Source organism: Staurois parvus, unplaced genomic scaffold, assembly GCF_062004578.1.
Source record: "Staurois parvus isolate SC_StPar_1 unplaced genomic scaffold, SC_StPar_1.0 ptg000246l, whole genome shotgun sequence".
NCBI lineage: Eukaryota > Metazoa > Chordata > Amphibia > Anura > Ranidae > Staurois > Staurois parvus.
This window is the reverse complement of record NW_028318042.1, coordinates 2,731,319-2,803,407: the sequence shown is the minus strand read 5'-3', so window position 1 is coordinate 2,803,407 and position 72,089 is coordinate 2,731,319. Positions and strand designations below refer to the sequence as shown.

Below are 72,089 nucleotides of genomic sequence, written 5' to 3'. Positions count from 1 at the left end.
TTATATTGGTGGTTGGTGTAGAAGTGACCTCTTACATTAGAGGTCAGTGTGGCCAGGGGAATGATCTGACACTGGTCACTTCTGAAGGAACCCCTAGCATCCTCTGGAGGAACCACAGGGTTCCATGGAAACCTGGTTGATTAGGGCTGCTTTAAAATGACCAGAGCTGGGAGTTCTTTTTGTATGAGAAAACAGGGCACTAATAAAATCCATAAACATGTATGGAAAATGTGCTATCCCTGAAAACAGATATTAGGCATTGTGATATCATTGCTTTATTGTTCCTTGTAAGCTACTATTTCAGGCGTTTTTTTTGTAGAAAGAGTCGTCTAAAATGACAAAAACAGTAGTTGCTCTACTCTGAAAGACATCGGGCCCCCCCTCCTCTAGGTATAAATCAACAGAGACATAGATACTTTAAGTCTACTGACACAGGTCACATTTTACGTCCCCCCCTTTTCCATCCAGCTGACTCCTGTCAAAAAGATGGACCTGAAGAACATAACAGGCTGTGCTGTAAGATAAACATTTTGGAGTTTCATTAAACTGTAAAGTCCAGCTGTCTGCAGAATTTGCTGGAAGAGTGAATGCTAGACTCTTTTAACCAACTCAGTGCTGGCGGACACCAGGCCATTGGTGAAGGCCATCGGCACAGTAGGGGGTGGAAGTGTCACCCTTTACTCCTACGTGTTGCTATTCTAGCACTGACCTATAAATACCGACACATGCTGGACTGAGACACTGGTATTCTTTGCCACTCCAGAAATGCCCGGGTGGTGTGTTGTCATGTGACATCGGGGAAGTCGGTACAGAAACGTGCATTGACTCACATAAAAGCCCAATTTGTAATGCCCAGCATCACACCAAATATATTTACAGCTAAATGAATCAGCATCATTGCTTACTTGTACCAAAAATGACCGGGTAGGGCTAAAACCAGCAGCAGGTGGTCGGGGTCATGTAATCTCTGAGGCACTACATGACAGTGGCTAAGTAGTTAGGCCTTCCATCTGGCAGCACTTGGGTCGTTGGTTTGAATCCCAACCACGGCACTACCTGCCTGTGCCTTCTGGTTTCCTCCCACAATCCAAAGACGTGTTGTTAGGTTGATTTACTTTTGTCTAAAAATTGGCCCTAGTATCTGTATGTAAATAAGTTAGGGACCTTACATTGTGAGCTCCTTGAGGGGAAGAACTGATTTGAATGTGCGATATATATGCAAAGCGCTGCATAAAATTGGCAGAGCCATAGAAGCACCTGAAATAAATTAAATAAAAAATCTTCATCCAAAGCTGCAGGATTGGTCAACGACTGTTATTTTTATGGACATAAGGGCACTGATTCATCATTAGGCAGATATAATAGATGTAATAATGTAGCTTTGTATTTATATTATATTATAATATTGTATTTAAAAAAATGTGCATTTATTATTTTTGTCCAAAGCAGTCTGTAAAGCATTGCACCAGTGATCACCTTAGGTCACCTGAACTACCACGGCTCTCCATAGCTCATTGAAAACTACAAGCTGACAGCCGCTAAGGCTGCTGGGACTTGTAGGCACTCATTTACAGAACACTGTGAAGGAGTGACGTGGCCGTGTGGGCGGAGCCCCGCATGGGCACGCTGTTTTCAAATCTGACAGATAGTACAGGGAAACTTCTCCCTGTACTATCTGTCAGAAGGAGGGGGGCCGGCAGGCGCGGCTATGGGAACATGTTAAATGCTCCACACTAAAAACAGGTGGAACATGTAACATGTTCCAAAGGTGAACTTATTCTTTTATATCCCCCGGACGAAGCCACGTGACCCTGTGGCGCAACGCGTTGGGGAGGGGCACCGACGTCACCACGTACCCGGACTCCGATGCACGGCGAATATAGGCAGTGTGAGCCCACACGCCACTCAGGCTGGATACAGATCTTATATCAAAAGCGCTTTGTTGGTTTTTATCTAGTAAGTGCGCAATTGGCACTAATAAATTTCTATGCTTATCAAGGATAAGGCACTATTTCTTTCTTGTCTTTTTTTGGCAAATACGCTGAGTAACAGGGAGAAAATAAACAGCAACCCTTGGAGGAAAGATCTAATCCAGGATCTATTCACGGCAGATCAGTAGGAGCAAAAGAGGAGAAACATTCAGTCTACTACTAATAGAAGAACACCAAGTAACTCATTTCATCTTGAGAGGTGTCATTTTGGAAATAATGTGAACAGTCCATTTGCAGTATATAGCCCCACTTAGATGGGATTTGACACATGAAGGGATCTTCAATTTTTATTGGACATTTATGAATTATTTTTTTTAATTTTATTTATTTAATCATTCGTTTATATTTATTGAATATGTATGAATTGTTCTTTCTAAATTTATTTATTTATTTTATTAATTAATATCAACTATTTTTTAGATTATTTATTTATAATTTTTTTTTTCTTTTCAGGAGTAAATAAGGGGAAAGTATTTACAGATCTTTGAATATTATTTTTTAGAAATTGCTTTTATTTATTTATTCACGGTGTTTATATATATATATATATATATATATACTTTTTATATATTTTTTTAACTTATCCTTTTAGTCCTCATGCACACGTTTTGATAACACTGGTAACGTTAGCTGTGTAAAGTCACGTTAAAAACGTACGGTTTTCAGCTTTTTTTAGCGTTTTTGAATTAGCGTTTAGCAGAGTTTTGCCGCGTTTAGCTGTGTTTTCCCACATTTACGTTTTTTTGCTTTTTTTGGTCAAAAAACTTCCAAAAACGGCGGTTTGCAGAATTTTACCAAACTGTGCAGCATTGGAGCATTTTTACAGCTAAAAAACTCCTCTAGAAACCAACTAGTCCTGGTTTTTTTTCCAGCCAAAAAATGTCCCAGCCAAAAACCGTTGATTCCAGTCTATGTGTGTATGGATAGCTAGGATAACATGCTGGGGGGTTTACTGGCTGTAGAAAAAAACACCAAAAGGCAAAAACAGCCGCTGTAAAAACGTTCAGTGTGCAGGAGGACTAAAGCATGCTAAAATGGTCTCTGAACCAATATATTGTATGATATTTGAGAATGGCTTAAACATTGTTAGCACTTCTTAAGTGATATTATAGTTTGAAAATTCAGTATGTATCTGAGTAATAAAACTTCATTTTTAAAAATATTTTTTTTGTAAAAGAGGGCAACATAAAACTAGTGCAATATGTGACACTGCTTTTTGATCTCTTAGATTGTAAGCTCCAAGGAACAGGACCCTCCTAACCCTCTTGTATTGAACTGTATTGTTGTTAAATTGTCTCCCGTTATATTGTAAAGCTCTGAGCAAACTGTTGGCGCCATATAAATCCTGTACAGGGGCGGACTGACAACTCATGGGGCCCCCCGGGCAATCTCATGGGGCCCCCTACTGACCCCGGGCCCTCGGGCAGTGCCCGAGTTTCGAAATGGTCAGTCCGCCCCTGATCCTGTATAATAATAATAATAATAATAATAATAATAAAAAACAAACACATCATCTGGTTGAATGGATGTAGTAGCAATTCTCAATGAATCCTCAAGGTGCTCATCAGATATTTTGGTTCTAAATTTGCCCTTTCTTGTGCTTCATCCTGGAAAATAGTTGCTCACAAATATAGGTGCTGCTGAAAACTGATGACATGAATAAGATGTGATGGTGAAGAGTGGGAGATTTTTCTCTGAGAAGGTAAAGTTTATAAAAGTCCAGTAAAGAGATAATGTCATATTTTTCTTCAGGCGCATGTGTTCGCTAAGTGTAAATGCATTTTTTCCCCCCAAAATTCCCCAAAAATCTTCAAAGTGAGTTTATGATTTTGTGTTGGGCCACATTCCGAGCTGTCTAGGGCCACAGGTTGGACAAGCCCGCACTACAGCAGTGAAAATGAATGTTGTGACTTTTTCCAACAGAGGCCACCGGCAGATTACACTGTTTTTGGTGTAATTGCATTGTAATTCTTTTTTTGGAGTGCTAGGATTAAAGCGGAGCTCCAACCAAAAGGGGATGTTCCGCTTTAAGCCTTTGTTCTCCTCTCCCCATTAAAGATTGGCACCTTTTGGGAGTGGGGGGCGGGGGGGTGCGGGTACCCGGATTTGACAGGTACCCGCTCCCACTTCCGCTGCGATCACCTAGGTCAGTGGTGGGCAACCTTTTTTTCAACTGAGCCAAATCTCACCAAAACCACGATTGAAATTTATTTTGAGAGCCACATTTTTAAAACTGAAAATACATAGGATGGTACACTGTTTTTAGTTTCAATAAGTTTTTATAGTAATTCATCCCCCATATAGTAATTCATCCCCCATAGTAATTCATCCCCCATATAGTAATTCATCCCCCATATAGTAATTCATCCCCCCTATAATAATTCATCCCCCATAGTAATTAATCCCCCATATAGTAATTCATCCCCGCCATATAGTAATTCATCCCCCATAGTAATTCATCCCCCATATAGTAATTCATCCCCCATAGTAATTCATCCCCCATATAGTAATTCATCCCCCATAGTAATTCATCCCCCATAGTAATTCATCCCCCATATAGTAATTCATCCCCCATAGTAATTCATCCCCCATAGTAATTCATCCCCCACATAGTAATTCATCCCCCATAGTAATTCATCCCCCATAGTAATTCATCCCCCATATTAATTCATCCCTCATATAGTAGTAGTAAGTAAGTAGCAAGTAGTAAGCCAAGTCCCCCCTGTGTCAATTCACTTACCTTTGCTCCGCGCGTTCCTCTCGCCATGTTCCCGCGCCGTTCCGGTCTTCAGGGCGGACTGTGAGAGGAGCCTAGCTCCTCTCACGTTCGTCACGCTGCCCTGCCTACACACATCCTGACAGCCAATCACTGGCTATCAGGATGTGAGTGGCAGCGAGACTGGCCAGTCATTGCATTTGAGCGCGCTGCCCTGGCTGTTTTTTTTTTGGATCACGCTGCAGAGTCCCTGCCGCCAGAGAGGAGGGAGGGGAGCGGGCGCCCGGCACACAAGAGCCGCATTAAAGCGTGTAAAGAGCCGCATGTGGCTCGCGAGCCGCGGCTTGCCGACCACTGACCTAGGTGATCGGAAGCAGAGGCTGTCCTCCCTCCCTCTCTGTAGTCTTCTGGGACATGTGACAGGTCTCAGAAGACCACGGGGCTTTTCACAAAGCGCAGCACTTCTTGCGCATGCGCAGTGGGCACCCTGCTGTGAAGCCACAAACTGTTACAGCTGAGTGCCCACACTGAAGATGGCAGGTGAAACCAGCAGTATTGAGGACACAGCTGGACCGAGGGACAGGTAAGTGTCTGTATTTTAAAAGTCAGCAGCTACAGTTTTTGTAGCTGCTGACTTTTTTTTTTTTTTTTCAGGTGGAGCTCCACTTTAAAGCTATCTAAAATAATGGGTTGAAAAGAAAGTAGACTTAAAAGGATTGTCTTAAAAAATTAAAACCATTGAAATAAATCTTAAAATGTTCTACAATAACTTGTTTCTGTTTCTATACCACGGTTATTTGTTGTGACATTTGTGGTGAACATGCTCTTACTCTTCATACATAAGGACTGTGAGAATTTCTGAGTGATTGACTCCTAAGATCTGGCCATCTACTCGTTGACCGTTTTAAACCTACAGCCAGCAACCACTACAAATTGCAACTGTACATAGGAGGAAGTAATAAATATCTTGTTTCAATGGACTCCGGTAACAAGTTTTATAGGCCAGTAAAATCAAACATTAGTGCTGAAACGCAAATAGTAACCTAAAAAAGAGGAGCTCAGCCTTTTTTATAGGCAGCTGCAATTCTCTCAAGTATCATGGGACCAATGTTTGGGGATGGCAAATGTTTGCCATTGTTAAAAAATACAAAAAAGAGGATTCCATTTCCAATGAAAATGCAAATTGATCGATTCTAAGGCTGGCCATACATTATACAATTATCAGGAGATTTTTGGTTTAGATTTACCAAAAAAACATATAATAGGAGGACAAACCTAAACAACACTTTCAGTTGTATCCAATTAGGCAGGCCCTTGCACTACACAGTTGAAGGTAAATCTAAAGGAAATTGGGCAGAAAATTGGAAGATAATTGTATAATGTATGGCCAGCCTATGTCCCCATCATATGTTTGACTAGGGTAAGGTTGAATACCAAAAGAAAGATGGGTACCAAAATGATCAATTCTGACCAAATCCAACAACCCTACATTATTTTATAAACACAAACCCTGTTTACAAGAAACAATGCAAATAATATGGGCTTCTGCGCTGCTACACCCTAAGAATAATGAAGGAAGGATTAGGTTAACATGTCCCAAGAATAACATCATAACATCAACACCACATAATAAACCAACAACCTCAAGGCAAAAACATTGTCCAACGAAGTAGGTCATTGACAGTGTCCCCAAAATTATGATCCGTTGGTCACCTGTAATAGTCATCATCAGGGGCGGACTGACAACTCATGGGGCCCCCGGGCAATAGGGGATCATGGGGCCCCTGTGTCATTGCCCAAACTCAAAAAAGCCTATGAAAAAGGTACCAGGGGCATCTCATGGTGCCCCCTACTGACCCCGGGCCCTCGGGCAGTGCCCGAGTTTCCAAATGGTCAGTCCGCCCCTGGTCATCATCTACTGTCCAACAGCTCAGTGGGTATACACCACACTAAAAAAATTCCAACCTTATCATACTATGGATATCCATGGATGTCCTCCTTTCTTTGAATCCCACGAAACTCAAAGTACCAAAGTGAACTGCCCCTCAAAGCCCACAATATGGCCATCTTGGTGGTTTCAGGTCCGAGCCGATGGAGCTTGTCAATGGTGCCCATGTGAAATTACCAAACAAGCATGGGCGGACTGACAACTCAACCTAGGATGCTGTGCAGGCAGCTGACATCCTCCTTATCAACTGATGATGCCATTGGCAGGGGCGGACTGACAACTCATGGGGCCCCCAGGCAATAGGGGATCATGGGACCCCTGTGTCCTTGCCCAAACTCAAAAAAGCCTATGAAAACAAGTCAGACATACTCCAATGACATCTGCCTTCACAAAGCTTTGTTCTTCCGGACTAGATCACAGAAGAGTATACCGATACCAAGCCTCACTCTGACATGTTTCACCCATTAAGGCCTTAATATTTAGAGATCCCTTGAAACTCAAGCACAGGTTTTGTGCCAGTTGCATACAACAAGCCGCCATCCAAATGTAATCTTACAAATCAGTTCTATTCCTTTTTTAGTACCATTAAGGATCCTTTGACTTCATGCCTGATGAAGGTGTCCTGCGAGACTCCAAAACATTGCCTTGCTGTAACTATGTGATAGTTTATTAAAACTTTTGGACCCATATTGGTGATCCTCGGTGTGCTGGTGACATTCTCCCTTACTGATTCTGTCCGTTTCCAGCCGATGGTCGCTGTAGCACCCACTTATACACACAGCTATTTTTAACGCAGGAACGTGTGCATTGGGATTGTACACTTGCACAGGAATGTGGGGCGGATCCTGTACGAATCACATACGATATACCGCACCGCATATGTGTGAACCCAGGCTGATGCGGTGTGGAATTCGCAGTGTTTTCGGTGCGAATTCCACACTGCAGAATCGAACCCCATTCATGCGAACCACTGCGGGTGTGTATGGTAAGTTAACAACACCCCAAAAGTGGTCCGCAAAACGCGGTGCGATGTGAAGAATCGGATCACATAGGTGTGAATACCCATGCAGTCCCATTCTAGTGCGAACCAAAAAAAAGGGCTCTGCACGTTTTGGTGCGGGTGCTGTTTGATTAGAGTCATACAAAATGTATAGCTCCAATCGCACAGCACACAAATCGCATGTAATTTGCACAGGAATGGGGTGCGTTTCCTGTACGAATCACATGCAATATACTGCACTGCATATCTGTGAACCCAGGCTGATGCGGTGCAGAATTCGCAGCGTTTTCTGTGTTACTGCTTCAGAATCGCACCCCGCTCATGCGAACCGCTGCGGGTGTGTATGTTAAGTTAACAACACCCCGAAAACGCTCCGCAAAATGTGGTGCGATGTGCAGAATCGGATCGCATAGGTGTGAATACCCATGCGATCCGATTCTAGTGCGGACCAAATAAAGCATCCTGCAACTTTTTGGTGCGGGTGCAGTGCCATACAAAATTTATGGCTCCAACCGCACCGCACACAAATCGCATGTGAGTTGCATAAGAATGCGGTGCAGTTCCTGTGCGAATCAAATGCGATATACTGCACCGCATATGAACCCACGTGTGTGAACCTCGGCTGTAACACTTTATGAAACAAGACTGTAAGAAGTGAAGACAAGAAGAATATTTCTGCTACCAATCGTTGGTGTTAGTTTGGATCAGGGGCGGACTGACAACTCGTGGGGGCCCCCGGGCAATAGGGGATCATGGGGCCCCTGTGTCCTTACCCAAACTCAAAAAAGCCTATGAAAAAGGTACCAGGGGCATCTCATGGGGCCCCCTACTGACCCCGGGCCCTCGGGCAGTGCCCGAGTTTCCAAATGGTCAGTCCGCCCCTGGTTTGGATATTCTAAAAATTCATAGCTGGAACTTCAGTTTTCCTTTTGTTGGTGAGAAACAACTGTTAGGGTTGATTTGCTGAAAGAATAAAGACTGTTCTCATAGTGAATGGCAGTAAATAAGGTGGACCTGTGCTCCTTTTATGGTGGCTGTATTGGCTTCTTTTCCATTTTTTTCACCTGGAGATTCTGCCAGAAACACACTTCCTGTCCTAGGATGACAACGCTCACTCTTTGTACTGGAGCCGGACAACAGAAAAGTCATCCTCTTTTTGTAGATGGTTGGGGCTCTGTGGTCCTCAGAGATAGCTGGGAACACTGTAACCAGTCCGACACTGCCTCGTTAGAGATTTGGGTCCCCCTATAGTCCTGAACCAGCCAGGCAACCTGCATCTTCACATACACTTGCATCTAGAGTCAGAAATCAGTCCTTGAGCTTTGGTTTTGTTGTTTTTTTATTTAGGGGATTTGAACTGGGATAGGGTTAGGGGTGTACAGGATACCCAAGGGAGCTGATGAACCAAGGACAACATTCTGGAACTATTTATTCGCCTTCACTTCAACACAGTCTCTGTTGGAGAGCTAGCCAGCATCTCCTAATGTAGCACCCCAGACCCTAGATCAGCAATGGGCAAACTACGGCCCGCGGGCCGTGTACGGCCCGGCGGACCTTTTAATCCGGCCCGCGGAGCGTGATACTGTCAGGATGGCTGTCAGGATGTGTGTAGGCGGGGCAGCGTGACGAACGCGAGTGGAGCTAGGCTCCTCTCACAGTCCGCCCTGAAGACCGGTGTAGCATGAAAATCTGTCTCCTATGAGGATCTGTCCCCCTCGACGTATCTGCGCATGTGCCGGAGATCGCCGATCGGCTGCTAATGCCTGAAACTGGCACATGCGCAGATACGTCGAGGGGGACAGATCCTCATAGGAGACAGATTTTCATGCTACACCGGAACGGCGCGGGAACACGGCGAGAGGAACGCGCAGAGCAAAGGTAAGTGAATGGACACAGGGGGGACTTGGGGACTTAATATGGGGGATGAATTAATATGGGGAATGAATTACTATAGGGGGGATGAATTACTATATGGGGGATGATTTACTATGGGGGATGAATTACTATATGGGGGATGAATTACTATGGGGGATGAATTACTATGGGGGATGAATTACTATATGGGGGATGAATTAATATGGGGAATGAATTACTATAGGGGGGATGAATTACTATATGGGGGATGAATTACTATGGGGGATAAATTACTATATGGGGGATTAATTACTATATGGGGGATGAATTACTATGGGGGATGAATTACTATATGGGGGATGAATTACTATGGGGGATGAATTACTATATGGGGGATGAATTAATATGGGGAATGAATTACTATGGGGGATGAATTACTATGGGGGATGAATTACTATATGGGGGATGAATTACTATGGGGGATGAATTACTATATGGGGGATGAATTACTATGGGGGATGAATTACTATATGGGGGATTAATTACTATATGGGGGATGAATTACTATGGGGGATGAATTACTATATGGGGGATGAATTAATATGGGGAATGAATTACTATGGGGGATGAATTACTATGGGGGATGAATTACTATATGGGGGATGAATTACTATGGGGGATGAATTACTATATGGGGGATGAATTACTATGGGGGATGAATTACTATATGGGGGATTAATTACTATATGGGGGATGAATTACTATGGGGGATGAATTACTATATGGGGGATGAATTACTATGGGGGATGAATTACTATGGGGGATGAATTACTATGGTGGATGAATTACTATGGGGGATTAATTACTATGCTTACTATGGGGGAATATTACTATACTTACTATGGATGACACATACACATCATTCATCTACTCTTGGTCCGGCCCCCGAGTCCAATATATGAACCCGTTGCGGCCCTCAAGTCAAAAAGTTTGCCCACCCCTGCCCTAGATGAACTCCTTCACTCAGCAATCTGGAGGTATCCCTGAACAGGGTATCTGGATCCTATCACTTTAAGAAATGGAGAGCCCCCAGGTAGGTGTCGAATCTGGTTTCCCACCAGAGTGCTTCTTCCCATATTCGCCCAGGGGGTGCAGGGGTACTCACTCAGATCTTCTCCTGTACTGCTGATCGGTTGGTGGCTGCTTCCAGGCCTATCAGCTGGGCCTCTCCTTCCCTGCTGTACAGGTGGTCCTTGCTCTGGTGGCCAGTGAAGCTCTGAGCTTTCTTCCTTTCCAGCTCTACTGCCTGTAGGTGAGCCCCTTTCTCCATCTGGGCTCCCTCCCAGGCTCCTGCCTTCAGCTTCACATCTTCCCCTCTATCTCCCACCTGAACTCTCCTGCTGCTGAGCATGCTCACTTACATTTAAGGGTAGTCCTAGCCCCTTGTCCTAGTCTCCTGGTGAGGATTGACTAAGGTCCCTGAAGAGTAGAAGCCAGCCACTCCTCAGATCCACCCACTGCCTCTAGGCCTCCCTCCAAAGCTCTAGAGCAGGGAGAATTATTGGAGGGGCTAGCCTGCAAAGCCTCTCAGCTCCTAATCACAATTTGATCTTCTGACTATTACACCCAGGCTGCTACTCAGTGCTCCTCTCTAACAATCAGGACTCTAGCTCCCCCTAGCCAACTAGGAGGGCACTACACCAGTAACAGTGCAGCACAGATAGAGAGCACAGAAATTATCAGCTGAGAAGATTTCTGGATTGACAGATATTTTGTGCACTTATCAGGCAGATATAGCAAAACACTTTCAGTGGTATATTTACCAGACCAAAGGAACCTAATGAAAGAAGTTCATTGTTAAGGTTTACGATACATTTAAGGTTTAGCCACTTGTTGCCCTGCACTGTCACAGTAGATTTACTATGACGGGACAGCAGCTGCAGGCTTAGCAATGTAAATAAATGTTGTAAACCTGCTTCTGGGTCTGGAAAATGCATGTGTGCGCCCGCTGCTGGCCCGCGCTGTGGTGGGAGTGGGATTTTGTCAGCAGGTCCCGGCCAATGATTTATGGCCTAGACCTGATGATCAGCTGTTTCCAATCACAGCATAGAGCCCTGTGTTTGCAAACAACACAGGACTCTGTACACAGAGCAGTGATCTGGCTGTTTCTTCTCCCTGAAAAGCAGGGAGAAAAAACTGCCAAATCTCTTAGCAAAAGTAGCACATATTATACACATTGCGCATTGTTAGGCATGCAATTTATTTATTTATTTCAGGTACTTATATAGTGCCGCCAATTTACGCAGTGCTTTACATATATATTGTACATTCACATCAGTCCCTAACCCTCAAGGGGTGTACAGTCTAAGGTCCCTAATTCACATTCATACATACACATACTAGGGACAATTTAGACAGGATCCAATTAACCTACCAGCATGTCTTTGGAGTGTGGGAGGAAACCAGAGTACCTGGAGGAAACCCACACAGGCACAGGGAGAACATGCAAACTCCAGGCAGGTGGTGCTGTGGCTGGGACTCGAACCAACAACCCCAGTACTGCCAGGCGGAAGTGCTAACCATTTAGCCACTGTGCTGCCCTTAGTGTCCCAACCCTTCTGTCTGGGGCTGGGGGGTGGTGCCTTTCCCCGAAAAATGCTGCCCAAGGCAAATGCCTTGTTTTCCTCACAGTAGATATGCCCCTTACCAATATAGCATCTACATACAGTGCCTTGAAAAAGTATTCATACCCCTTGAAATTTTCCACATTTTGTCATGTTACAAGCAAAAATGTAAATGTATTTTATTGGGATTGGATGTGATAGAGCAACACAAAGTGGCACATAATTGTGAAGTGGAAGGAAAATGATAAATGGTCTTAAACATTTTATACAAATAAATACCTGAAAAGTGTGGCGGCATTTGTATTCAGCCCCCCGGAGTCAATACTTTGTAGGACCCCCTTTCGCTGCAATTCCAGCTGCAAGTCTTTTTGGGGACGTCTCTCCCAGCTTTGCACATCTAGAGAGGGACATTTCTGCCCATTCTTCTTTGCAGAATCGCTCAAGCTCTGTCAGATTGGATGGAGAGCGTCTGTGAACAGCAATTTTAAAGTCTTGCCACAGATTCTCAATTGGATTTAGGTCTGGCCTGTGACTGGGCCATTCTAACACATGAATATGCTTTGATCTAAACCATTCCATTGTAGCTCTGGCTGGATGTTTCGGGTCGTTGTCCTGCTGGAAGGGAAACCTCCACCCCAGTCTCAAGTCTTTTGCAGACTCTAACAGGTTTTTTTTCTAAGATTGCCCTGTATTTGGCTCCATCCATCTTCCCATCAACTCTGACCAGCTTCCCTGTCCCTGCTGAAGAAAAGCATCTCCACAACATGATGCTGCCACCACCATGTTTCACAGTGGTGTGTTCAGGGTGATGTGCAGTGTTAGTTTTCCACCACACATAGCGTTTTGCTTTTAGGCCAAAAAGTTCAATTTTGGTCTCCTCTGACCAGAGCCCCTTCTTCCACATGTTTGCTGTGTCCCCCACATGGCTTCTCGCAAACTGCAAACGGGACTTCTTATGGCTTTCTTTCAACAATGGCTTTCTTCTTGCCACTCTTCCATAAAGGCCAGATTTCTGGAGTGCACAACTAATAGTTGCCCTGTGGAAAGATTCTCCCATCTGAGCTGTGGATCTCTGCAGCTCCTCTATAGTTCCCATGGGCCTCTTAGCTGCTTCTCTGATTAATGCTCTCCTTGCCCGGCCTGTCAGTTTAAGTGGACGGCCATGTTTTGGTAGGTTTGCAGTTGTGCCATACTCTTTCCATTTTCGGATGATGGATTGAACAGTGCTCCGTGAGATGTTCAAAGCTTGGGATATTTTTTTATAACCTAACCCTGCTTTAAACTTCTCTACAACTTTATCTCTGACCTGTCTGGTGTGTTCCTTGGCCTTCATGATGCTGTTTGTTCACTAATGTTCTCTAACAAACCTCTGAGGGCTTCACAGAACAGCTGTATTTATACTGAGATTAAATTACACACAAGTGGACTCTATTTACTAATTAGTTGACTTCTGAAAGCAATTCCACTAGATTTTAGTAAGGTGTATAAGAGTAAAGGGGACTGAATAAAAATGCATGCCACACTTTTCAGATATTTGTAAAAAATGTTGAAAACCATTTATCATTTTCCTTCCACTTAACAATTATGTGCCACTTTGTGTTGGTCTATCACAGTGGTACTCACCCTTCCTAATGCCGTGACCCTTTAATACAGTTCCTCATGTTGTGGTGACCCCCAACCATAAAATTATTTATCCAGTAATTATAATTCATGAGTGTCGTTTTACCTCCAATATTGCTGCTTTCAACACAGTAGCTGCTTTTAACAGAGTAGCTGCTTTCAACACAGCAGCTGCTTTCTACACAGTAACTGCTCTTTACACATCTGAAATATGTGTTTTCCGATGGTCTTGGGCGACCCCTGTGAAAGGGTTGTTCGACCCCCAAAGGGGTCGCGACCCACAGGTTGAGAACCACTGGTCTATCATATAAGATCCCAATAAAATACATTTACGTGTTTGGTTGTAACATGACAAAATGTGGAAAATTTCAAGGGTTATGAATACATTTTCTCGGCACTGTAGCTGCATAAATTCCAGTGTATATACTCATAGTTTGTAGATGCTAAAACTTTCACACAAACTAATTATTATACACTTATTGGGATTTTTTTTTACCAAAGACATATAACAGAATAAATTTTTACTGAAATTTATGAAGAAATTAGATTTTTTAATTGTTTTTCATTGGCTTTGTTTTATAACATTGTGTTGATGGGGGAATCAAGCAAAGAAAGTCACATCGTCTATGGCCTGCGTTAGCCTGAGGGACATCGATTAGAAGCTTACGTTTGGGTGTTTGGTTAAAGGTTATGATTAGCAAAAGAGATAGGTTTAAATATTTATTTATTATCTATTTATTTCAGGTACTTATATAGCGCCGTCAATTTACGCAGTGCTTTACATACATATTGTACATTCACATCACTCCCTAACCCTCAAGGGGTGTACAATCTAAGGTCCCTAACTCACATTCATACATACACATACTAGGGACAATTTTAGACAGGAGCCAATTAACCTACCAGCATGTCTTTGGAGTATCTCTATTAGGTTGATTGGGTTAGGGTTCATTCTTAGTGTGAGATTAGGTGTCGGAGTATACTTATGGTGAGAAAAACACATTGCTGTTGTTGACCTCCCTTTAAAAATTCTAATTGCCGGGCTGTCTTTGGCTTTAGACCTTGCTGAGCCACTGACTTGTCACAATGATGCTGCAACTAAAGTGAAGTCAAAATTGACTACCTACTGGTTCCAGGTCAGTGACTAAGAATTGACTGAAACCAGAGGATCAGCATTGCAGCCAGGCAACTAGTATTTTTGGAAGAATTCAGCAATGACAGCCTACAAATATTTGTGTCCTAAATATACATTAACCTCCTTAGCGGTATTCCCGAGTGTAGCTCGGGGTAAAATTTGAGTACCAAGAGCGGTAACCCCGAGCTACACTCGGGCTTACTATGCGGCGTTGCTCAGGGGGTCCCTGCAGCACTTACCTTGTCCTTCGCATCCGTCTTCCGTGTTCCGGTCCCTGTGACGTCGGGACGTACGGGCGCCGGAACCGGCGGGAAATTTGAAATTTTAAAAAAATGTCATTTTTGCTGTCATTGCTGTTTCAATGCATTTCACATATATTTTGTCCCTACTGCTTTGTCCGGCGCCCTGCCTGCATTTTGACTGTTCTTATTGCCTGGAAACTGAGAAAAGTCCATGGCGTCCAAAAAGCGTCCCTTTACGTCAAAAGCGGTTTTAGACCGGCTAGAGAACAGCGATAGTAAATCAGAACCACTTGCAGAATTGAGTGATAATGATTCGTGGGGGAAATTCCTCATCAGACACTGAAAACGATTTTGCGACTTTGCTCAGCGATGTGTGAATTTACCTCTGTATTTCAAATTTCAGTGTTTTTGGTTTGATTATATTATTGAATTAAATTTATTATTATTATTATATTATTATTTTTTATGATTATTTATTAAATTATAATTTATGATTTCATGTTTCAAGTTTTATCATATCCGGGATGTTTACTAGACTCTTGTTCGTACAGATTTCAGTGAGTTATTCCTAAAAATTACAGCCTACAATAAAAAACTACATATTTCCATGCAAAAAAATGGTACCGCTTTCAGCACCAAAAATCTGAAATAATCATACCGCCAGGGAGGTTAATGGAATACTAACCAGCAGATCAATTTTTTATTCTCTTAGGACATAACAAGGATCCTTCTTGTTACAGGACATTTGCTCAAGTATCCAAGCTGACATTTCAGACTTTACAATACAACACGCAACACATATGGATCTACCTTCCTCTTTCTTCAGGTTCTTAGTTAATATACAAGCTTGGAAAACATTATAACTGTGCTCATGAGATAAAAGTCAGTTATGTGACTTCATAGAGGGTTAAGCAAAAGCGAAAGTATTTTTTGGACAAACTTTGATTCCTTGATTCTCAGCTATTTCCACCCATCCAACCTTCCTGAGTATTCCCTTCTCTTTCAAATCTGTTCCTTGTCCCAGAGACACTTTGCAGCTGTTCCAGAGACAATTGCACATGATCCTTACTGGCATGAGTAGGATGCCTGGGATGGAGGGGGCAGGAGAGAGAGTCATGACAGGAGTTGGGCTTGTCACAGAGGGGAGGTATCTGACATCACTGGCCAGAACATACAAATAGACAAGTATCAGGGCTCTCGCTCTTGTCATTTCACACCACTTCCAAGATCTTCATCCCTCCAGAGCCAAACATCCAGGCTCTCCGCATCCAAAGCTAAAAGAGCAGCCATGAGCCAGTCCTATTCATCCAGCCAGCGGGTGTCTTCCTATCGCCGCACCTTCGGTGGGGCATCACCGACATACAGCAGGGCCACTTTTGGGTCTAAAGGAGGTGCCTCCAGCTCATCCAGCTCTAGGGTCTACCAGGTGTCCCGTTCAGCCGCCGTCCCTAGCCTATCCAGCTTCAGAGCATCACGGATTACCCCGGTACGAAGCTATGCCACAGATGTGCTCGATTTCAGTCTTGCCGATGCCATGAACCAAGAGTTCCTGCAGACTCGCACCAATGAAAAGGTGGAACTGCAAGAACTGAACGACAGGTTTGCCAACTACATCGAAAAAGTACGCTACCTTGAGCAGCAGAATGCCATCCTGGTGGCCGAAGTGAACCGAATCAAGGGCAAGGAGCCAACCAGGATCAGCGAGCTGTATGAGGAAGAGATGAGGGAGCTGCGACGCCAGGTTGACATCGTCACCAATCAAAGGTCACGAGTGGAAGTAGAAAGGGACAACTTGGCCGATGACCTGCAGAAACTGAAACAGAGGTAAGTGAGTAACACAGTAAAAGGAGAGATGAACAAGTTTTAAAGGGCTAATGGATGGGTGGGATGAACCATAGGTAAAACGTTACAACTTTATAAATAAAGGGTATCCAGATCAGGAAGAAAGCTAGTACCAAGGAGAAGAAACAGCACAGCACAAGAAGCAAATCAAATGAAAAGAAATTGTGTGACCTTTATTAAATCCTTCATAAGTCAATGGGGGAGACTTACTAAAACGTGTTTACTCAGAATCTGGTGCGGTTGTGCATAGTAGCCAATCAGTTTCTAACTTCAGCTAGTTCAATTAAGCTTTGGCAAAAAAAACTTGGAAGCTGATTGGTTTCTATGCAGAGCTGCTCCACTTTTAATAACCCCCAATCATTTATCTATAATTATTTTAATGGAGGTAGTTAAGGGTTAAACTTACCCCTGGTGTATTCTTTATAACCTCTGCTCTTCTCCAAGCAGACACTGCATCTTAACAGTTCCCCCTCCCCTATAATCCATATCCCTATGCTTGCCATATAAGGGGCTCATCCTTCCAGGAATGTGGGAAAGGATGTTATCATCGGTGTCTTTGACTTCCTGTCCCTGACACGTTCCTGTAACTGGTGATTCTACCTCTCTTAGGGCACTCTGTTAGGATAACCATGACCAGGGGCGGACTGACCATTTGGAAACTCGGGCACTGCCCGAGGGCCCGGGGTCAGTAGGGGGCCCCATGAAATGCCCCTGGTACCTTTTCCATAGGCTTTTTTGAGTTTGGGCAAGGACACAGGGGCCCCATGATCCCCTATTGCCCGGGGGCCCCATGAGTTGTCAGTCCGCCCCTGACCATGACCCATGAGTTATGTCATGTCACGTACTGCTGTATGTGACACTTCGATGTCTTCTACATTTGCTCCATATATAACACTGTGGATTGGATTTACAACTTGTAGCCTACAATATGGCCAATAGTTTAACATCCCTTTTTCCCAATGCAGGTTAGACAATTAAAAACATAACTGATAACTACAAGTAATATTTGTGTTTGTTGCCTCCAGTTTTTGTAGACCATTTCTTCATTATCTCCAGCAGAACGTACTTTATAACTATATTATTCAGCTGTCTAGTATGATGGTGTATATTTATACATTTATATGGTGTGGCATTACAGATCTATTAGGATAGAACCAACTGCAAAAATAACTGCTGAAGTTAATGTGCCAGGATGTTATTGCATCATAGAATGTCAATTAAAGTTGGCCATACACTAGTAGAATTTAGTTACAAAATGTTCAGTTTGGGAATGTTCATTTGATTTTCTAAGATTAGTGCAAGCAAACTCATGATTGCTTTGAACTGTAGCCAAAATTCAAAGGAGCAGGACGAAAAATTTTGTCGATGTGTTTTTTGTTAAGCCTAGTGTACCGATCATCCAATTTTCCTCGACAGTGCGTAGCATGATGTAGTCGGAATGGTATTCACTTCTAAAAAAATTCTCGTCCAACAAAAGCAAACATAGCTACGTAATATTATAGTAGAAAAGGAAGAGTAGGGTTGGTCTTTGCTTCTGATCAAGTGCATTTCTTCTATTCGCTTATTTCCCTACAAATACTGTACACATTAAACAAAAATCGGATGTTGTGTTCACATACGATAACATTTTCTAGCTTGCATCCTCAGTTTTTATCATATGAAAAGTTGGAATCACCTGTCAGAAGCACTATACTAACAATCAGATAATCGGCCTATCAACCTTCGTATGGAAAGTTTTGTGCAATTTTCTTATTGTGTGTATGCGCCAGGGGCGCACTGACAACTCATGGGGCCCCCGGGCAATAGGGGATCATGGGGCCCCTGTGTCCTTGCCCAAACTCAAAAAAGCCTATGAAAAAGGTACCAGGGGCATCTCATGGGGCCCCCTACTGACCCCGGGCCCTCGGGCAGTGCCCGAGTTTCCAAATGGTCAGTCCGCCCCTGGTATGCGCCATTAATAAAAAATCGTGACTGTGGTAATGCACATGTTCTAGGCACTAGAGAAACCTGTTTAATATGCCTGGAACTCCATCCAAGTAGTAGGTCTGGATGAAAATCTAAGGGACGTCAAATGAAATTAGTGGACTCAATGGTGGTAAGATCAAAAACTCTGAAGGAAGATTGTTCAGAATTTCTGTACAAACTTTCGAGCAAAACAATCTATATTATTATTTTACAGGATTTATGTAGCACCAATGGTTTGTGCAGCACTTTATAACATGAGGGCAGACAGGTCAGTTATGATACAATTCAGTAGAAGAGGAATCAGAGGGCTCTGCTCATTAGAGCTTACAATCTAAAGGGGAGGGTCAAATGATACAAAAGGTAAAATCTGTGAGGAATGAGCCGATGGAGAATATAGAAGTACAGTTAGTAGGTGGAGGCAAGATAGGCTGCTTTAAAGAGAAGGATTATTAGGGATTGCCTAAAAGTGGGCAGTGTGAGATAGTCAGACAGATTGGGGTAAGGTGTTCCAGAGGATGGGAGAGGCTTGATAGAAGTCCTGGCGTATAGCCAACTTTACTCCTCTTTAGTTGGATAGACTGCCATCCATCCATATCTATAGTATTCTCTCCTTCTAAACTTGAGCACTTGCCATCCTGGCCTCCTATGAAGTACAAGTGCTATTGCAAATAGTCAAAGCAGTCTTAAGCCCAGTACACACTATGAGAAAATCAGACGACCGATCGTCCTATATTCCACAAACGTGCGTATCATGATGTAGTCAGAATGATATTGATCCGATGATCTGATCGTATCACGATAATTGAAAATTATCGTCTGACAAAGGCAAACGTAGCTACGTACTAGCGTAGTAAAAGAGGAAGTGTAGGGTTGTTCTATGCTTCTGATCATGAGCATTTTTTTCTATTTGATTATTTCTGTACGATAAATGTACACATTAAACGAAAATCAGACGTTGTGTTCAAGTAAGATAATCATTTTCAGTTCTCCCATACTGGCCTCAGTCACCCTGGCACAGTGCATCTAGTAATTGTTTAGCAGAATGACCTCCAATCCGGCAGATCACCAGTGTGAACCAGGGGCGGACTGACCATTTGGAAACTCGGGCACTGCCCGAGGGCCCGGAGTCAGAAGGTGGCCCCTTGAGATGCCCCTGGTACCTTTTTCATAGGCTTTTTTGAGTTTGGGCAAGGACACAGGGGCCCCATGATCCCCTATTGCCCGGGGGCCCCATGAGTTGTCAGTCCGCCCCTGGTCTGAACCAGCCAGTGGAAAGATACCGCGGTTGCTATCATGCACTATCTCTAACATTCAAGGGATACCTAAAGGTAAACATAACCGACAACACTTATTTACATACCTGCTCAAAGAAGTATCAAAATGCAATTTCCTATGACAAAACCTGGATCTATTCTGCTTTAAAAGGAACCCCCTATAAATGTATATGTCTTATGGGGACATAAAGAGACCAAAGAAATGGTGGATTTCTATGTGAGGACACGTACAGTATACTATATAATCTCCATATGATGTTTTGGAACCCCATACAATGATGGCACAATGCCAATTAGGGATCAGAAGGTGGGCTCTGGGCCCTACAGAATATTTGGTTCATTTAGACTTTACCCCCTTCCTGTCCAGGGCAATTTTCAGCTTTCAGCGCTATCACACTTTGAATGACAATTGCGCGGTCATGCAACACTGTACCCATATGAATTTTTTACCATTTTTTTGAGACAGATAAAGCTTTATTATGGTGGTATTTATTCACCACTGGGATTTTTATTTTTTTTGTTATGTAAATGAAAATGTCCAAAAATTTAGAAAAAGAGTGTTTTTTTAATAAATAATATTTCATCATAAATCTTGGCCAAAATGTATTCCGTTATTTTTTTAGTAAAAAAAAAAATCCAAATTAGTTTATAACCAAAAATTATAATTTTTAAACATTTTTTTTACATTTTTATTAAATTTTTTTCTATTATTATTATTATTATTATTTTTTTTTTACATACTGTCACCCTAGCAGTACAGTGTCACTATGGTGACACTGTACTACTTGTGGGGGGTGATTTTTTTTTTTCTTTTTTTACACTGATTGCTTTTACACCCATAAAGGATGTAAAAGCAATCATTTCTCTTTCTGTCTGCATTCTTGCAGCCATTGAGAACTACTAAGTGAGCTGTGATTGGTCACAACTTGTCACATGGTACAAGGCTGTTGTGAATAGCCTTGTACCATGTGACCTCTGTGATCATTCACAGATTTCACATGTAGTAAGCAATGATGTCACAAGTGACATCTTGCTTACTACTTTGCATGTGATCATTGATTGGCCAATCAGTGATCACATGACCGGGACCTCGTACAGAGGTCCCGTCCGACGATCGGTGTTTCACTGTGTCCAGGGGACACAGCGGGCACCGGATCGCGGTGGTGCGTGCTCCCAGGGAGCGCGCACAGCTGGAAAAGGCGGGTGCCGTTTATGAACGGCAACCCGCCCCCGGACTGCCACCGCCCTGCCGTTTATAAACAGCAGGCGGATGGCAAGTGGTTAAGCCTTTCCCATTGGTTGTATGGCTCTCATCTGTACACATTTGCTACTCTCATTTCCACCAATTAGAGACTCACATACAGTTAGGTCCATATATATTTGGACACAGGCACAATTTTAGTTTTTTTCAGGTATTTACCAAAACATATTCAAGATATAGTTATATAATGGATATGGGCTGAAAGAGCGCACTCTCAGGTTTAATTTGAGGGTATGTACATATATATGGACCTATCTGTATACATCTCTTCGCCTGAATGTCACCTTATACACACAGAGGTGACATTTAAGGTCTAAATGTCACCTCTGCTTGTGTAACATGACATCGGTGGAAATGTGAGTAGCAACTGTACACAGATGAAAGCCATACAACCAATGGGCAGGCTTAAAGCGGAAGGTTTTGTAGAGCCCCTGGCCCCCAGCCTCCCCTAAAGCCTTATACTCATCTGTATCATCTTGTGTTAGCTATCACACAACCACGCATGCACCGTACACCTATGAAGATTCCCGCACCTATCGTGCTCTTATCCCGCACCTACCGCCTACTTCCCGCACCTATCATGCTCCTATCCCGCACCTACCGCCTACTTCCCGCACCTATCAAGCTCCTATCCCGCACCTACCGCCTACTTCCCGCACCTATCATGCTCCTATCCCGCACCTACCGCCTACTTCCCCCACCTATCATGCTCCTATCCCGCACCTACCGCCTACTTCCCCCACCTATCATGCTCCTATCCCGCACCTACCGCCTACTTCCCCCACCTATCATGCTCCTATCCCGCACCTACCGCCTACTTCCCGCACCTATCATGCTCCTATCCCGCACCTACCGCCTACTTCCCGCACCTATCATGCTCCTATGCCGCACCTACCGCCTACTTCCCGCACCTATCATGCTCCTATCCCGCACCTACCGCCTACTTCCCCCACCTATCATGCTCCTATCCCGCACCTACCGCCTATTTCCCGCACCTATCATGCTCCTATCCCGCACCTACCGCCTACTTCCCGAACCTATCATGCTCCTATCCCGCACCTACCGCCTACTTCTCCCACCTATCATGCTCCTATCCCGCACCTACCGCCTACTTCCCGCACCTATCATGCTCCTATCCCGCACCTACCGCCTACTTCCCGCACCTTTCATGCTCCTATCCCGCACCTACCGCCTACTTCCCCCACCTATCATGCTCCTATCCCACACCTACCGCCTACTTCCTGCACCTATCATGCTCCTATCCCGCACCTACCGCCTACTTCCCCCACCTATCATGCTCCTATCCCGCACCTACCGCCTACTTCCCGCACCTATCATGCTCCTATCCCGCACCTACCGCCTACTTCCCGCACCTATCATGCTCCTATCCCGCACCTACCGCCTACTTCCCGCACCTATCATGCTCCTATCCCGCACCTACCACCTACTTCCCGCACCTATCATGCTCCTATCCCGCACTTACCACCTACTTCCCGCACCTATCATGCTCCTATCCCACACCTACCGCCTACTTCCTGCACCTATCATGCTCCTATCCCGCACCTACCGCCTACTTCCCCCACCTATCATGCTCCTATCCCGCACCTACCGCCTACTTCCCGCACCTATCATGCTCCTATCCCGCACCTACCGCCTACTTCCCGCACCTATCATGCTCCTATCCCGCACCTACCGCCTACTTCCCGCACCTATCATGCTCCTATCCCGCACCTACCGCCTACTTCCCGCACCTATCATGCTCCTATCCCGCACTTACCACCTACTTCCCGCACCTATCATGCTCCTATCCCGCACCTACCGCCTACTTCCCGCATCTATCATGCTCCTATCCCGCACCTACCACCTACTTCCCGCACCTATCATGCTCCTATCCCGCACCTACCACCTACTTCCCGCACCTATCATGCTCCTATCCCGCACCTACCACCTACTTCCCGCACCTATCATGCTCAGAATATAAGGCTTGTCATTGCTCTCCTCTCGAAAATTCTAGCTGCCTAGTTGTCCTGCTTGCTTTAGTACTTTGTAGACCAGTCGTAGGCAAGTAACTTGAAATACGGGGCCTCACGTGCCCTGGTCATCACCAAAGGGCCACACATGCAATTCTATAGGAAGGATTTAAAGGCTGAATACACACAACATGAGATGATCTACTATGGTTTGCTGGTTCCCCCAATAGGTACCAAGGGTCATAATTTTCCCCTGGGGCCACAGGTTGGGCACCAGGATTCAAAACATCTGAGATTAGCCAATAAGCAGCACAGAAGCTGCAGAAAATTGGACCTCCTGTCCAGGGGTGGACTGACAACTCATGGGGCCCCCAGGCAATAGGGGATCATGGGGCCCCTTTGTCTTTGCCCACACTCAAAGCACACCCAAAAAAGCCTATAAAAAAGGTACCAGGGGCATTTCATAGGGCCCCCTACTGACCCCGGGCCCTCGGGCAGTGCCCGAGTGTTCGAATGCTCAGTCTCCCCCTGTTCCTGTCACTACGCTGTACTTGCATTGATGCATTATTACGGCAGAAGGATTAATACAGTATGAACCCAACAATGCATCACCAGATAGATTTTAGTATTTCGATCTCTTAGAGCAGCAAAGTATGTAGTGTGAGGGCTAGCTTGACTGTATATAAGTTGAGTAGGTTTTGTATTACATAGCTATTGACAAATGTTAAGTAGATTGTACAATCCGAATCTCATGTGTGTGGCCAGCATTATTCTAGAACATGGTAGCAGGTGGTGCACCGAAATGAAAATTCTGGTGCCGAAAACAAAAATTCAAAATGCATTTGAAAACCGAAATGCGCAGTTTTTTTAAAAATGAATATATATTTTTTAGAAAAAAATACACTTTGATTAAAAAAAACAAAACAAAAACAATATATACCCCAATTTTTTTGTAAAATATGAAAGAGGATGTTACTGTGAGTAAATAGATACACAACATGCCACGCTTTAAAATTGCGCACGCTCGTAGAATGGCGTGAAACTGCGGTACTTAATAATCTCCATGGGTGATGCTTTAAAAATTTCTACAGGTTAGCAGTGTAAAGTTACAGAGGAGGTCTTGTGTGAGAATTATTGCTCTTGCTTTGACGTTCGTGGACATAACTCACGTGTGTGGTTTGAACACCATTTACATATGTGGGCGTGGCCTATGTATGCATTCACCACTACATGCGAGCACGGGGGGACAGGGGCACTTTCAAATTTATTTTTAAAATGTATTTAATGAGTTTTTTTGGGGGGTTTTCGCACTGTCCCTTTAAAAAAACATTTAATCACTTTTATTCTTATCACAAGAAATGAATGCATGCCTTGTGATAGAAATAATTAGTGACAGGTCCTCTTTATGGAGAGATATGAGGTCAATAAGACCCCACATCTCTCCTCTACAATGTAATGCAATGGATCAAAAAAAGAGCATTGATTTAGTGCTTTAAAAAAAAAAAAAAATGGCCAGAACACAAAGTAACATCCTCCAAGGGCATAGAGATGAGTGGCGGCCATCTTTCCTTCACTCATCTCTATGCCCAGCGCAGGGATCGATAGTTTCTCAGGTATGGCTGAGAACTACCGGTGGCGGCAGCGGCGGGCAGGCGGCGACAGGTGGGTTTTTTCAGCACCTGTACCGGTGCTTTTTTTTTCATATTGGCCAAAAGGGGTGTTTTCAGCCGAAACGTTTCGGTCACCGAAATTTCGGTGCATCCTTAGTAACAGGTTTACTATGGTAGTAATTTTCTGCATTTATACATTTGTAGGTGACAGATTCCACATCATAGATCAGGGTTTCTCAATCAGGGTTACATGGAACCAGGGGCGGACTGACAACTCAAGGGGCCCCCGGGCAAAAGGGGATCATGGGGCCCCTGTGTCCTTGCCCAAACTCAAAAAAGCCTATGAAAAAGGTACCAGGGGCATCTCATGGGGCCCCCTACTGACCCCGGGCCCTCGGCCAGTGCCCGAGTTTCCAAATGGTCAGTCCGCCCCTGCATGGAACCCCAGGTTTCCTCCAGAGGTTGCTAGGGGTTCCTTGAGCAATGAGCAATATCCGCCCCTCAGATAGCTTCCCGCTGACACCAGTGATATTTTCAGCTATCTATAATGGGATACGGTAATTCTTTTCAATGACCAATGAAGTGTAAGGAACATTCTTCCTTCTGACCATCACACGAATGTATCATCAGCTGTAGATACAATCATTTTTAGCAGGGGTTCCCCGAGACCAAAAAGTCATTTCAAGGGTTCCTCTGTGTTGAAAAGGTTGAGAAAGGCTGTCATAGATCCAAATATGTCACATCTGAACAGGGGCGGACTGACCATTTGGAAACTCGGGCACTGCCCGAGGGCCCGGGGTCAGTAGGGGGCCCCATGAGATGCCCCTGGTACCTTTTTCATAGGCTTTTTTGAGTTTGGGCAAGGACACAGGGGCCCCATGATCCCCTATTGCCCAGGGGCCCCATGAGTTGTCAGTCCGCCTCTGCATCTGAATAATCCTCAGCATTCCTGAGTGTCACTGTCCCATGAACTGTTCCCGTTCATATCAAAGGACTGAAGAGGGGCAATTACAATTAGTGAGAGTCAAACAGCTCAGAATTATTTCCCATAGTTACACACAGACTGTAATCCATCATCCTAACGTGTTACTAAACCCACAACAGTACAGTCAGTCTGTAGATGCAGTAAAGCATGCTTGTTATACTCAGTTTGGAACCTAAGGGGTTAATCCTCTACATTGTGTAAAAATGCTGTTTGATCCTGTCTTCTCTGATCCTCCAATTCTTCTATCCCCAATCCCTCTACTGATAGTACACAGCCAACTTTGCACATGATCAGTTTAATGTGTATGGCTAGAGAGTGTTTTTTTTTTTTCTTAGGAGGGTGCATGTGATTGGCACAGGGCCAATCAGCGCTGTCTGGACAGAAGGTCAGGGGTCATGCAGGCTCATAGGACAGTTAGAGAAGAATGAAAACTCCTCCTACAAGCTATAACCAGTGCTGGACACTGACAGAAGTCACAAGACTGCTCTAACTGCTGATGAGAAAAAGTATTTAGCAGTTTATATTTACTAAAATAATTGCATTTCCATGTTGTGTGTACTGTCGGAGACCAGATATAGTGAATGCAGGGTCCGGGGAGACCGGATATAGTGAATGAAGGGTCCGGGGAGACCGGATATAGTGAATGCAGGGTCCGGGGAGACCAGAGATAGTGAATGCAGGGTCCGGGGAGACCAGATATAGTGAATGCAGGGTCTGGAGAGACCAGATATAGTGAATGCAGGGTCCGGGGAGACCAGATATAGTGAATGCAGGGTCCGGGGAGACCAGATATAGTGAATGCAGGGTCCGGGGAGACCAGATATAGTGAATGCAGGGTCCGGGGAGACCAGATATAGTGAATGCAGGGTCCGGGGAGACCAGATATAGTGAATGCAGGGTCCGGGGAGACCAGATATAGTGAATGCAGGGTCCGGGGAGATCAGATATAGTGAATGCAGGGTCCAGGGAGACCAGATATAGTGAATGCAGGGTCCAGGGAGACCAGATATAGTGAATGCAGGGTCTGGAGAGACCAGATATAGTGAATGCAGGGTCCTGGGAGACCAGATATAGTGAATGCAGGGTCCAGGGAGATCAGATATAGTGAATGCAGGGTCCAGGGAGACCAGATATAGTGAATGCAGGGTCCGGGGAGACCAGATATAGTGAATGCAGGGTCCGGGGAGACCAGATATAGTGAATGCAGGGTCCAGGGAGACCAGATTTAGTGAATACAGGGTCCTGGGAGACCAGCTATAGTGAATGCAGGATCCGGAGAGACCAGATATAGTGAATGCAGGACCCGGAGAGACCAGATATAGTGAATGCAGGGTCCGGGGAGACCAGATATAGTGAATGCAGGGTCCGGGGAGACCAGATATAGTGAATGCAGGGTCCGGGGAGACCAGATATAGTGAATGCAGGTTTAGTAACACTTTAATGAGAGTCAAACAGCTCAGAATCATTTCCCATAGTTCCACACAAACTGTGATCCATCATCTTAATTTTGTATGTTTTCTAACACAACTCACTGCTTTAGTGATGACATTTGATTCAGCGTAACAAAATTTAAAAAAGTCACTCTTGCAGTAAAATGAAAAGTCCTCTCCCCCTTCATGAATCTCCTACTATTACCAGGTGAATAGGGCACCTGTAAAGAATTAAATTAGGGTAAGGTCACCCTCATTCCACACAGGGCACCTAGGTGAGGATGACATCACCCTCCTTTACCCCAGGTTCACACCTAAGCGTTTTCTGCAGCGGTTTGCAGAAACGCAGTACAGTCCATTTAGCGTGATTTCCTATGGGACATCTGAGCGCTTTCACTCGGTGCGTTTTTTGAAAAGGGTCAGGGACTTTTTTGAATGCAAAAAGTTGCGTTTTCGGTTCTATAGACTTCAATGGAAATGCTGCAGAAAACCATGTATTGCGTTTTTGATGCGTTCTTGATGCGTTTTGTGTTAAAAATCTGCCTAGCAACAAAAGAATTAAAAAAAAACAACGCATAAAAAATGCAGGTGCAAAAACGCAACGCAAAACGCAATGCAGAAACGGGTCAAACGCAACCTGCACAGGTGTGAGCCCAGCCTAACTACAACTGGAGCACTCAGAATCCGTTGCAGCTGTGCATGGTAGCCAATCAGCTTCTAACTTAAAGCGGAGTTCCAGCTGATTAAAAAAAAAATAAAAGTCAGCAGCTACAAAAACTGTAGCTTCTGATTTTTAACATACAGACACTTATGCAGGCCATACATGGTTCGAATCCCGAATGGTTTTTCGGCCGAAAATCGAAAAGTTGTTTGCTCAGTAATCCGATGGTGCCATCAATGATTTCGAAAATCGGCCGACCAAGTCATAAAGTTCACCCCATATAACAGGCGAAACTTCTGTTCCTTCCAGGTCACGGCGCACGCGCACATTCTTTTCGGAAAAAATATCGTAAGATTTGAACATCATTGAGTCGAAAATCGGTTGTTTTTCATGAATTTTCCAACATGCCCGATCATCGAAAAGGGGAGGAGCCACGAAAATCGGCCGGCACCATTGACCCACTAACAGAGCGAAAATCGGCTGATTATTCTTAGGTCCGATTTTTGGATGAAAAATCAGTCGAATTTTGACCCACGTATGGCCGACTTTAGCTGTCCCTCGGTCCAGCGGTGTCCTCACCACCACTGGTTTCACCGGCCATCTTCAGTGTGGGCACCCGACTGTGATGGCTTGCAGCTTCACTGCGCATGCGCAAGTAGCTCTGAGCTTTGTGAATGGTTCCGTAGTCTTCTGGGACCTGTCACGTTTACCAGAAGACTACGGGGAGGGAGGACTGGCGATCACACCGGAAGTGGGAGCGGGTACCTGTCAAATTCGGGTACCCGCTCCCCAAAATCCTTAACGGGAAGCGGGGGACAAAGACTTAAAGCTGAACTTCCTCTTTTGGGTGGAGCTCCGCTTTAGGCTTGTTCAACTAAGCTTTGACAATAAAAGCTGGAAGCTGATTGGTTTCTATGCAGAGCTGAACTAGATTTTGCACCAGATTTTGCACCATGCAGTTTTCGTAAATAATCCCCACAGAGTAGCCAAAATCTTGCAAGAAAACACTCTTGCAATGGATTGGAGCGTCTTCTCTCGGGACGTTGCCTGCTCTGAATTCCTCCGAAACGCCCTGCAAAGGGCAGGGTACCTTTTATACCCACTAATAGTAGGTGATTTGTAAAGGGGGACCAATAGGGGCGGACTGACCATTCGAGTACTCGGGCACTGCCCGAGGGCCCGGGGTCAGTAGGGGGCCTCATGAAATGTCCCTGGTACCTTTTTATAGGCTTTTTTTGAGTGTGGGCAAGGATACAGGGGCCCCATGATCCCCTATTGCCCGGGGGCCCCATGAGTTGTCAGTCCGCCCCTGGGGACCAGGCGATTTCGGAGGACTTGGCATTATACTGCGAGGTCTACTGTACGCAAAGCGGAAATGTTGGCCACGTTTCTCGTATAACATTTACGGAGACACTTTGAGGACAAGATGAAAATGGAGCAGATAGTATTGGCAATTCGTTTTCCGATTGTCCAAGTCTTATATATATCCCACCAATGAATACATTCACTGATTCCACCGATATCGGTTCCTGTACATAGTTCTGGCTAGTCATGTGCAAAACTAAAAAATTTGTTTCATTTCAATTCGAAATCTAACAAATGTGTGGTTGTATCTGGTATATTCGTTCAATTTGTTTCGGTGATTTGTATTCGAATTCAATTCAAGAACATTTCGACTAAATTCGCAAAGTCGTTCACATTCAAAATTGGTTCAACAGAATTCGAAAAGACGTTGGAAAGTGAAAAGATTTTGACCAAATTCAAAAACGTTCGACCGAATTTGAAAAGTTAAGCTGGCCATACACGTGCAGATTTGAAAATAAAAGAAATAAATAAAAGTCAGCAGCTGCAAAAACTGTAGCTGCTGACTTTTAAAAAACAGACACTCACCTGTCCCTCAGTCCCCCGGTCGCCCCCCCCCCCCTGTAGCCTATTTCACCAGCCACCCTGTGTGCGCCGGCATTTTCAGTGTGGGCACCCGGCTGTGACAGCTTGCGGCTTCACTTCTCACTGCGCATGTGCGAGAAGTGCTGCGCTTTGTGAATGACTCCGTAGTCTTCTGGGACCTGTCATCTGTCCCAAAAGACTACAGGGAAAGGGGAGGGGGGGAGGGACAGCTTCCGCTTCCAATTGCCTAGGCAATCACAGAGGAAGTGGGAGCGGGTACCTGTTAATTTCGGGTACCCACTCCCCCCCTCCGCTCCCCAAAGGTGCCAATCCTTATTGTGGAGCAAGGGACCAGTCCTTAAAGCGGAATTTCCCCTTTTGGGTGGAGCCCCACTTTAAATTTGTTTTGGAATGTTTCTTCAATGTTGTTTTCCAATTCAAATTTGCTTTTTTTTAATTTAATTTTGGCCAAATTGCGTTTAGTTATTTTGGATTAATTTAAATTCGTTTTTGTCATTCAGAATTCTTATACATTTCAATCTCAGAATAACGAAAAAAAAATTGTCCGAAATTCGATTCGGAACTAAATGAGCTGCACGTCTTGTTCTGGCTGTGCTACTTCTTGCCTTTGGAGCTTACAATTTAGAGTGTATGTCTCACCAAAACATTTTCATTATTCTCTTAGATTGTAAGCTCCAAGGATCAGGCCCTCCTAACCCTCTTGTATTGAACTGTATTGTTCCTATATTGTCTCCCGTTATATTGTAAAGCACTGAGCAAATAATAATAATAATAATAATAATATAAATCCTGTATAATAATAATAATAATTTTCAGTTTTAGAGTAAGGAATTATTAGAACCTCTGTCAGCTAATGATTTTATTTGTAGGGAACAGTCAGAGTTTTTTTGTGTCCCTTTGGCTAGAGTTTCCTCCACATCTCAGAAAGTTGGGAGGTATGGTAAAGGCAGATGATTCATGTAGCATTTACTTCCTGGAATCCATCTGCCCTTAGCTCAGGCATACAGACAGGAAGGTGCGCTTAGCTGAGAAAACCCTTCCTCCCCTCCGAATGCTCCTGGGATGTATGACATCATTTGCCTAGGCATGGAAAGCAGGAAATGATGAAAGAAATGCAAAAAATTGTTTAAAACAATTAAATATAATAGACTTTCCTACCTATTTACTAATGCTAGCAGCATAAGGAATTCAAATAGTCTAGATTGAGAGAAAGTGATTTATTCTTCCAAAGCAAATACACTTTTGCACACTGGTACTGACTAGTATCCCAGTGTTTCTCCTCTCCCTCAGCTAATGTGACCCCAGCACTGATGGAGAGGGGTGGGGGAGGGTCAACCTAGGATGCTGTGCAGGCAGCTGACATCCTCCTTATCAACTGATGATGTCATTGGCAGGGGCGGACTGACAACTCATGGGGCCCCGGGCATTAGGGGATCATGGGGCCCCTGTGTCCTTGCCCAAACTCAAAAAAGCCTATAAAAAAGGTACAAGGGGCATCTCATGGGGCCCCCTACTGACCCCGGGCCCTCGGGCAGTTCCCCAGTCTCCAAATGGTCAGTCCGCCCCTGGTCATTGGTTGTCAGGACACTGGTGGCTAGAATGTCGTAATGGTGCACAATGAAGACCTGTGGCTTTGTGTAACTAAAAAGCAGGCTTGTTCCACCCGCTGGCTTGTATACAAGTTCTGGGCAATTTTTAGACATTTTGCCACGGCACCCCTGAAGAAACCTCAAGGCACCCCTGAAGAAACCTCAAGGTACCCCTGAAGAAACCTCAAGGCACCACTGAAGAAACCTCCATGTACCCGTGAAGAAACCTCAAGGCACCCCTGAAGAAACCTCAAGGCACCCCTGAAGAAACCTCAAGACACCCCTGAAGAAAAACCTCAGGGCACCCCTGAAGAAACCTCAAGGCACCCCTGCAGAAACCTCAAGGTACCCCTGAAGAAACCTCAAGGCACCCCTGAAGAAACCCCAAGGCACCCCTGAAGAAACCTCAAGGTACCCCTGAAGAAACCTCAAGGCACCCTGGTTGAGAAAGGCTGGTTTAGTAACACTTTAAGAATTAGGCTCCATTCACACTAGGGCATTACAAATCAGGGGCAGAATCACGATTTAAAATGCAATGTGAAAATGCTCATTCGTGTGTACAGGTTCTATTAATTTTTGCAACCGTGGTGCATTTGTCGCACGGAAAAGCGTGTCAAGATCGAGGCAAAAATGCCCCATTGATATGAATGGCACCTGAACAAGCGAATGCGTGTTTTCAAATTTTCACAGCACGTTTTCCAATCGCGGGCAGAATTGCAGCGATTCCACCAGCGATTTGAAACGCCGTAGTGTGAATGAAGCCTTTTAATGGACAGATGATAGACAATTCAACATAAGAAAATGATAGTCTTTGAAAAAGATAATGAAATAAATATACTGTAGTCTGCCTCTCCGTATCGCTGGGACATGAAGCGCTCATTGGACTCTATAAATACCCCCCGGGCTCTTTGCAGCAAATGCAGCCTAGCAGAGACATTACAATTAGCAAGTAACAAATGCGATCTTGTGTCAGAACAACAGCTGGCAACTATTTATACCAATAAGCCGTGTGCTGTATTTCATCTGAGATATCAGAAGGACAAATATGTACTGTGACTGTCCTACACCAAGGGCAAGGACAAGGACCGGCAAGCATGGATAGCAACAGAACGCAGCGAATGATCTGCCATGATTCTTCATTCTGACGTTTGCTAAACGGATTAAGTGCCCAGGCATACCGGTGCGATTTCAGGTGCGATTTGTGAATTGAAATCCCACCTGAAATCGCATCTACAGAATGTGAATGTCAGTGTCTTAACATTTGCAATTTGCTGCAGCGCGATTTCTAAAGTAGTTCTTGCATTACTTTTTCTGCACTGTAGTCACTGGTCACACCGCTGCGATTTAAAATCGAGCAATTTGTGTGCAATTTCAGCACGATTACAGGTGTGATTTCTGAAGACTTTATTATTATTATTATACAGGATTTATATGGTGCCAACAGTTTGCGCAGCGCTTTACAATATAAGGGAGACAGTACAATTACATTACATTTCAGTACAGAAGGAATAGGAGGGCCCGGATCGTGGAGCTTACAATCTAAAGGAAGGGGGAGGTGATATAAAAGGTGATAGCTGCGGGGATGATCTGGCGGAGGTGATTCAAGTACAGTTCTTAGGTGGAGGTGGGGTAGGCTTCCCTGAAGAAGTGAGTTTTCAAAGATTGCCTAAAGGCAGACAGGGTGGGGGCTGACCGGACATGCTGTGGTAGGGAGTTCCAAAGGATGGGAGAGGCTCTGGAGAAGTCCTGGAGGCAAGCGTAGGAGGAGGTGATGAGGGAGCTAGAGAGGAAGATATGGGAGGAGCGGAGCGGGCGATTTGGGCGGTATCTGTGGATGAGTTTGGCGATGTAGCTAGGGGCAGTGTTGTGGATGGCTTTGTAAGCTGTGATTAGTATTTTGAATTTTATATGTTGAGTTAGTGGAAGCCAGTGAAGGAATTGGCAGAGAGGGGCAGCAGTCCCTGATCGGTTGGTAAGGTGTATGAGTCTTTATTGCTGATTGTGAAGATTTTCAACAATTTCTCGCAATTTGCAGTGCGATTTCTATTATATTCTATGTATCGCACCTGAAATCACGCTGAAATTGAACACAAACTGCGTGATTTTAAATCGCAGCGGTGTGACTGGTGACTAGACTGCAGAAAAAGAAATGCAAGAACTACTTTACAAATCGCAAATGTTAAGACACTCGTTCACATTCATTGGATAAGATTTCAGGTGTGATTTCAATTCCAAAATCGCACCTGAAATCACACTGGTATGACAGGGCACTTATTGCGCTTTCACATTATTATTATTATACAGGATTTATATGGCGCCAACAGTTTGCACAGCGCTTTACAATATAACGGGAGACAGTGCAATTACAATACTTTCAGTACAGGAGGAATGTGAGGGCCCGGCTCGTGGAGCTTACAATCTAAAGGAATACATAGAATATGACTAAAGAAGTATTCTGATTGGTTGTCACAGTATTCAGCAGTAGGAGCATGTTTAGTCTTTGGATGGACTTATAAAATGATTCTGACAGTCACTGGGACCTTAAAGTGTGACTATGGGCCAGTAGTTAGCACTCCTGCCCGGCAGCACTAGGGTCATTCGTTCAAATCCCTACCACAGCACCACCTGCCTAAAGTCTGGATGTTCTCCCTGTGCCTGTGTAGGTTTCCTCCCACACTCCAAAGACATGCTGGACGTGTTTTCTGTAGCGTCCCCATTGGAGTCTCTTGAACGAAAAACACATTCAACCACTTGGCAACCGTGCTATAGCTGAATAATGCTACAGCTCGGTTGTCCAGTCCTGGGAGGGTGTCATATGATGTCCTCCCAGAATGTGCCCCCAGCGGTGCAGCCAATCACAGTGGCCTTTTACCACGTGATCAGCTGTGTTCAATGACACAGCAGATCACCCGGTGAATACAGTTGCCGGTTAATAGCTGCACTTTCCTCACGCTGTCACAGTATGAGGAAAGCACTACCAATAACCAGCAATTGTCAGAGAAGTGATTGGCACTGATGATCAGTGCCCCAGTGAACAGTACCCAGTAGTGTCACCCACCTGTGCCCATCAGTGCCTAGCAGTGCCACCCATCAGTGCCCAGCAGTGCCATCAGTCAGTGCCACCCATCAGTGCTGCCCATTAGTGCCCATCACTGCCGCCTATTAGTGCCCATCATTGCTGCATATCAGTGCCGCCTCATCAGTGCTTCCTCAACAGTGCCAGCTCATCAGTGCTGCCTCAACAGTGCCAGCTCATCAGTGCTACCTATCAGTGCCCATCAGTGCTACCTATCAGTGCCCATCAGTGCTGCCTATCCATGCCACCCCATCATTGCTGCATATCAGTGCCGCATCAACAGTGCCAGCTCATCAGTGCTGCCTATCCATGCAACCCATCAGTGCCCATCAGTGCTGCCAGTCAGTGCCCAGCAGTGCCACCCATCAGTGCTGCCCATTAGTGCCCATCACTGCCGCCTATTAGTGCCCATCATTGCTGCATATCAGTGCCGCCTCAACAGTGCCAGCTCAACAGTGCTACCTATCAGTGCCCATCAGTGCTGTCTATCTGTGCCATTCAGTGCTACCTATCAGTGCCCATCAGTGCTGTCTATCAGTGCAGCCTCATCAATGCACATCAGCGAAGGAGAAAAAGTACCTGTTTGCAAAATTTTATAATAGAAACGAAAACTTTTTTTTTTGCTCTTTTTTTGTTTATAGCGCAAAAAATAAAACACTCAGTGGTGATTAAATACCATCAAAAGAAATCTCTCTTTGTGTGTAAAAAATTTCATATGGGTAAAAGGTTGCATGACGGCGCAATTGTCATTCAAAGTGTGAGAGAGCTGAAAGCTGAAAATTGGCCTGGACAGGAAGGGGGTATAAATGCCCGGTAAGCAAGTGGTTAAAAATGTCCCTAATCCTTTCCAAAAATGCAGCAGCTCAAAAAAACATAGGTGGGAACATGTTCCATAGGAAACCATGTTAAGTGGACTGTAGCGCGTTACTACAAAAGGCACTAAAAAACACATTGGTGTGAGCCAGGCCGTGATGGGGAGGTGCGTTTTTTTGGTGCAATTTTTTTAACTCACCAAATATGCACCAAAAATGCGACAAGCAGGATTTTTAATGCCGCAAGGGATCAGCAACGGAGAAGTGTGAAGACATACGTTGAATTTAAAGGGATGCCAATTGGACAAAAATATTCATTTAAATTCATGATATTAATTAAAAAGTTGTATATAATACAAATATATATATACGGTATATATGGTTGAAAAAAAATACCATTTTGGTTTCGGTTTTTGGCCAAATTCATCGTGAATTTTCTGTTTCAATCCAGAATTTTCACCACTAAAGAAAAGCTAAAGTATGGAAGCAACGATTGGTGAGAATCTTTCAGTGCTGGGAATCAGTGACCTTGAAATGGCGAGGTCCAGGGGGGGACTGACCATTTGGAAACTCGGGCACTGCCCGAGGGCCCGGGGTCAGTAGGGGGCCCTATGAAATGCCCCTGGTACCTTTTTCATAGGCTTTTTTGAGTTTGGGCAAGGACACAGGGGCCCCATGATCCCCTGTTGCCCGGGGGCCCCATGAGTTGTCAGTCTGCCCCTGGTGAGGTCAGTGTGTAGTCCATGTGCATCAAGCTGTGTTTTTGAATGAGTTAACATTGGCCCAAACAAATGAACTGGCAAAGCACCTAAACATCCAAAAGAAACACATGTACCATTCTTGGCAACGCAGCACACCAGAAAACGTGTTAGTGCGTTACTGTGCCCTGCAGTGCATGGGCCTCAGAGCTGTGATTGGCTTACCAGGGGTGTCAAACTGGCGGCCCTCCAACTGTTGTGGAACTACAAGCCCCATCATGCCTCTGCCTTTGGGAGTCATGCTTGTAACTGTCAATCTTGCAATGCCTCATGGGACTTGTAGTTTGGCAACAGCTGGAGGGCCGCCACTTTGATACCCGTGGATTACATCATTGGAGTGATATTCAAAATGAATGGCAGCAATATGTATCATTGGGTGTTACAGCAACACTTGTGCTTCACCCTTAAAGCGTATCTAAGCCAAACAAAACAGTCATATATTGCAGCTTACAAGTCATTAGATGTGCCGGCTGCCTTAGTTTTTATTCTTAGGGTTAAATCCATTCTCTGTAAGTGCAGAAATATACACGTTCATCCTGTGATCTCAGTGTCATCAACCATCCCAGCTATCATCTGTGAACTACAAAGCAACGCCTTTCTATTTATATGAGAGGGGGAGGTGTTTGTAGTCCAAACCAGGTAAAGAATCAGGATGAAGTTTTGGCTTTAGACACGTCTAAGAATCAGTGAAAACCTGTTAGGTTGCTATAGGCTTCAACTCTAAATTTTATTGAATCTCTCCCATGTTTCATTCTCTATGGAAATATACTTGATAAATGCTAACATGGATGACAAAGTAACTATCATGCATAGCAACCAACCAACTATAGCTATCACCCATAGCAACCAATTGTAACTATCACCCATAGCAACCAAGTGTAGCTATCACCAACAGCAACCAACCAAACAAACAAGTGTACCTATCACCCATAGCAACCAAGTGTAATTATCACCCATAGCAACCAACCAAGTGTGACTTTCACCCACAGCAACCAATGTAACTATCGCCTAAAGCAACCAACCAAGTGTAACTGTTACCGTTAGCAACCAAGTGTAACTATCACCCATAGCAACTAAGTGTAACTATCACCCATAGCAACCAACCAAGTGTAACTATCATCCATAGCAACTAAGTGAAACTATCACCCATAGCAACCAACCAAGTGTAACTATCACCCATAGCAACTAAGTGTAACTATCACCAATAGCAACCAACCAAGTGTAACTATCACACATAGCAACAAATTGTAGCTATCACCCATAGCAACCAGCCAAATGTCATCATCACTCATAGCAACCTAGAGTAACTATCCCCCATAGCAACCAACCAAGAGCACCTACAGCCCATAGCAAGCAACCAAGTGTAAATATCACCCATAGCAACCAATTGTAGCTATCACCCATAGCAACCAACCAAGCGTCATCATCACTCATAGCAACCTAGAGTAACTATCACCCATAGCAACCAACCAAGTGTAACTATTGCCCATAGCAACCAACCAAGTGTAACTATTACCAATAGTAACCAAGTGTAACTATCATAGCAACCATCAAAGTCTAAATATCACACATACCAAGCAAGAGTCACTATCACTCATAGCAACCTAGTGCACCTATCGCCCATAGCAACCAGACCTGTAATGTACAAGGGATTGTAATGCCTGTTATTGGCTTTGGTTGTGTTTTGGTTACACCATTTGTTCTGAGGAGACAGATCCAGGTCTGACATTAGCACCGAGTGGATGAAACGACGGCCCTCCTCTCAGGAGGGGGAAGGAGTCGCTGACCACTCGATCGCAGTGACAGCTGGGACGTGACACTTCCATCTTGCTGCAGGCCAGTCTCCGCGCAGCGCAGTCACACCGCCATCATACGCAGGCCTGTGAGCTCCATAGCATGACAGTGAGGAAGAGCAGAGTCCTCCCAATGTAAATCTCCCTCAGCCTGTGCTCCCTACATGGCCAGACAGCGGACATTTTCCCACCAGGAATATAAAACATTCGGCAGGATGAGCTCATGCCCATTCCTAACATAAGGCGGAATCTGTCATCGCCATAATAGGAGAAGCCGAGCGGATATGTCTGTGGTGATGGTGCTGCCATCAGCCCCTCTGCCTCATCCAGTATATTACAGTACGCCTGAACACCATCACTACCATGTTAGTCCAATCCTTGCCTTCAATCTTCATGAATCTGCAACTTCCATTAAAACAATAGCTGGTGATCCTGCCACAAACATCCTTGTTCAGGTACTTCCTGTTATTGGTGACAACTCTCTTTGTATTTGATGTCTGTATTGTGGTCACCCTGTCATATGCCCTTCTGATGGAGGCTACAAGCGGCTGTGTTGATGTACATTGCGCAGGCATGGTCTTCCGTAGGGGCGGAATGACCATTCGAGCACTCGAGCACAGCCCGAGGGCCCGGGGTCAGTAGGGGGCCCCATGAGTACCCCCTGGTACCTTTCATTGGCTTTTTCATAGGCTTCTTTGGGTGTGGGCGATCCTGTATTGCCCAGGGGCCCCATGAGTTGTCAGTCCACCCCTGGTCCACCATTGTCACCATCAGGAAGCCGAACCAGGGCAATGATGTACAGATGATGCCTGAGCGACTGTAGACAATATGTGGCTGACAGGGGCTGGAGGAGATCAGCGGCCTGGGATGCAAAAAAAAAAAAAAAGATGGAAAAGAATGTGCAAACAGTATTTTATGAAAAAAAAGGCAATTATACATGATAAAGCATGCTTCAGCAAAGGAAATGTCATCCAGTTGGGGGTTTAGATTTGTAGACCTGCGCACTGCACTGGGGTTCCATCTGCCACCATCTAGGACATTTTGGGGTTGATTTACTAAAGGCAAATAGACTGTGCACTTTGCAAGTGCAGTTGCTCCAGAGCTAAGTAAATGAACAGAATCTCTAATGACATCCATCATCCAATCATGTGCAAGCAAAAATGCAGTTTTTTCTGTTTTCCCTGCATGTGATTGGGTGTTCTTTGCAAAGTGAACCTCTGGAGTTTTTGTACTTTGTAAAGAATACCCAATCACATGCAGGGAAAATAGATAAAACAGCATTTTTTCTTGTACATGATTGGATGATGGAAGTCAGCAGAGCTTCTGCTCATTTATTAAGCTCTGGAGCAACTGCACTTGCAAAGTGCACAGTCTATTTGCCTTTAGTAAATCAACCCCATTATTTGCATTGTATCCCTCAACTGTAAAACAGTGACAGGTTCACTTTAATCCCTGTAATCTCTATCTCATAGGCTCAGGCAGCAATTCCCAACCAGGGTGTGAGGACACCGTGGTATGCCATCATGGCAGGGTTGCCGCGCTGCATTGCCGATAAACGGCCGGATAGAAGCGCTGCCAATGCTGGTGGATGTTTCTAAATGTCCCCCCGCATCCATTGCCTGTGCACGCTCCCTGGGAGCACGCGGCACCGCAATCAGTGCCCGCTGTGTCCAGAGGACACAGATCTCTGTACGGGATCTTTGTGTGAGGTCCCGATCATGTGATCACTGATTGGCCAATCAGTAATCACATGAATAGTAGTAAACAAGATGTCACTTCCTGACATCATTGCTTACTACTTGTGAAATCTGTGATTGATCACAGAGGTCACATGGTACAGGGCTATTCACAACAGCCTTGTACTGTCTTAAGGGAGTGTGAGGTCCCGATCATGTGATCACTAATTGGCAAATCAGTGATCACATGAATAGTAGTAAGTAGTAAAATGTCACTTCTGACATCATTGCTTAGTACAAGTGGAATCTGTGAATGATCACAGAGGTCACATGGTACAAGGCTATTCACAACAGCCTTGTACCATGTGACAAGCTGTGACCAATCACAGCTCTCACAGTATTTCTCAATGGTTGCAGGAATGCAGCCAGAGAGAAGCAGAAATTATTGATGTCACAGCCTTTATGGGTGTAAAACCAATCAGTGTAAAAAAAAGAAAAAAAAAATCTTCATCACCCCCAAGTAGTACAGTGTCACCATGGTGATGAGTTCACATAATACAAAGGCTTCTGTGATTGGGCAGGAGGAGCGGAGGGGCAGGCCTAGATGCTGCACCAACACTAATGGAGTGTAATAAAACTGTCAGATGTAAATAATAGCGATAAGCCTAGGGGATGTCATGTATCTCTTTGGACTTAACTCATAGTGTGCCATTTACAAAGGAGCTGAATTCCTGGAATTCAGTTTTAACCACTTCAAGTCCGGACACTTTCACTCCCTTCCAGCCCAGGCCAATTTTCACCTTTCAGTGCTATCACACTCAGAGGTGGACTGACAACTCATGGGGCCCCCGGGCAATAGGGGATCATGGGGCCCCTGTGTCCTTGCTTAAACTCAAAAAAGCCTATGAAAAAGGTACCAGGGGCATCTCATGGGGCCCTCTACTGACGCCGGGCCCTCAGGCAGTGCCCGAGTTTCCAAATGGTCAGTCCGCCCCTGACCACACTTTGAATGACAGTTGCGCAGTCATGCAACACTGTACCCATATGAAATTATTACCATTTTTTGAGACAGATAAAACTTTATTTTGCTGGTATTTATTCACCACTGGGATTTTTTTTTGCTATATAAGTGAAAAAGAGCAAACATTTTGAAAAAAAAAGTGTTTTTCTTATAAAATTTTGCAAATAAATAATCTTTCTTCATAAATATTGGTCAAAATGTATTCAGCTATCTTTTTAGTAAAAAATAAATAAATAACCCAAATTAGTTTATAACCAAAAATTATAATTTTTAAAAAAAATGTTTTACTTTTTTTATATTATTATTTATGGGTTTTTTTTTGTACATACTGTCACCATAGTGACACTGTACTGCTTGTGGGGGGTGATGAAGATTTTTTTTTTTTTTTTACACGGATTGCTTTTAAAGGCTATAAAAGCAATAATTTCTCCTTCCTTCTGGCTGCATTCTTGCAGCCATTGGGAAATACTGTGCGAGCTGTGATTGGTCACAGCTTGTCACATGGTACAAGGCTGTTGTGAATAGCCCTGTACCATGTGACCCCTGTGATCATTCACAGATTCCACTTGTACTAAGCAATGATGTCAGAAGTGACATTTTGCTTACTACTATTCATGTGATCACTGAATGGCCAATTAGTGATCACATGATTGGGACCTCACACTTCCTTAAGACAGGAAGTGTGTTACTGGCAGGATCGCCAGCTGAAAATTAAGGGGAAAAAGCCTAATAAAATAATGCAGCCCCTCAGGGGCGGACTGACAACTCATGGGGCCCCCAGGCAATAGGGGATCATGGGGCCCCTCTGTCCTCGCCCACACTCAAACCACACACAAAAAAGCCTATGAAAGTTACCAGGGGCATTTCATGGAGCCCTCTACTGACCCCAGGCCCTCGGTCAGTGCCCGAGTTCTCAAATGGTCAGTCCGCCCCTGCAGCCCCTACATCTAAGGATTGGTACCCTGAAATATATTACATGTTTGTATTTGGGTTTATATCTGCATTAAAGTGAAACTAAAGATAAAAACCAGAGACATTGTGAGCAGGCGGGGTCTTTATTGCAGGGGAGATATGCTTTGACTGTTCTGCAATAAAGTACACTTACCTGCCAATTTGTAATCCTCTGCGGAATGTACATCGAGTATTAAAATGGTGGTAAACCTCAGACATGAAATATGAACAAAGCATATCCTTTTATAGTGTGTACTTGTCCCAATCCAGAGCACTAAGTGTAATTTCTGTCTGCTTCTTCATTCCTCTGCTATCAGTATGAGTCACTTCTGACAAGTTTTCCTGACACCAAGGGAAAAAAAAATGATAGGGGAGGGACCTCCAGCACACACTGAGCTCTTCAGTGTGTAATTACCGCTTTCCGCCCTCTGTTTTCTGAAAGCTCAGACAAGTTGTATGAATGCTGGACTTTGAATGGCTGTAGAGAAGAGCAGAGTGCAGATAAAAAGGTACAAATTACATCTTTGTGTATCACCTGAGGCCAGTCACTTCACTGGGTATATGTAAGGGTTTACAATCACTTTTCAGAACACGAAGGAGTCAATGGGCTCTTGGGGATTTCCAGAGCACTAGGTTATGATTGTGATATGGGTGGTGGCACCATTCAGAATTTCAGTAGATATACTTAGCAGGTCAACCTTGGATGAGAGGAAGCCTTACCCTAGGTTCACGCGTTTGATGCGTATCTGCATTGTGTTTTTGCCAAGTTTTTGATACATTTTACATTTTTGTTTTTTTTTTTCTTCTTTTTTAATTTTTCTTGTTGCTAGGCAGATTTAAAACACAAAATGCATACAAAAATGCAGCAAAAACATAATACATGCTTTTCTGCAGCATTCTCATTGAAGTCTATAGAACCAAAAACTCAACGTTTTGCGTTAAAAAAGGTTCCTGACCCTTTCCAAAAACGCACGGGGTGAAAATGTGGAGATGTGAACCTGTCCCATAGGAAATCATGTTAAATGGACTGCTGTGCGTTTGTGCAAAATGCTGCAGAAAACGCTTAGGTGTGAACCTAGGGTTAGACTGAGTCAGATGATTACTCTCCCAAGACGCCACATTGAGCATGTGCGTTGAATGATGTCATGTGATATATGCGTATGTTCACACCGACGCTTACCAGCCCTTTCTTCTCTCAGGTTGCAAGAAGAGATTCAGCTTAAAGAAGATGCAGAGAATAACCTGTCAGCCTTCAGAGCCGTAAGTTATCTTTCCACATCTACCATGTCCTTCAGATGTTCACTTTTGTTAACAAAAATTGTGATTTGCAGCTTCACAAAGCTCTTTGAACTATTTCCTAATATAACTAGTATATGCAAAAAAATATACCTCTTGAGATCCAGCCTTTGTGACTTGACAGAATCCACAGGCAGTATCAATTCACTAAGAAGATTCAGAAGTGAAATCCAATATAGTTAATTCCAGGACGGAAAATGTTTTTTGATTACAATTACAAAGCCTCCTTACATAAAAGGCATCAAGGGTGAAAAAGGGTGTAAACTTCATCTTTCCCATTCACATTAGTGCGGTTTCATTCATACTAGTGCGACTCCAAAGTAGAGCGATACAGGAGGGCAGGATTTTCAACACGAAACCAAAATCAAGAACACGGGGACATGACCTCCAACTACCTGGAGGAAAGATAAAAACTAATCTTGGAAAGTACAGGGTGCAGCAACATAACCTCCTTTTTTCAAAACGCAATAAAACCCATTTTATGAATCAGAATTGTTTTTATTGTCTTTAATAATGTAGGTACGTATCTAAAGTTCTGTTTTACACAGTTTTGAAAATCATATCAGGTAGGTGACGCCCCCCATTGTCCATACACTGAATAAGCCGATTTCTGGCGTTTTTCATGACCCTTACCAGCATAGCAGCGGGTATGTTGGCAATTTCTGCGCGGATGTTGGCCTTCAGGTCTTGTAGGGTCCTTGGACGGTTTACATAAATGCAGGATTTCAAAAAACCCCACAAAAAAAAGTGGCAAGAGGCCAAATTGGGGGAGCGGGCTGGCCACTCCAAATCGCCCCTTATTGAGATGAGGCGCTCCGGGAAGTGTTCCCTTAAAACAGCCATTGATGATCTTGAAGTGTGAGCCGTTGCTCCGTCCTGTTGGAACCAAATGTCCCCTTCGATGTTCTCAGGTGATCTGATGGGTCGAGGGACTCCAGCTCTTCGTCTTGTCGTACTCGCGGTTTGTCTGAACCCACGTAACAATTGATTTCCGGTCCGGGACACGGCCCAATGGGGCTACATTGAAGCGATGTCGGAAGGCGCGTTGGGTTGCGATCACAGAAAATCCGTTCGAAAAGTAGGCCTCCACGGCAAACGCACGTTGCTCACTGTTACAACGCATGAGGATGACTGACCTGGAAGAGAACAAAAACTTTAGAACTACGCCTGTCGCCTGAGACCACTCCCGCCCCGCTATGGCCGCTACAGCCTGAATGGCACGCATTTCAAAAAAGGAAATTTTGTTGCCGCACCCTGTATTATTTAACTGAAAAGGTAGTTGATGCTTGGAATAAACTTCCAGCAGAGGTAGTGAGCCAGTCAACAGTAAATAGCTTCAAACATGCTTGGGACAAACATAGATCTATATTCAGACAAAAAAGTTAATGAAAAAAAAAAAGTACAAAAAAAAAAAAGAAGCAGACTCGATGGAGCACTCGGTCTTTTCCTGCCATAACTTTTCTATGTTCCTATGATTTCTAGTGTAACTTTGGAGCGTAACTTTGATGTAACGTTAGATGGGTGAGACTTGGATGCGACTCTGGCTTTGGCCAATGATAATGGACAACTGTTGCATATACTGTATAAGAATCAGATGTGACTTTCATGCAACATGAGGGTTTAATTAAAAAATGTCCAGTGGAAAGTATTATGGCATGTAAAAACAACTACAAGTTTATCTGTATGTTTTGTAAACTGTTTAGTTGTTTGGTTGAAGTTCCATGTGTTGCAGCCTAAAGACATGCCAATTTCCTCATTTTTTTCAGGATGTAGATGCAGCTACCCTGGCCCGCATTGATCTGGAGAGGCGGATTGAGTCTCTGCAGGAGGAGATTGCATTCCTAAAGAAGATTCATGAAGAGGTAAGACTTTGCATAAAATAGAATGGTTAGAACTTCTGCATGTACCCCTATGAGGGCCACCAAGAGGGAGTTATAGAGGTACAAAGGGTACTCCCATACTGGGCCCAAGCCCCTAATGGCTCAGTTGGGGTCTGGGCTTGGAAGGGGCTGTCTGTGGGTGCCCCCTCTATTACCAACTTTTGCGCAACACCAGTAAAGTCAGTCATAAGGGCTCTGCTTGACCAGGGGTGGACTGACCATTTGGAAACTCGGGCACTGCCCAAGGGCCCGGGGCCAATAGGGGGCCCCATAAGATGCCCCTGGTACCTTTTTCTTAGGCTTTTGTGAGTTTGGTCAAGGGCCCCATGATCCCCTATTGCCCGGGGGCCCCATGAGATGTCAGTCTGCCCCTGTGCTTGACTGATCGAGATTGTGAGCTGGGGTTCAGAAGCACAGAAAAGAAGCCTGGGGCAATGGCATGGGTGATGATGACACCTTGTCTCTAATCTATTTTTCTGTGCTTTAAAGTCCTCAACATCGATAGTCACACAGAGAGAGTGGTGAATGGTTGGGGGCTTGTCAGATAGGCTATAAGAGGGCCCCAATGATTTTCAATGATGACTGTGGTCCCCATGAAAGGGATACCTGTTTTTTATCCTGTTCTGGTTGACACCTGTTACCTCGATAGAAAATGAGAAGAGATTCTCCCCATGGGGACACAGATAGCAATAAAATCAACAATCTGCTTTAGTCAGCTAGAACATTTTTTTTACTCTGCCTCTTGGAGAATTCCCCCTCTTTTCCTGTCACATCAAATTGACAGGGAGAGATGATAGGTCTCCCAGACCAGAATACAGAAAGCTATATAAAGTTGACCTCTACTGTTAACCTTTTCTGCCTCAATCAAAAACTAAAAGACTTGGCAGGAGTTGGAAGGTGCCACCAAAACTTCAAGCTTGTCTGGCCAATCCAATCCCATTTGCAGAGTCCTGTCTCCATGGACCTTGCATAGAACTTCTCAGGTTCTCAGATAACATCTCTTGTGTCTTCACAGGAAATCCGTGATCTTCAGGCACAACTTCAAGAGCAGCACGTACAGGTAGAGATGGATGTTGCCAAACCAGACCTAACCGCAGCTCTCAGAGATATCCGCGCACAGTACGAGAATATTGCTGCCAAGAACGTCGCTGAGGCTGAAGAATGGTACAAATCCAAGGTATGAAAATGCAGTGCTACCCCCGAAAGGGACGCTAATGGATGGTGATGAAACTTGATAACAGCATAGTCACTGCACCTCTCCTGATAACAGCTCAATGCACTCTGATGCTCTCGGATGGTGGGTCCAAACCCAGATCCCAATCAACAGGTTGCCAACCCCAGGCCTGCGTTTCCCTGGTTTGAGGTCGAGGGCCACATCAGAGGGCTCTGAGGGCCACAGGTGGAGCACCCCTGCTATAGACAGTGGTGCCAGTGACACCTACTGGCAACAGCGAGAGATCACAACCCCATTGATCTTTGGGAGAAACCAAATGCACAACTATACAAATCAAAACTGGGCTGACTACTGCCCAGCCAAACAACTACATTTCCCTATCAATTAGCAACCTATCTAGAAGGGTGCTACAAAAAACGTTTGTGTCTGCCTGTTTCCTGCTCCAAGCTAGACCAGGGCTTGTACAGTAGTGTTGTACTGCCTTAGGTATACAAGAAATATGAAGCTATATCGTAGGTCTGTAGACATTTACCTCCAACCAAATATTACAAACTAACAAAAAAGCTCAGAAGGAGGTTTCTGGTTAATAAAGCCAATAGTAGATATCTTCAAAAAGTGCACAGTTTCCCTTTAACAATAATCACATCCGAATGAGTGTGACTTAGTAATTGTTCTTCCACCCAATCTCACAACAATTTCTTATTACAGGTATCAGATCTCAATCAAGCTGCACAGAAGAATAACGAGTCTTTGCGCCAGTCCAAACAGGAGCTCATGGAATATCGCCACCAGATTCAGTCCTACACCTGTGAGATTGATGCCCTTAAAGGCACAGTAAGTTCTATACCCAATGTTGGCCGTTACCAATACTAGGCCCATATGGCTTCCTATCGGGCTAACACAGGGTCTCTTTATTCTCAGAATGATTCCCTGATGCGCCAGATGCGGGACCTGGAGGAGAGGTTCGCGGGAGAGGCAGGTGGCTATCAGGATTCCATTGCCAGGCTAGAGGAAGAAATCCGCAATCTCAAGGATGAGATGGCAAGGCACCTTCGGGAATACCAGGATCTGCTGAATGTTAAGATGGCACTGGATGTTGAGATTGCCACATACCGTAAACTGCTGGAAGGAGAGGAGAGCAGGTAAGGCATGCTAACATTATTACTGTAAGAATATATAAACATAAGGCAGACTACTCAGAATGGGGTCCCATCAGTCAGAAAAGAAGAGTTAACCCCCCTACATCTCCTGTCTATGTCCTTGCTGGGGAGGTTCACCATGTTTAATTGTCTTGGTGAGCACTGAGGATACATTTCCAATGGGGGACATCTGTACTGGTTTCAGGGGCTTTTCCATTATTTTGGAGAGTTTTTCCCTCACTTCTTGTTGTGTCTCCTGGGCAGGAAATGAGGGAAAATCTTCCCAATGGGACATAGCAAAGAAGAAGAAAATCCAGACAGTGATTTTAACCTTTCCCTAAACTATCCAAAACCAAAAACCAAAAAACATTTGGCTTTAGATATACTTCCTCAGATGTTGCTTTATGCACAAAATATACAGTTGTGGCCAAAATTATTCAACCCCCACTGAAATTGAGTGTTTTGGCCAGTTTGACATTGCTTTTGATCATTCAGTCATCTTGCTTACATTTACATTAAAGAGGCACTTGTAGGTCAGACAAATATAACATAACAGTTATAATGAAATAACCACAAATGTCTTTTCTGTGCTCACAGCATTATCAGTTTTATTCAACCCCCAAGTGACATTCAATCTTAGTACTTAGTACAGCATCCTTTTACAGTTATAACAGCTTTTAAACGTGAAGCATAGCTTGACACAAGTGTCTTGCAGCGATCTACGGGTATCTTCGCCCATTCTTCATGGGCAAAGGCCTCCAGTTCAGTCACATTCTTAGGCTTGCGCACTGCAACTGCTTTCTTTAAGTCCCACCAGAGGTTCTCAATCGGATTTAAGTCTGGTGACTGCGATGGCCACTCCAAAATGTTCCAGCCTTTCCTCTGCAACCATGCTCTAGTGGACTTGGAGGTATGCTTGGGATCATTGTCCTGTTGAAAGGTCCAACGTCTCCCAAGCCTCAGGTGTGTGACGGACTGCATCACGTTTCCATCCAATATCTCCTGGTACTGAAGAGAATTCATGGTACCTTGCACACGCTGAAGCTTCCCTGTACCTGCAGAAGCAAAACAGCCCCAAAGCATGATTGACCCTCCACCATGCTTCACAGTAGGCAAGGTGTTCTTTTCATCATAGGCCTTGTTCTTCCTCCTCCAAACATAGCGTTGATCCATGGGCCCAAACAGTTCTAATTTTGTTTCATCAGTCCACAGAACACTATCCCACAACTTTTGTGGTTTGTCCACATGGCTTTTGGCATACTGCAGTCGACTCTTCTTATTCTTTGGAGACAGCAAGGGGGTACGCCTGGGAGTTCTGGCACGGAGGCCTTCATTACGCAGTGTGCGTCTTATTGTCTGGGCTGAAACTTCTGTACCCACATCTGACAAATCTTTTCTCAGTTCCTCAGCAGTCACACGGGGACTTCTCTCCACTCTACGCTTCAGGTAGCGCACAGCAGTCGAAGTCAGCATCTTCTTTCTGCCACGACCAGGTAGCGTTTCAACAGTGCCCTTTGCCTTGAATTTGCGAATGATGCTTCCTAAGGTGTCTCTTGGTATGTTTAACATCTTTGCAATCTTCTTATAGCCATTGCCCTTCCTGTGAAGAGAAATCACCTCTTCTCTTGTCTTCCTGGACCATTCTCTTGCCTTCACCATGTTTGTAACCACACCAGTAAATGTCTAGAAGGAGCTGAGTATCACAGTCATTTTAAAGCTGCCTAATTGGTGCTTATTATGCTTGATTGCTGCTCGGTGACATCCACAGGTGTTTTCAATACCTGATGGAAAGCACCTGTATGAACCTCTGTTCTTCAGAGTGGTAGTCTTTAAGGGGTTGAATAATTGTGGCAATGAAGAAACCACATAAGAACCATTTACTACTGTATTACATAAACAATTGATGTCATTTTAGTTGCATTTGGGTAGTTACAACGTCCTTGTAGGATTTGATTCTGAATACAATTCCAAATGTACACTATAGTCCCTAAACCCCTTTACAGCATTGGGGGTTGAATAATTTTGGCCACAACTGTACCTCCTGAGTTCCAGCCTTTGTGACTTGACAAAATCCACAGGCAGTGTCAATTCACTAAGAAGACTCAGAAGTGATATCCAATATAGTTAATTCCAGGGTGGAAAATGTTTTTTGATTACAATTACAAAGCCTCCTTACATAAAAGGCATCAAGGGTGAAAACTAAACTAACTAGAAGGCATGGTTAGTCTGGGAGCGTCTAACTAATAATTGCACTGTAACAGGTGGCAAACAGGAGGGGGGAACAGGGGAATATACCAATGCACAAACTTTAAAAAACTAAACCGGCAGATGTGACAGCACACAAACCTTTCTTGATTACTGACCTCTCCTGTAAAAGCTAGTTGCCTGGCTGTTTTAATGCTTTTTATCACTGACCTATAACAATTATGCAAGAGGTGGAGAAGCAGTACTGTAACATCACCATCCTGTCCAATTTTGTATTCTGTGAAAAATACAAGCTGGAAATGGCGGCAGTGTCAAGCAAGCTACCCTTGTGTTGCAAGCTGCTCGGCACTGGAGCTGGAAGACTGTTGCTTTCACTGTAGTAGCGGCAACTACTACAGTGAATTGCAACTTCCACAGGGATAGCTCTGGTATGAAATAAACATATTTACATTATTATTATTATACAGTATTTATAAAGCGCCAACAGTTCGCTCAGCGCTGTACATTACAAAGGGGGACAGAACATGTGACAGAACAATACCAATACAATGCAAAACATGAGGGGATCGAGGGCCCTGCTCTTTCGAGCTTACAATCTAGGAGGGAGGGGATGGTGGCACAGGAGGAGAAAGCTGGGGGGATGGAGTGGTAGGAAGAGTGGAGGAGGTCGGCAAGTTAGCAGGGGGTGGGGTAGGCTTCCCTGAAGAGATGGGTTTTCAGGGTGCGCCTAAAGGAGAGGAGAGTAGGTGATAATCTGATGGGTTGGGGCAGGGAGTTCCAGAGGATGGGTGACACCTTGGAGAAGTCCTGGAGGCGGGCATGGGAGGAGGAGACCAGGGAACTAGAGAGAAGGAGGTCTTGTGAGGAGCGGAGTGTGCGTGCTGGGTGGTTCTTGGATATTAGGTCAGTGATGTAGTACGGGGCAGTATGGTGGACAGCTTTGTACGTCAGTGTTAGGATTTTGAATTTGATCCGTTGCGCAATCGGAAGCCAGTGGAGGGATTGGCAGAGGGGGGTGGCGGAGATGGAGCGGTTGGAAAGGTGAATGAGTCTGGCAGCCGTATTCAGGATCGACTGAAGCGGGGATAGCCAGCGGCGAGGCAGGCCAGTGAGGAGGGAGTTGCAGTAGTCGAGTCATGATATGATGAGGGAGTGGATGAGCTGTTTAGTGGTTTCTGGGGTTAGGAACGTGCGGATTTCGGCGATGTTGCGGAAGTGGAGTTTGCATGAGTTTGTTAAAGATTGGACTTGGGGCTGGAAGGATAGGTTAGAGTCCAGAATGACACCAAGTACTCTGGCCTGCAGGGCGGGTTTGATGGTGGCGTTGTTGGATGTGATGGAGAAGTCAATGGGGGGTGGGGTCCGGGCTGGGGGGAAGACAAGAAACTCTTTTGGAGAGGTTCAGTTTAAGGAAGTGGAGCGACATCCAGTCTGATATGTCGCTCAGTAGGTGTGTGATTCGGGCGGAGACTGAGGGGGTGAGGTAGGGGGTTGAGAGATACATTTGTGTGTCGTCGGCATAGAGGTGGTAGTTGAAGCCGTGAGAGTGTATGAGTTGGCCACGGGAGGAGGTGTAGATGGAGAAGAGAAGGGGCTTGAGGACGGAGCCTTGAGGGACCCCAACAGAGAGGGGGAGTGAGGGGGAGGTGGTAGCATTATAGGTAACGCTGAAAGAGCGTTGTGACAGGTAGGATGAGAGCCAGGAGAGAGCAGAATCTCTGAGGCCGAAGGAGTGTAGTTGTTTGAGGAGGAGGGGGTGGTCGACTGTGTCGAAGGCCGCAGAGAGGTCAAGGAGTAGGAGCACTGAATAGTGGCCATTAGCTTTACATTGATCCAAAATGTAACTATGCAATCAAATTCATACCTAAACTTCAGCTTTCCCATTCACACTAGTGCAACTCCAAAGTAGAGCCATACCGGAGGGCAGGATTTTCAACACGAAACCAAAATCAAGAACACGGGGACATGACCTCCAACTAACTGGAGGAAAGATAAAAACTAATCTGGGAAAGTATTATTTTACTGAATGGGTAGTGGATGCTTGGAATAAACTTCCAGCAGAGGTAGTGAGCCAGGCAACAGTAAATAGCTTCAAACCTGCTTGGGACAAACATAGATCTATACTGAGACAAAAAAGTTAATGAAAAAAAGTACAAAACAAAAAAAAGGGCAGACTCGATGGAGCACTCCATGATTCCTATGTTACTATGGTTTCTAGTGTAACTTTGGAGCGTACCTTTGATGTAACTTTAGATGGGTGAGACTTGGATGCGACTCTGGCTTTGACCAATGATAATGGACAACTGTTGCATATACTGTATAAGAATCAGGTGCGACTTTCATGCAACATGAGGGTTTATTTTGTAGTCTATGGCACTCAAGTCACATGAAAGTCGGACCAAAGTAGTGCAGGAACCTTTTTACCCCCTTCCTGCCCAGGCCAATTTTCAGCTTTCAGAGCTGTCGCACTTTGAATGACAATTGCGCAATCATGCAACACTGTACACATATGAACTTTTTATAATTTTTTTGTGACAGATAGAGCTTTCTTTTGGTAGTATTTAATCACCTCTGGGTTTTTTATTTTTTGCTAAGCAAACCAAAAACAACTGAAAATTGTGAAAAAAAAGTTTTTTTCTTAGTTTCTGTTATAAAATGTTGTAAATGAGTAATTTTTCTCCTTCACTGATGTGCGCTAATGAGGCTGCAGTGATGGGCACTGATATTCTGCACTGATGGGCACTGATAGGCGGCACTGATGAGGAGGCACTGGTAGGTGGCACTGATGAGCATTGACAGGTATCACTGATGGGCACTGAAAGGCAGTACTCATATATGACACTGATAGGCGGCACTGATAGGCAGCACTGACTGGCACTGATAGGTGGCACTGACGGGAACTGATAGGTGGCACTGATGGGCACTGATAGGTGACACTAATTGGCACTGATAGGAGTCACTGATGGGCACTGATAGGTGACACTGATTGGCAGCACTGATCGGTACTGATAGGTGGCACTGACTGGTACTGATAGTTGTCACTGAAAGGCAGCTCAGATGGGCACTGATATGAGGCATTGATGTGCACTGGTAGGCACTGATGTGTGGCATTGATAGGCACTGACAGGTGGCATTGATGGGCACTGACAGGTGGAACTGATGGGGCTACACTGATCATCAGGGCACTGATCATCAGTGCCCTGATGATCAGTGTAGATGTCCCCTCTGAGAAATCCGGCTCTCCTCTTCTCACAAGCTGTCAGCGTCACAGCTCATGAGGAGAGGAATGACAATAACCAGCATTTCCTTATTTACATGCAATCAGCTGTGATTGGACACAGCTGAACACATGACCGAGCCGAAGTCATCGGCTCTTTCCGCTGATCGGTGATCCACTGTGTCCCAGGGACACAGTGCATCACCGTTCACTGCACTACGTGCCCTCGGGGGTGCGCATGCGCGGTTAGAGTGGGAGGACGTCATATGATGCCCTCCCAGAACAAGAGAACCTCCTCCCGTCTGTCATTTCCTTATAGGGCGGGCAGGAGGTGGTTAAAGTCACTGCAAGTTTAAGTTGCACACATTTGAATGGTTGTCATTGACAAATATGGGGTGCGACTTGTCGTGCGACGTTAGTGTCCAAAGTTGCATGGCAACAAGTGTGAATGCAGCCTTAAAAATATAGCTGTTGGACTGTAATGATTACCGTATAAAGTAATTAAGTCACTTCCAATTCTGTGTTTTAGGATCAGTCTTCCCATCCAGACATATTCCGCACTGAGTTTCAGAGGTAAGTGTAACAAGATAAAATTATTATTATGGAAAAAGGTAGGAGCAATAAAAAAAAAAAACACAGATGAGTGTTAAGGCCTGAGCTATCTTTAAATTTCCTATCTTCAATGGCAGACATGGGGGTTGATTCCTGATAGGTAAAATAGACTGTGCACTTTGCAAAGTGCATTTTCACTCTACAACAGCAGTTGCTCCAGAGCTTAATAAATGAGCATAAGCTCTGCTGACTTCCATCATCCAATCATGTGCAAGCAAAAATGCTGTTTTTTCTATTTTCCTTGTATGTGATTGGGTGTTCTTTGCATAGTGAATCTTTACCTCATTTACTAAGCTCTGGAGCAACTGCACTTTGCAAAGTGTACAGTCTATTTGCCTTTAGTAAATCAACCCCATAATGTCACACATTTCCTTTCTACAATATCTGTGTATAGAAGAGGACCGAGCATTGCCTTCATTATCCACTGAAGAGTGAGAGGGCTGGAAGGTAAGCACTGGAAAGAAACAGTGGAGATGATTTACCAAAGGCAAATAGACTGTGCACTTTGCAAGTGCAGTTGCTCCAGAGCTTAGTAAATGAGATGAAGGTTCACTATGCAAAGAATACCCAATCACATGCAAGAAAAAAACAGCATTTTTGCTTACACATGATTGGATGATGGAAGTCAGCAGAGCCTCATCTCATTTACTAAGCTCTGGAGCAACTGCACTTGCAAGAGTGCACAGTCTATTTGGCTTTAGTAAATCCACCCCAATGCATCTCTTTTCTGGTTACCTATCAAGAAAGACTGCAGAATAACAACACCATTTCCTCTGCCAATATTGTATAAATCCAGGTAGCCAGCAAGAGTCGTAAATCTTCCCGTTGACCTTTGTGTTTCTCATTTAGAGCTGCTACAGACTGCCTGTCAGTGTAAATTATTATTTCATACCAACACCATTTTTCATGTGTGTTCTTCCAGAGACCAGCCCAGAGCAGAGATCATCTGAAGTTCACACCAAAAAAACAGTCATGATCAAAACTATTGAGACCCGGGACGGAGAGGTGAGACAGACCCACGTGAAATGATAATAATTCTCCCGAGCATAAACTGTACTTGTTATATGTGGCAAAATAGAGAATTTGTTGCATAGAATCAGCTTCATCCTTTGGTTTGTATGGGCCCTATCAGGAAGACCCAATGCTCCAAACAGTGAATTGGTCTACTATACAGCAATATTTCATTACTGGTAAAACTGCTTTGTATATTTCAGTTTTTTGGCAGATGCTGAAGAGTTAAAAGACAACTTCACTTTTACAATGTAGTAACGCCATCCTTTAAAGCACTCCACCAATCCTCTGAATGTAGCTGAGATATCTAAATACTTATATCCAACCTTGCTCTGGAGATCTTCACCTTCTCAGCACCCTACAGCCTTTGCAGAAAAAGTCCTGAACCTACTGAGCATGTGTACCACTTGCCAGATCCTTCTTATGGCTGGGTCTATACTGACCTTCCTCAACCAGGGTTTCCTCCATAGTTGTTGGGGATTCTTTGAATAATGGGCAGATTCTTTAGAGCAGGGGGCTCCAAACTTTCTAAACAAAGGGCCAGTTTAATGTTCTTCCAACTTTTGAGAGAACGGAGCAGGAGAAGAAATTTTCTTGGAACCAGTGGGAGTAAACATTGCCCCATCTTTATTATTAGGGGAAGGAATGGTGCCCCATCATTGGTGTCAGTGGGGGATATAGTGCCCCATTGTTTATGTCAGTAGCAGCAAATGTTGGTATCAGTGGACAGAATAGTGCCCCAAGGACAAGGCAAAGGGCATTATCCGTCCACCGGGTCACAGTTTGAAGACCACTGTTTTAGACCTTTGAAAGGGTGGAATTCTTCCCAATTACCTCAAATGTAAGTAGCATTCTTCCTAGTGATCATCATAATAATATACAGATATAGTAATTATTAGCAGGAGTTCCCTGAGCTTGGAAGGATATTTCAGGGGGTTCCTCCATGTTGTGATGGTTGAGAAAGGCTGTTCTATACTATTGGTGACCACAGCCATGGACCAAGCCATAGGCTCTGGGTGCAGAGGGTACTTTTTTCTACAAAGGTTGTGTGACACTCAACAGAGTCACACAGTTAAGACCTCTGGACCAGAGCTAAAGGTATTTCAAAGTATTTTGGACTAAATAGTCAGAGAAAGGAAAGTGAATTACATGTTCCCTAATACCTGGAAGGACCAGGAATTTCTCTTTGCTCCTGGAATTGGGAAGTGAAAGGAAGGTGATTATATGCAAAGGGAGAAGACATTTAAGTGAACCTTTTTTATTGGCCTGCAGAGAACAAAGTTTACTTTAAGATCCTCCCCCATATTAATCAGTAATAATGAACACATGGACTAGGCAGCTGCCCATGATAGAAAAGATCAGAATTTCCTTTTCTTCTGCACTCTTCAAAACTGCTGCTGGAAACTTGGCAGAGCACTACAAATAAATGACGTAAAAGGCCACATCATTCAATTCCTGCTGCTAACTAACCTAGAAAGGAATGAAGGAGCCCAGTAATGCTGGGTATGTGTTCCTTCTACACAGGGCTGTATTTAGACATCATGTTGCCCTGGGCACACACCTCTATGATGATGCTCTTTTATACAGGTGAAACTCGAAAAATTAGAATATTGTGCAAAAGTTCATTTATTTCAGTAATGCAACTTAAAAGGTGAAACTAATATATGAGATAGACTCATTACATGCAAAGCAAGATAGTTCAAGCCGTGATTTGTCATCATTGTGATGATTATGGCTTACAGCTCATGAAAACCCCAAATCCACAATCTTAGAAAATTAGAATATTACATGCAATCAATAAAACAAGGATTGTACATAGAACAATATCGGGCCTCTGAAAAGTATAAGCATGCATATGTACTCAGTACTTGGTTTGGGCCCCTTTTGCAGCAATTACTGCCTCAATGCGGCGTGGCATGGAAGCTATCAGCCTGTGGCACTGCTGAAGTGTTATGGAAGACCAGGATGCTTCAATAGCGGCCTTCAGCTCTTCTGCATTGTTCGGTCTCATGTCTCTCATCTTTCTCTTGGGGTTCAGGTCAGGCGAGTTTGCTGGCCAATCAAGCACAGTAATCCCACGGTCATTGAACCAGGTTTTGGTGCTTTTGGCAGTGTGGGCAGGTGCCAAGTCCTGCTGGAAAATGAAGTCAGCATCCCCATAAAGCTCGTCTGTGGAAGGAAGCATGAAGTGCTCCAAAATCTCCTGGTAGACGGCTGCGTTGACCCTGGACTTAATGAAGCGCCAGTGGACCAACACCAGCAGATGACATGGCTCCCCAAATCAACACACTGTGGAAACTTCACACTGGACTTCAAGCATCGTGCAGTGTGTGCCTCTCCATTCTTCCTCCATACTCGGGGTCCTTGTGCCTCTCCATTCTTCCTCCATACTCGGGGTCCTTGTGCCTCTCCATTCTTCCTCCATACTCGGGGTCCTTGGTTTCCAAATGAGATGCAAAAGTTGCTCTCATCAGAAAAGAAGACTTTGGACCACTGAGCAACAGACCAGGTCTGTTTTTCTTTAGCCCAGGTAAGACGCTTCTGATATTGTTTGTTGTTCAGGAGCGGCTTGACAAGAGGAATACGACATTTGAAGCCCATGTCCAGGATCCGTCTGTGTCTCTTGATGCACTGACTCCAGCCTCAGTCTACTCCTTGTGAAAGTCCCCAACACTTTTGAATGGCCTTTTCCTGACAATCCTCTCCAGGCTGCGATCATCCCTGCTGCTTGTGCACCTTTTTCTTCCACACTTTTCCCTTCCACAAACTATTAATGTGCTTTAATACAGCACTTTGGGAACATCCAACTTCTTTTGCAATTACCTTTTGAGGCTTTCCCTCCTTATGGAGGGTGTCAATGATGGTTTTCTGCACAACTGTCAGGTCAGCAGTCTTTCCCATGATTGTGATTCCTACTGAACCAGACTGAGAGACCATTTAAAGGCTCAGGAACCCTTTGCAGGTGTTATGGCTTAATTATCTGATTAGAGTGGGACACTTTGAGCCGAGAATATTGAACCTTTTCACAATATTCTCATTTTCTGAGATTGTGGATTTGGGGTTTTCATGAGCTGTAAGCCATAATCATCACAATGATGACAAATCACGGCTTGAACTATCTTGCTTTGCATGTAATGAGTCTATCTCATATATTAGTTTCACCTTTTAAGTTGCATTACTGAAATAAATGAACTTTTGCACGATATTCTAATTTTTCGAGTTTCACCTGTACTAGCTTCACCCTTCATGTTTAGTGATTATATTAGCAAAGTCTAATGCTAGATGCTTTATTCAACGAAACCTGAGGTCTGATTTTTATTTATTTTTTTATCTGTACAGGCCAAAAAAAAAAAAGGAAAAAAGATGGATGATCTGATGTTTATTGAATTATAGTCAGTTTTTTTACCCTGTACTCCGTTCCCCTACAATTATTGTGTGGTGCCCAAATTCGCCACAAAAATACAGAAGTGGACAAAATTTAAAAATTGCATTTGTATATTATAAAGCTTGCTTCTGCTCCCTATTGGGTATTGATAATGTACAAAAAAATTCCTAGTTGGCAAAGAAGCAACATAATACTTTTTTTTATTAGTTTAGAAGATAATATAAGCAGAAGATTAAAATGGAAAGGTAGTTTTTAATACTATTAAATTACAAAGTTGTCTGCATAGCAATTATATACATTTTATATATAATCTAGTGGATCACTGAAAGAAACTTCTGGTGCTGAAACCGAAACTGAAAATTCAAAATGCATTTGGCCGAAAACCGAAATGCTCAGTTTTTAAAAATGAATATATTTTTAGAAAAAAAATACACTTTGATTAAAAAAACAAAAAACCCACAATATATACCAACATTTTTTGTAAAATATGAAAGAGGATGTTATGACGAGTAAACAGATACCCAACATGCCAAGCTTTAAAATTGCGCACGCTCGTGGAATGACGTGAAACTGCGGTACTTAAAAATCTCCATGGGTGATACTTTAAACATTTCAACAGGTTAGCAGTGTAAAGTTACAGAGGAGGTCTAGTGTGAGAATTATTGCTCTTGTTCTGATGTTCATGCCGATACCTCACATGTGTGGTTTGAACACCATTTACATATGTGGACATGGCCTACGTATGTGTTCACCACTATGTACGAGCACGGGGGGACGGGGGCACTTTAAACTTTTTTTTTATTTTTTTTATTTTTTTTTGACACTGTCCCTTTAAAAAAATGTTTAATCACTTTTATTCTTATCACAAGGAATGCATGCATCCCTTGTGATAGAAATAATTAGTGACAGGTCCTCTTTATGGAGAGACATGGGGTCAATAGGACCCCCTGACAATAACAAACATGTTGTACTTACCTGCTCGGTGTAATGGTTTTACACAGAACAGCCTGGATCCTCCTCTTCTCGGGTCCCCCCCAAGCGCTCAAGGCCCCTCCCCTCCTGTCAAGTGCCCCCATAGCAAACAGCTTGCTATGGGGGCATCAGAGCAGGAAAGCTCCTGAGCTGTGGCTCTGCGTGTCCATTCACAGACAGAACCATGGCTCGGCCTCGCCCTCTCCCTCTCCTGATTGGTTCACTGGCTGTGATTGACAGCAATGGCTCCTGCTGCAACTTGTGTGCTGCTGCCTTAGCCAATCAGGAGTGAGAGTCCACGGAGAACCAAGGCTCTCGTGGACATCATTGGATCAAGAGTGGACTCAGGTAAGTGGTAGGGGGGGCTGCTACACACAGAAGGTTTTTTACCTTCATGCATAGAATGCATGAAGGTAAAAAACTTTGAGACTTTAGAACCACTTTAAGCTTGTGAATAGGCCCCCCAGCTAAGCCTAATTTGGACCTCGGTATCTTCCTGATGGCTTCTCTAGAAGAGGTCTCCTCCAGCAGGACTGGACCCAGGAACTTTGCCGCTGCAGCCTCAGGCCGCAGACTATTCATGAGCTCTCTCACCACCTACTGGGTATACCTCCCAGGGATTGGCTAGAGTATCAGAAATGTTCAGGCTTCCTTCCCTGTCCTTCCTCTCACTATGATTCTAGAATCCTCTAGAATACAGGGGGAAGTAACAGAGCAGCAGCCTGCGAGACACTGAGCAGCCATAAACAATTAACCCCTGCTCCACTGTTTACAGAGAAACCAAATAAATTTACCTGCCAGCCTACACTACACTAGGAGGGTGCTACAACAGGAAAAAAACTTTTAAAGTTTCATAAGCTGATTTTGTGAGGTGGAGAAGAGAAGAAGAACATAAGGGATAGCTGAATTTCAGTTAAAAGGTCCCCTTTAAGTTTCTGTAACTGTGATATGAGTCAGTCCAAGAGAGGCAAGTTTTATGCCTTCTGTTGAGTCATTCACAGCAGCTCAATTTCATTTCTTCATCAAGCTTTTTATAGTGACTGCTGAACACACAGGGCTACACGCACGGCACACACTAAGATACAACGTCCACTGAGGTGAAGGAGATCTAGTAGCAGCTGTTGCATGAGAGTTTCTAAAAGTATAAATTCAACAGCTGCATGCTAGTAAAAGATGGAGAGGTACACCAGGAGAAAAGTAACTGGATGCTTGGTCAGATGATTCTGAGGAGTTTCTAGGACATGCGTGGGATGACATTCCAGCATGTAAAGGTCTACTACATACACTGTACTGTATAGCCAGAAGCTTGTGGACATCCCATTCCAAAATCATTGATATTCATTGAACACCTTTGTGGCTATATCAGCCTCCACTCTTCTAGGAAGGACTTCCACAAGATTTTGGAGAATTGGAATTTAGCCAAAAGAACATTTGTGAGGTTAGATGGGAAGACCTCTCTCACAATCATCATTCCAAGGTGTTTGGTAGGGTTGAGGTCAGGGCTGTATGCAGGCCACTCAAGTTCTTCCCCACCAAGCTCATCAAACCATGTCTTTATGGTGGTGATGTTGGCTGAGAAGATCTGACTTATTCTAATTTATCCCAAAGGTGCCACGGCTCTATGCAGGCCACTCAAGTTCTTCCCCACCAAACTCATCAAACCATGTCTTTATGGAGTTGGCTTTATACACAGGGGCACAGTCATACTGGAACAGATAAGGTCTTCTTCAAACTATTTCCACAAAGGTGGAAGCTCACAAGTCTGCAATATCTTTGTATGCTGTAATGTTAACAGGACCCTTTGCTTAAAATGCCTGACCTCAATAATCTGGAAGAGAAGCCACATAGTTTTGGCCATATAATGTATACTGTATGGCTAGTTTGGATAGAGTGGGGAAGGTTTTTATTGTTCCTTGTGACCCCCAATAAGGAGAGTCCCCCCTACTTCTTGTCCCAGTGAAGGAACTGGAAGTGATTATAGCTCTACTCCGGTAACAATAACCTTACCCAGGTAATAACAATGAAACCTTTGTCCCCAAATCAACCTTCTTGAGGCTTTCTTCTACATCTGTAAAATCTGCTTTTCATGCCATGATAAATAGATCTTCCAGTATACTCCCTGGCCTCTTGGGTGTAAGCTCTGCAGGTCTCATAGACCCGAGCACCATTGTTGTGTCTCCACCTCCTGTCCTCCAGACCATTCACAAATTATGCAGCCCCAGACTTCATTTTGTGAATGGCCTGGAGGAGAGGGGGAGGAGACATGACCTCTGCACTGAAGCACTTACATCCGAGCGGCCCAGGGGTACAGCAGGAGCTCTGCAAATCCCAGGATGCAAACAAGTAAATTTGACGGATGTAGAACAGGGGTCTCCAAACTTTCTAAACAAAAGGGCTATTTTATTGTCCTTCAGACTTTAGGGGGGCAGACTGTGGCCAGCGGGAGTAAAAAAAATGACATAGTACTCCTGTGGTTAGGAGGAGGAACAATAATGCCCAATCATTGGTGTCAGTGGGAGGAATAGTGCCCCATCATTGGTATTAGTAGGAGGAATAGTGCCCCATCATTGGTATCAGTGGGAGGAATAGTGCCCCATCATTGGTATTAGTAGGAGGAATAGTGCCCCATCATTGGTATCAGCGGTAGGAATAGTGCCCAATCATTGGTGTCAGTGGGAGGAATAGTGCCCAATCATTGGTATCAGCGGTAGGAATAGTGCCCCATCATTGGTATCAGCGGTAGGAATAGCACCCAATCATTAGAGTCAGTGGGAGGAATAGTATCCCATCATTGGCATTAGTGGGAGGAATAGTGCCCCATCATTGGTATTAGTGGGAAGACAAGTGACCCATCATTGGTATCAGCGGTAGGAATAGTGCCCAATCATTGGTGTCAGTGGGAGGAATAGTGCCCCATCATTGGTATTAGTAGGAGGAATAGTGCCCCATCATTGGTATTAGTAGGAGGAATAGTGCCCCATCATTGGTATTAGTAGGAGGAATAGTGCCCCATCATTGGTATCAGCGGTAGGAATAGTGCCCAATCATTGGTGTCAGTGGGAGGAATAGTGCCCAATCATTGGTATCAGCGGTAGGAATAGTGCCCAATCATTGGTATCACTGGGAGGAATAGTGCCCCATCATTGGTATCAGCGGTAGGAATAGCACCCAATCATTAGTGTCAGTGGGAGGAATAGTATCCCATCATTGGCATTAGTGGGAGGAATAGTGCCTCATCATTGGTATTGGTGGGAAGAATAGTGACCCATCATTGGTATCAGCGGTAGGAATAGTGCCCAATCATTGGTGTCAGTGGGAGGAATAGTGCCCCATCATTGGTATCAGTGGGAGGAATAGTGCCCCGTCATTGGTATCAGTGGGAGGAATAGTGCCCCGTCATTGGTATTAGTGAGAAGAATGGTGCCCCATCATTGGTGTCAGTGGGAGGAATAGTGCCCAATCATTAGTATCAGTGGGAGGAATAGTGCCCAATCATTGGTGTCAGTGGGAGGAATAGTGCCCAATCATTAGTATCAGTGGGAGGAATAGTGCCCAATCATTGGTGTCAGTGGGAGGAATAGTGCCCCATCATTGGTATCTGTGGGAAGAATAGTGCCCCATCATTGGTATCAGTGGAAGGAATAGTGTCCCATCATTGGTATCAGTGGGAGGAATAGTGCCTCATCATTGGTATCAGTGGGAAACATAGTGCCCCATCATTGGTATCAGTGGGAAAAATAGTGCCCATCATTGGTATCAGTGGGAGGAATAGTGCCCCATCATTGGTATTAGTGGGAGGAATAGTGCCCCATCATTGGTGTCAGTGGGAGGAATAGTGCCCCATCATTGGTATCAGTGGGAGGAATAGTGCCCCATCATTGGTGTCAGTGGGAGGAATAGTGCCCCATCATTGGTGTCAGTGGGAGGAATAGTGCCCCATCATTGGTATTAGTGGGAGGAATAGTGCCCCATCATTGGTGTCAGTGGGAAGAATAGTGCGCCATCATTGGTATTAGTGGGAGGAACAGTGCCCCATCATTGGTGTCAGTGAGAGGAACAGTGCCCCATCATTGGTATCAGTGGGAAGAATAGTGCCCCATCATTGGTATTAGTGGGAGGAATAGTGCTTCATCACTGGTGTCCGGGAGGAGAATAGTGCTCCATCATTGGTGTCAGTGGGAAAAAACACACTGCAAAGCTATCAGTACTTGGTATTGGCGAGTACTTTACCAAAAGTATCGGTACTCATACTAGCCGGTAAAAAAAACAGCATTGGTGCATCCCTAGTACAAAGAACTATCATTCTAACTTACCCAACTGTCTAGATTGTTTTTGCACAATAAACCTAAACATTGATGGAGGATTTTGGTATGAACCCTCAAATATCTTGGGTGCCAACTTTTGATAGACCCTTAGGTATCCGTTTATGAACCAACGTTAAATGATCGCTGCTCAGTTTTCCGGCATTCTCGGAGAACACAGTTCTCCTGTGAATGCCGTTTATGAAGCAGTGTAGATCATTTCTCCAAACGGTCTACAAACACTGGAGAATGGTCTACAAACACTGGAAAACGGCTAATTTTACTATAATCTCACGAGATTACAGTAAAAGATCAGTTTACTAAACAGAGGTAAATTATCACTGCTTACTTTGCGGTTCCTCCGATTCTCCAGCTCTGGGCTGGAGAATCTGGAGGGAGAACACAGATCTCCAGTGAAGGGCTGAACATGTTCTCCGCTGATCTCCTGAGTGTCATAAACTGTGAATGACCAGAGAATAGCTGTGATCCTCTGAATCGCAGATATTCTCTGTGTCATAAACGGACACCTTAGATAGAACTTTTCCCTCCATACAAGCAGTAATAACCTGACACAAGTTCTTTCCCTTCTCTACTCTATCCAGAACTCTTGGATGGAGAAGGACCTCCATAATCACAGTCCTATATGGTAGAACCTAAGTGGCTTTCACCTGTTTCTCACACTCTTTATTGAAATGTTCTTGTGGATGGAAATGACGGACCTGTGAAAGGTTATTGGCTATGGGTCCACCATTTCCATGTAAGATGATCAAGGCAGCCTCATAACACCTGCACATACTTGTCATTGTCCCAGCAGAACTAAGCACCCCCCACACTTGTCTGGAACACTGGTAAGTTGTGACTCGACCCTTTACTTGGTTCCATCACACTTTCACTGCCTTGGCACATTGTAGCATTTAACGCTCAGCTTTGCAACAATTCCCATGTCTGCCTACTTCTACTGGGCCATTTTCACTGAATGGTTCAAGTAATGCTTTGTAGCACCCTAATAAAAGCCAATTGGTGAACGCTAGTTGAAAGTTTGCATTCCCTATGTATTTGTATGCTCCTGGTCAAATGAATCTGATTGGATGTCCCGATTCTTACAATAGAGCCCCACAGTGCACCACTGCTGCTTATTGTTTGCACACTGTGTTCGTGGATTGTTCACCTCTGACCAGGGGCGGACTGACAACTCATGGGGCCCCCGGGCAATAGGGGATCATGGGGCCCCTGTGTCCTTGACCAAACTCAAAAAAGCCTATGAAAAAGGTACCAGGGGCATCTCATGGGGCCCCCTACTGACCCCGGGCCCTCGGGCAGTGCCTGAGTTTCCAAATGGTCAGTCCGCCCCTGCCTCTGACTTCCCCCTCCAACATAAGCACAGGTTCCTAATTCTGTCCCTACTACTAACTATTGCCATGCTCCATTCAGGCACATTGGCTTCACTGATGTATAATGTATAATAAGAAAGTTATTGTACTTTTTCTTTGTAAATATGTCAATTAGCGGTCCAGAAGGTCTTTGTGCACTGTGTAACAATCCATAGCCCCGTTTTAAAGTGGTTGTAAACCCTTACATACTGTATACCAAGTGAAGTGACTGGCCTCTGAGATGAAACAAATCATCCTACATAAGTTATACCTGTTTATCTGCAGTCTTCTTTTCTCTACATCCATTCAAACTCCAGAATTTATAAAGTTTGTCTGAGCTGTCAGAAACAAAGTCAGCAGCTACAAAAACTGTGCTGTGCACAGCCATCCTGAGCAGTGTGCCCGAGCTGACAGGGAGAAAGACTGTTTGTAAACAAAACAGTCTTCCTCCCCGTCGGTAATTGTCGGTAATGACTGGGCACCGGCGGGTAATCACCGGCCGGGACCCGGTGATTGATATCCGTGGCCACGAATGGCGGCGCGGGTAGGGCGCGCGCCCCCTACCCGGAAATGCAAAATCATGTATCTATATGTGATTTTGCACACCTGTGCAGCCGTGTAGCAGTATATCTGCTATATGGTGGCAGGTAAGCGGTAAAATAATGTCCATCCACCACCATCAAGTGCTCTTGCTTGTAGCAAAACAACTCCAATCAAAATTGCCGTCACTGTCTCCCAGTGAATTAAAAACTCACCAGAAATGATGGCTGCCACTACAAAAGCATGAACGCCCCTGTGTTTAAGTAGAAGCGCATGTATCTTGACATGAGACTCTGTACATAGGTGTCAGTCTGTCTGGCCGGGCTGTAGTAAACAAAAAGCTCACCAGGAGCAAATAAACTTCCAATAGTGTAGTGTTCATTTAAAACCAAGTGAATCAAAATAAAAATACATATAGCAAAGAGAAGTCAGCTTACATAAACAGCCACTGCCGACCCGAGATCGTGCAGCAGCGTGACGTCAGCATTGTAAACTCCTCCCCGACGTATTTCGTCCAATACGACATTATCACGATATATGCGCTTATGTCAAGATATATGCGCTTCTACTGAAACATATGGGCATTTATGCTGTTGTAGTGGCAGCCATCGCTTCTGGTGAGTTTTCAATTCACTGGGAGACAGTGATGGCAATTTTGATTGGAGTTGTTTTGCTACAAGCAAGAGCACTTGATGGTGGTGGATGGACATTATTTTAACTGCTTACCCGCCGCCGTATAGCAGATATACTGCTACACGATGGCACGGGTGTGCAAAGTCACGTACAAGCAAAATACATTTTTGGTGGTGGAAGGACATTATTTTAAACATATTTTAAACCATTTTTGTTTTCATTATTGTTTTGACATCACGGGCATTTATTTATTTATTTTGATGCTCTTCAGTTTCATTATTATATGTTTAGCGCTACACTTTACGTTTTCACATAAAATATGAATGGGGGACACTGAAGATACCTAGAATGGACTGCAAATTTAGATCTTAGGATTCCGGGGAAGCTCACTTGCCTTATTCTTTCCACAGGTTGTTAGTGAGGCTTCCCAACAGCATCAAGAGGTCCTGTGAGTGGGCAAATGAAGAGAGACGCAGCACAGGAGCACCGACTGACCACAGTGCACGCCCTGAGCGCAACCCTGCCGGACAAAATGCCACCTCATGCTGCCCCCTCACCACTCAACTTCTGCACCCGTCACCGCTACTCCCCAAGATAAGGACTGCCGAGGGGGGCTGACTCATGTTAGAGCGCCCCCTTTTTTGGAGAAAACTCATGTCAAGCACCCTCTTGGAGGTTTCCCCATCAGCACAGGACAGAATGCAATGAAACCAGAAATAAAGTCAACAACACTTTCACAAACCATTGCATTCCCGATCATTTCAAAGGGAGCACTGTAGTCTGGGTGGCTGCTATGTAAAGTCCCACTATGCAATTAGAGCAATCACAGTTCTTTTCTATATGGAAACTTTTCTATACTTTCAGTTTCCATTGGAATTCTGTCCAATATTTTATAGATTGTGGGTGGAGAGAACCAGGGTTTGATTAATAGGGATGACCTTCGTGGGGTGAGCTTCCCCTACACCTGGTTAGCCATGGCAGTCACAGATCTGCTGCAAGCTGGATTTCCTGGTTCCCTTCTCATTTGCATTCTCCATATATATTTCTACAGCAGTGGTCACCAACCTTAGTGAGACCAGGGCCAGGTAAATTCTTCCAAAACACTCCATGTCCAGTTAAAAAAAAAGTTTTTTTTACCTATACAATAAAAGTATGGGAATGCAAAGTATATTCTAAAAAGGGAGAACAACCCCAAATCATTGGTGTCAGTGGGACCGTAGCCCCTAGAGAGAATATCCCCGGAAATGATTAGCATCAGGGGGATCAAGCCCACAGAGGTGAAAAGCCCATCAATACATTGATGTCAGTGGGATGCTGACCCCCCTGATGATCCCCCAAATGACATAAGTGGAATCGGAATCCTCCAGAAGTGAAAACCCCTCAATTGATTGGGGTAGGTGGGATAGTGACTCCCTGAAGATCTCTCAAATTATTGGTGTCAGTGGGATAGTGGCCCTCAGGAGAGAACAGCCCCCAAATTATTGGTATCAGTGGGATAGTGGCCCCTAGGGGAGAATATCTCATTAAATCATTGCATCACTAGGACTGGAGCCCCCAGAGGTGAAAAGAGCTTCAATTCATTGGTGTCCATGGAATGTGACCCCTGAAAATCCCCCAAATTATTGGTGTCAGTTGGATAGTAGGCATCAGGAGAGAACAGCCCCCAAAGTATTGGTGTCAGGGGAATAGTGGCCCCTCCAAAGCCAATATCCTCTAAACTATTGGTGTCAGTGGGATAGTGAGCCTCAGGAAAGCACAGCCCCCACATTTTTTGTACCAGTTGGATAGTGGCCCCCAAGGGGAGAATAGCCCCTAATATCATTGGTTTCAATGAAATAGCAGACCCCAAATGAGAAAGACCATCAATTCGGTGTCAGTGGTGGTACTTAACTCATCCTAGGACAGGAACCAGTACCACCTGCAGATGAAGACCTATGATCAGGGGTGGACTGACCATTTGGAAACTCGGGCACTGCCTGAGGGCCCGGGGTCAGTAGGGGGCCCCATGAGATGCCCCTGGTACCTTTTTCATAGGCTTTTTTGAGTTTGGGCAAGGACACAGGGGCCCCATAATCCCCTATTGCCCCGGGACCCCATGAGTTGTCAGTCCGCCCCTGCCTATGATCCCAGTGCTTCTTCCAGTGACATCATTCTCTACAGCCCTAGAACTATTTCAGATCTGTTGGATGCCAGATCACCCACAGAGCAATTTCTGCCAGAGTATTTTTTATTCAAAAAGAGTAGTACCCTGGCTTTTTCAGTGATGCAGTGAAATGGCTTACTGGAGGATCTTGCTGTCCTGCGGTGGACCAGTCCAAGCTTGATATGCCAGAAGTAGGTGTTGGAGCAGACAGAAAACTACACTATCAGCAGGTAGGCCGTGGCCCAGCCAGTGGATGAGAATCACTGCTCTAGAGGGTGACACTATTGTTCTGTATAGGAAATGGAGAGTGCTCTCCAGGGGCAAGAACCTGGAAGATCCACTCAAAGCTGAATTTTGGATTGTCATGGCAGGACCTAGGCTGGGGAGGGATGCCAAGGTCACAGACAACAATAAAGAGCCAACATGTGCTCAAACCCTGTTTCACTCCACCCAAAATTAAACATTTTGAAGTAAGTTCTGGTTTAAGGGTCAATTTTAGAACACTTTATGACTTATTACCACAAGCACATACAGTAGGCTAGTGATGTGCCAGGAACTACAGTAGTAACTTGCCCACTATGGCGCCTCTACCTAGTGAGCTGACGAGCACAGAGATGGCTCTGCCTGTAAAGTCAATGGTTCTATAGTGTGTAGTAGCAAAAAAAAAAAAAACCTTTTTTTTTTTTTTTAAAGTAAACCTATCAGGAGCAAAATATCGGGGTTCCATCACTAACCTTTTTATAAAAATGCTAGTTGCCTGGCTCTCATAGTAATGCCCTGGGCTACCATACGTTTATATTAGCAAGCTTGCATGCTTGCTTTGGGTCATTGATGCAAAATTCTAAAGGCTTTGACATGTCATTCAAGCAACTAGCATTTTTCAACAGAGAGCTCGGCGGTGCCAGTCTCCTTGTTTACCTGATGACAGATGTTCATTCAAACTGTGTTTTTATAGGATGTTTAGATTGCAGATTAAGTGGACCTGTCTTGCAGCTGTAAGTTTTTTTTTTAAAGGGCAGATTCTCAACTTGTTAGCTGTTTGTACATCAGAATCTTTAGTCGGAAGCAGGGGCGGACTGACAACTCATGGGGCCCCCGGGCAATAGGGGATCATGGGGCCCCTGTGTCCTTGCCCAAACTCAAAAAAGCCTATGAAAAAGGTACCAGGGACATCTCATGGGGCCCCCTACTGACCTCGGGCCCTCGGGCAGTGCCCGAGTTTCCAAATGGTCAGTCCGCCCCTGGTCGGAAGTGAGGTTACTGCATAGCTGGCCAAGTTTTGATTAGATTTCCAGGAGCCCTTTGAGCTGCTGAGATGAGATGACCTTGTGTCCCTACCCGCACTACTGTACAAGTCTAAGTGATAGAAATAGTTGTACCACCATCTAGTGGAAAACTACACCTACAGCAGGTTCCTGTAGTGACCCTTCCATTGGGGCTCATTCACACCAGCAGTATTAGGCTGCTTTGGGCAGCAATGCAATCCCAACACAAGAACATAACAATTTGCCCTAAGTCCTATGGATTTTTAAATGATTTTTAAACTCCAATAAAAAGTGGAACATATAGTATGCCATCCATTTCCAAGTGGACTACACTTATTTAAAGTATAGCTGAACCCAAAACTTTTTATTTTATAGAGCGAATAGATTAGAACCCGTGTCAGGCCTTTGTTTTTTTTGTTATTTTACTATTTTCCCATTGGGGAGAGTCACTGTCTCTATTTGTCCTGGTGACCCATATGGAAGAAAAATATATTTGAAATATATTTTTAAAATATTATTCCCAAATATATTGAACATATATTTGAAATACTACAATTTTGGCATATTCAATATATTTTAAACTATATTTACATAAATAAATAAATGTGAAAAATATTTTTAAAAATATATTTTTTAAATATAGTCTTCAGATTTTTTTTTAACATATAAAAGTCATTTTAACATATATTTTTACATATATTTGGAAATGCATTCCAAAAATGTAGATCTGTATTTTTAAAGACATACAGTATATTTGAAAATGTATTTTTTAAAATATTTTTCAAATATTTTGTAATAAAAACACAATTCAACATACTATATATATAATATACATATAATAAACATATATTTTGTAATAAAAACACAATTCAACATACTATATATATATAATATACATATAATAAATATATATTTTGTAACAAAAAACACATTTCAACATAATATATATATATTATATATTTCAACATAATATATATATATTATATATTTCATATATAATATATATATAAAATATATATATAAATAAGATATATATATATATATATATATATATATATATATATATACTATGGCCAAAATTTCAAATATATGTCAATATATTTGGGAAATATTTTGTAATAAAAACACAATTCAACATACTATGTATATAATATACATATAATAAACATATATTTTGTAATAAAAACACAATTCAACATACTATATATATATCATATATATAATATACATATAATAAACATATATTTTCTAACAAAAACACGTTTCAACATAATATATATATATATATATTATATATTTCATATATATATATATATATATATATATATACACATGATATATATATACACATGATATATATATATAAATGAGATATATATATATGAGATATATATATATATATATATATATATAAAAATAAGATATATATTATATATATATATATCTTATATATATATATCTATATATATATATATCTGTATAATATATATATATATATATATATCATATCTTATATATATATATATATATATATATATCTCTATAATATATATATATATATATCATATCTTATATATATATATATATCTCTATAATATATATATATATATCATATCTTATATATATATATATATATCTCTATAATATATATATATATATATATATATATATATATATCTCTATAATATATATATATATATATATCATATCTTATATATATATATATATATCTCTATAATATATATATATATATATCATATCTATCTATCTATTATATATATATATATATATATATATATATATATAGATATTATGGCTAAAATTTCAAATATATGTCAATATATTTGGTAAAAATATTTTTAAATATATTTCAAATATATTTTTCTTCCATGTTGGGATAGTGACTGAAAGCAAAAGAAAATCCATATTTTTACTGTTCATCAGAACAGGAATAGAAAGGAAATTTTCCAGTGACGACTTGCTCATTTTTACCAACATTATAATCCCAGGACACTATTAACCCCAGGCATGGTCTGCATTGTGAGAGTATAAGGTGAAGAACCGGCAACTTGATCTCCTGATGAAAGTACTATATTAATAAAGGTTACAGTGTGAAAGCTACAGTAGCTTACGCGTTTCACTAAAAAAAACGCATATTCATAGCCATTGACATAGTTTTCTTTTCACTGAAACGCGTAAGCTGCTGTAACTTGCGCACTATAACCTTTATTAATAAAGTATTTTTATCGGGAGAACGAGTTGGTGGCTCTTCACCTTATACTCTCACGCTGCTTAAAATGCCAGGAAGACACTGTGAGCGCTGGAGCGCCGTTGGTCTACCTCCAGGGGAAATCAACCTAGATGTACACTTTCCTTTATGGTCTGCATTATATCTGCCCATTTTCTGGGTGGGCATTATCAAGTTGCATCCACTTTGTAGATTGGTGCCACACAGACCCTGCCTTTAAATATGTCAGGTGACAGACATGTGGACACCAGAAATTTTCATTCAATGTGGGATGCATCCGTTCATCGAAGAATTTCCTTTTGTCATATTCGTTAATGTTGACCCAAATCAGTTTTGGAATTCATTTCGTATCTTTGGCATTTGTTTCATATTCTATTTTACTGGTCCAGGTGGATTCAAAAAATGTTGCAGTTTTTCCAGAAGACTGCTATATATTCCATATATTATCAAATCGGACAGCTTCGAATCAGAATGATTCAATATTTTCAGACGCTAGTTCAACCCACCAAGAGAAATGGCATGACTTGATTGGACAATATCAACTGGCGTCATGTGCATCCAAATTAACTAATGGAACAAATTCAGATCCATTAGTTGTCGGATTTCGAATTATCGAACTAATTTGAAAATCAAATGCATTTCCCCATTGGCCCGAATTACTATCGCATCATGTGATGTCAACCAAATGAAACAATGGATTAGTTAAAGTGTTACTAAACCCACAACAGTAAAATCAGCCTGTATATGCAGTAAAGTATGCTTGTTATACTCACTGTGAAACTTAAGGGGTTAATCCTCTGCATTGTGTAAAAAGGCTGTTTGATCCTGTCTTCTCTGATCCTCCCCTTCTTCTACTGTCCCCAATCCAACTTTTAGAGCCTTGGGGGCAAGCTGAATATGCTCAGTTTGGCATGCATTGCTACAGAGTTTTTTTTTTTCTTGGGAGAGTACATGTGATCAGCACAGGGCCAATCGGCACTGTCCAG

The 72,089-nt window shown here is 43.7% G+C and overlaps 1 protein-coding gene across 2 annotated transcripts; it reads left to right on the top strand.

Annotated features, from left to right (window-relative positions):
• The first annotated feature begins 16,325 nt into the window (after positions 1-16,325).
• On the top strand, positions 16,326-66,188 carry DES (desmin). Of its 2 annotated transcripts, XM_089680608.1 has the most exons (10): positions 16,326-16,954; positions 42,912-42,972; positions 44,775-44,870; positions 45,904-46,065; positions 46,771-46,896; positions 46,984-47,204; positions 53,153-53,196; positions 54,158-54,240; positions 63,719-63,752; positions 65,858-66,188. In XM_089680608.1, the coding sequence occupies exons 1-9, from the start codon at positions 16,419-16,421 to the stop codon at positions 63,722-63,724; spliced, it is 1,335 nt and encodes a 444-aa protein (XP_089536734.1). In that variant the 5' UTR covers positions 16,326-16,418; the 3' UTR covers positions 63,725-63,752; positions 65,858-66,188. The 2 variants fall into 2 exon arrangements, with proteins under 2 accessions (XP_089536734.1, XP_089536733.1); XM_089680607.1 differs by lacking the exon at positions 63,719-63,752 and having other exon boundaries at positions 16,327-16,954.
• The last annotated feature ends 5,901 nt before the right edge of the window (positions 66,189-72,089 follow it).

Bases quoted from the DNA above. Each gene is read 5' to 3' on its own strand.
- DES (XM_089680607.1), top strand. From the start codon at position 16,419: ATGAGCCAGTCCTATTCATCCAGCCAGCGGGTGTCTTCCTATCGCCGC. The intron at 44,871-45,903 runs GTAAGACTTTGC...GTGTCTTCACAG, and splicing joins TAAAGAAGATTCATGAAGAG to GAAATCCGTGATCTTCAGGC. The intron at 47,205-53,152 runs GTAAGGCATGCT...TCTGTGTTTTAG, and splicing joins CTGGAAGGAGAGGAGAGCAG to GATCAGTCTTCCCATCCAGA.